The 72,089-nt window shown below is 41.6% G+C and overlaps 1 protein-coding gene and 1 pseudogene across 1 annotated transcript; one reads left to right on the top strand and one right to left on the bottom strand.

Moving 5' to 3' along the window:
• Positions 1-19,210: 19,210 nt before the first annotated feature.
• LOC127800400 (uncharacterized) lies at positions 19,211-23,074 on the bottom strand (the record flags this gene model as incomplete). The annotated part of the gene is given in 1 exon segment (XM_052335019.1): positions 19,211-23,074. A coding segment is annotated over 1 exon segment (3,864 nt), but the record flags the coding sequence as incomplete, so codon positions are not given.
• Positions 23,075-28,447: 5,373 nt separating this feature from the next.
• LOC127800478 (uncharacterized) lies at positions 28,448-31,256 on the top strand (annotated as a pseudogene).
• The last annotated feature ends 40,833 nt before the right edge of the window (positions 31,257-72,089 follow it).

Raw genomic sequence — 72,089 nt, forward strand, 5'->3', positions numbered from 1 at the left:
GTGTCTGTCGACTATTCCTCCAATTTTCTTTATAATAGTCGACTATGCCCCTCGAGTCTGTCGACTATTGGAGGCTGTCTATTTAAAGATCGGGCGACTATCGATTTTCTTAAAACCCTGACTTCTCCCTTGTGGCCAATTTGCTCTCTCCTTCTCTCTTTGTAAGTGTTGAACTCCTTCTCTCCTTTGCATTCTCGATCGTTTATCTCTCTCTCTAAGTGCCAACGCTCTCAAAATCGCCCGCTTTCACTCAGCTATATCTGTTAATCGTCTTCTCGGCCATATTCCGAGACCTCTCTTGCTCTCTCTTTCTCGAGTTGATTTTTTTTTCTTTCTCAATGGCTCGTACCAAGAACTCTGACAAGGGCAAAGGAAAAGGAAAAGAAAAGGAATCGGGTTCTTCAAGCCGTCCACCATCTCAACCGAGGCCTCAACTTCAACTTTTCAATTCTGAGGGATAACAAGAAAGGTACTCCATTCATTTTGAGTCCCAAGAAGTCCTTGAAGGTCGTTATTTGGATTTAACGTTTCTAGAAACCATTGATTTTCCATATATTCAAACGTTTAAGGACTTTGGTTGGTGGGAATTTTTAACAATTCATAGATGCATATATGAAGATGCGGTTAGGGCTTTTTATTCCAATGCTGACAATACCTATCATAAGAGAAAGTCGGATAAAAAGTTTAAGACCAACATTGGGGATTCTCATATGGAAATCACTTTGATGCTAATCCACGATCAGTTTAGAATTCCTTTAGATGGAGAGGATTATGCCTCTTGGACTCAAGATTTTGTTCAGACCAGTAAAGAAGTCATAGGAGATGACTCTCTTACAACTAAAATCTCTGACACATTAAGAATGGACTTAAACACTAGAATTCTTCATCTCATTTGCTATCAGATGATTTACCTAGGAATGACAGTTTTTCTCTTGTTACTAGACTAGATTTGTGGCTACTTCAATGCATTAAGGCTAAGAGAAGGCCAAATCTATGTCTACTGATGATCAACTTGATGATAGACTATTTTTCAACAAAAACTAGGTCACTTCCCTATGGTATGGTAGTCAATGTTTTACTGGATAGTCTGGTTGGGAATATGGAAAGTGCTAGAAAAGTATATCTCATCCCCTCTCAACACATAAATGACAAGACAGCCATTAGAATTGGCTATGCAAATAAGGATGGGGAATGGGTTAAAGCTGACAAACCTGAAAATCCTAGAAAGAAGAGAAGATCATAAGGACCATCCTCATCTCATGAAGATTTAGTGGTTCAAGGTATGGCAGATCTAAAATTAGACATATCAAGAGTTGAAGCCAGTTTGCAAGATTTCAGAGAAGAAGTCAGGTTAGATCTACAGAGTCTCCATCAGTAGCAAGAAGATCTATCTTCTCAAATGGGGTACCTTATTCAGATGCTATCTTCTCAGTTCCCTCTGCATGTTGCATCTCCATCTATTCCATCAATTGCCTCTCCTTCATCAGCTCAGTCTTCTCCTTCATCCATCTCTCCAGATGTTTAGATGATGCCCTCATTATACATTCTATTTTACTTTTGCTTTATGTATGCTTATTTTGGAAAATTTATATGTTACTTTTGTTATATGGTTTGTTGAACTAAACTATCACTTTATGAATGAATATTTCAGTATTGACATTTTACTCTTATTTATGTATGTTTCAATCTGACTGCATGGTTTAGTTTAATTATCTCTATGTGCAGCTTGGTTTAAGGGGGAGCCTCAGTGTGTTTCAAAAAGGGGGAGTATTCATTTTTTTTGATATTGACAAAAAGAGGGAGATAAAATGAGTGAATTGATTTTCATAATTTTCATATTTGTTTTGTCATCATCAAAAAGGGGGAGATTGATATTTTACTCTTAGTAATAAAATGGTTTTGATAATGACTATATGGATTATATGAATGAGAAAATAAATTTTTAATATATGAGTTTTGAAGCAAGGTATGAAAACCTATAGAAGAAATATTGAGTATGGTTGAGTGTGGTTTGTTTCAAAATATAATTTTGATAATCTCAACTTGCTTTCAAAAGAATCAAAATGAGGATTTGTTAAGTTTTCAATGTTTTCAAAATGATAGTTGGCTATGTGGTTTAATGTTGTTGACTATGCCTGAATATAGTCGGCTATGTTATAAGGATAGTCGACTATGCATAAGGATAGTCGACTATGCTTGTCCAGTCTATCGACTATATCTTGTATCTGTCGACTATTTTTGGATCTGTAGACTATCATGTAAGGATAGTCGACTATGGCTTTTCATCTGTCGACTATATTTGTTCATAAAATTCAAAATTCTCTTCATATTTTTACATATGTCGACTATGTCTATGTATCTGTCGACTATGGAAAATTTGTGTTAGAGATAGTCGACTATATTTTTGTCTGTCGATTATGGCTAGTTTTATTTGATGAAATTATCGACTAACCTATTTTCTCTGTCGACTATGTGTTTCATATAAACTTATAACGGCTAGTTTTTGGCACATTTAATGCTCGCCCAACCACCCACAACGGTCCAAATTTTGAACTTATCCACCATCAACTATAAATAGGTGGTTGAAGACGCATTGAAGGCTGTTGAACACATTGAAGATTTTGAACTATCGAGCTTTCACTGTTACATCGAGCATTTAATTTTTCTCTCTGTATTTTTATTTAAGAGGCCTTGATATCTCACTGTTCCATTCATTTTAAGCCTCGAACATTCACTTATAGAGAGAGCTTTTAACTAAGAGTTGTTCTTTTAGAATCTCTTTTTCTCAATTTCTGTGTTTTTCCTAGCAGAGGCTAGAGGGCCCATTAAATTGGGAGGTTATACATTACCTAGTCAAGGACTAGAGGACCTGCTCGTATTGAGTAGGGGGTTTGATAGTGAAGTTGGCTTTAAAAATCCTTAGTGGGTAGCTAAGGTAGTGGACTAAGCTTGGAAAGCTGAACTACTATAAATCCATATCTTCTCTGCTTTCCAATTTTTCTTGTTTGTGTTTTGCATTTCTGTTCCTACTCACTGTGTTCATTCATTGATAAGATTTCAATTTTATTCTTCACAAAACTAGAGTGTCTTTTACACGGTTGACACCTCATCGTGCCATTTCAAGGTCTTGAGGTTTAACGAATCCGTGGTCTTCATCGACTACGTCTTCATTTTTCAAAGAAATTTTAATTATACCAATTCACCCCCTCTTGGTGTGTGCCATATCAATTTTTGTGCACCACCTCGAAACACGTGCCCGAACCATTTTTCTTGCTAAAATTTCTGGAATATTAATAAATATCTGTTTCCTATTTTTCTAGAATTTTCTAGGATTTTCTTCACCTTTTCCCCTTTTTTTTCCATTTTCTTTCCTTTCTTTTCTTTTCTTTCTTTTTCTTTTCCGTTTCTTCTTTTCTTTTATTCTTCTTCTCCTATTCATCTTCTTCCTTTCTCCCCTGCTCCCGCACACAGCACCTGCAACTCCGCCATGCGCGCCATGCCCAACCGCCTGACCTCGTCGGCTGATGCTGGCCATCTCCCGCGTCGCCACCAACCCGGCTACAACCACCTCGCACACACCACCTCGAACACCGTGCTTCCCACACTGCCATGGCCACAACTTGCGGCCTTGGTTGTTGACCGCTTGAGGAGGCCAGCTCCGACCACCAATTCGGCCACCAAACCGGCCAACCGACCACCACCTAAACTGCCACTATCCACCAGCCTCCATTGCGCAATACCATCGCTCTCGGCCAGCTTCCCTTGCTCCACGACTACCATGGCCATTTCTGCCCACACCAGTAGCCTCCTCGGATGCCCACCGACCACCAGCAATAACTCTTCGCACAAACTCTCTCATCTCTTCTCTGATCTCTCCCTTCTCTCACACATTTGCTTGCCAAAGCTCTCTGGCATTGCTTCCATCTCTCTCTCTCGGCTTCTCTCTCGACTTCCTCCTCTACATATAGGCGAAGCGCCCCTGATAGCCTCGGCCGCCACTCACTCTCCCTCTCGACAACCTCTCAAATCCTAGCAAAACTCTCAGCCCAATTCCAACATCTGCAAGCTGCTCCCCATGCCTATACGCGCATGCTCATACATATATATATATAATATTATATTAATATTACTCATTTCATCCCTATTTTCTCTCTAAATTACACTTTGAAATTTCTTAAATTGCAAATACACCCCTAACACTCAAATAACGTTACATTACGGTGCTTTACATCCATAATTAATAACCCCAGTGACCTCACCGGGCTATTGATTCATTCTAAAACCACCTCAGGGTTGATCCTTATGAAAAATTGGCGCCCCCCTAGGGTTCGGTTAACTTCTTGAAAGTCCCCTACAATCATTTAGTTTTTCAACCTAAATCATAGCTGTATTTTAATTGTACCGATAATCGTCTTGATTTTGATTTCTTTTAATACCATAAATCCTATCTCGGAATGCTCATCAATACAATATCATTTTCCATAGACATTTACACTCTGGGGCATTGTAACGCCCCGCTCCCACTTACGGGTGTTACTTGTGAACAATCACCCGAATTGTCCACCTGCCCGGCCTACGGCGAAGGGTGGGCCATGTTTCAAGACGAAACGCCCTAGGTGGGAACTAGGCTCGACCTTCCCTTCGCGGAATCCCAGGATTCGCTAGCAGGATTGGGCTTTAGCCACACCGCATTGGCTATAAAGAAAATCTCCTTCAGGCGCCCAATCGCCATATTTTTTTTTTTTTTATTTCTTTTCCATCGGAGAATTTTATCGGGCTCCAAAATCACCATTTAAACCACTCCATTGATGGATCACCAATTTTTTGGAGGGATAACTCATCATTTCAAATTTTTAAATTTTCGGCCTTTTCTCCAAAAATGCCCGAAATTCCATTTATTTTGAAAATTCCTCCGGGGCCCAAAATCGATTAAGAAATGCCCCTTATTTCTCCCAAAATTCCAATTTTTTAAAAAAAATTGGCCGGCGGGGCCCGCGCGGGCCCCGCGCGGGCCCCGCTGGCGCTGGCTGCGCGGGCTGGCCGCGCATGCCGCGCAGCCGCCCGCACGCGCCCGTCGGCATGCGAGCGCGGCCGCCTGCTCGCGCGCTGGCACGGCCGCCCGCGCGCGGCCGCCGCAGCCCGCGCGCGCGCAGCCGCCCATGCGGCCCAGCCCGCGCGCAGGCAGCAGCCTGCTGCTGCTAATTTCCAGCAGCTTCCAGCTGCTGGTTCCCTCCTTCTTTCTTCCTTTTTTTTTTTTTTTTTTTTTTCTTTGGGCTATAAAACCCCAAATTTTCCAGAAATTAAATTTAAATAAATAAATTCACATTCATCTTGGTTTGCCTCTAATTCTCCATAATTAAGGCCTAATCCACCTCTTGATGAATACACAACATATCATACTAAAGGGAAGTTTTTGCCTAGGCTTCAACATGCCATAAGCCTCAATCTCATTCACTAAGAAAAATCAACCCTTCAAGGAATTTACACTCCAAAAATACACTTTGGGCTTAAGAAACCCTTACTTAGAGCATATACAATTTAAGCATAAATTACACCATTTGAGAAAAATAATTAATGCCTTCATGCTCAAGCTTCTTTCTCTTGCCAAACCCTTCCATAGCATGCTTCAATACCTACAAGAGGTCAAATAAACCTCATGAGCTCCAAGAGCTCAATAAGGGTGCAATGACATAAAGTATGGAAATTAACAACATAGATGCTAATGCCATATGCAAGTGCCTAGGGTTCCAATACCTCAACCCTCAAGGTTAAAGGCTTCAACACACCCATCCCAACACACAATTTCATGGCCATGAGTCTCATACACACAAGCATATGCAAGGCAAGCACAAAATGTTAAAATGCATACAAAAGTCATGCTAGCCACCATCCACTTGGGGCTTTCCCCTTACCTCATACTCCATGGATCTTCAAGTTTCCAACAACTTCAAGCCTCCAAAATCACTTCCTTTAATTTCCTCAAACTCCTTTAGGCTTCTTGGATTTCTTCTTCTCTTTTTTCTTCTTCTTTCTCTCTTCTTCATTTCTTTCTCCAAATGGCCAAAGGAAACCAAGACCTCACTTCTTGCCATTTTATACTAGTTCCCTCATATTTCAAGAATGCATCCTAGCCATTAGATTTATTTGGTGAGAATAAATCCTCACCATCCAAACTAACACAATCCATGGCATTAAGTCTTGTTTAAAGTCCACCATTGGATCTTTTCTCACTTTACAAGACAACATCTTAGCCATCCAAAGGAAGCACAATCCATGTGCTTTGCTAGGTTTTAATCCTAGCCTTTGATTTAATTTGGAGATTAAATCTCCACCTTCCAATCATTTCTCTTTTAACATCTCTCCACCATTTGGCAATCCATGCCAACTTCCAAGATTTAATGGCAACCCTTGGATCACTTTCCCATTTCAAGAATTAATCTCATCCCTTGAAATTATCCTTTCTTTCCCATTTAAATTAATGGGACTATTTTCATAACCATCACATGAGAGACATAAATAATTTCTTTCCCATTTAAATTAATGGGACTAATTTCCAACATCACATTTGAGAGACATAAATACTTTCTTATGTATTTAAATAACTCTCATATTTTCCAAGGCATTAATGGTGACCATTTACCATTTTCTTTTGGATTTTCTTTAATCCATATAATCATGCCTCTTATTAAATGCTTACAAGACCAATTATCATAACTTTTGCATTTATTTAATTCACCCAATTATACTTGAACCACAAAATGCCAAGTGTCACAACAAGACACTAACCTTGGCTTCCAAGTTTAATCTCATCTCTCCAAGTGGCATTACCACATTAATTCACAACTTAGGGAAAATATAATTATTCTCCTCAAATAATTTAATATCCACCATTTTCCCTATTTCAAAATTAAATTTCCTTTATGGAATTAAATTCCAAAATTCCCAATTACTCTTTGTGAATTTATTAATCCCATATATCTCCACATAAATACCAAATTGGGATTTTTATTCACTTACACACCTAATTCTTCATAGGAATTATTTTTAATTTATCAAAATACCCTTTATTGGATTTCTCTATCCAAATTACCAAAATACCCTTCTCATGGGCATTCTCAATCTCAAGGATCCATCACCTTCTCAAGGGTATTTTTGAAAGTTTACTTACTTCCTTTTTTATTCTCTTAACACCGGTTACACCGGGTGTTACAGGCATTCCTTACAGTCGATTCGACGATTTATTTTGCTATTAAGCCAATTTTTCGGTATTCTAACCTTGCTTAAATTACGTGGCAACCTCACGAAAAATGAGATCTTACATTTTGCCTTCTGACCTACTGATACATTGTCCTTTCCTTACTCTCTTACTCACTCAAGAGTCAAAGTGCTTGTAGGTGCCAGCAGCCCCCCGGACTAACCCGTCGCCGGAGCTTGCCCCCTACCGTTGCGATCCAGCCTCCGATCGCTCCCTTTGGTCAGGAAGGGACATCTGGCGCCCACCGTGGGGCTCTGTAAAACTTACCTACCCTATAATTTCACTAAATCCTTTCAAGCCAACCCCATCATTGTGCCCTGGTGCGAACTAGAAGCGCCCCCGCCCAGGAACCAAATGACGCCGACTATCTCCCGCAAAATTTGGTTGTCATAAAAGTCCTTCTCCAGACAGTCTAGCAACTATAAAACCAAGTTACCTAGTTATCCCGAAACCAGCGGAGCGACAAACCCAACAAGTGGGTCAATTGCGACGCAGAAGGTAGTCATCACTAACACCATCAAGCCACCCACACCCCTATTGTAACATCTTGCATCGAGTAATAGGAAGGATCGGAACAACTTACCCTGATGGGTCTACGTGAACTTCCCAGGGGTCACCCATCCTTAAGCTTCCCCAGCTTAAGTACACTTAACCCGGGAGTTCTTTGCCTACATTTAGACCAAAAGGTATCTAGCTGGTGTTGTTTTCTTCTTTATTTATCCTTTATATATACTACTATTCTCTAGACTCTTGGGGTATTACACCTATTCCCCTGCCTTCCACGTCCTTGTACTCCCACAACCACCATTTTTCATAGTTTATCATAACTGTTCCTTTACCCAACGGCTTTCGCCTTTCCAACACTTTGGAATCTTATGACGGCACCACCAACCATCAGGACCATCTCACCATATTCAATGCTGCCATGCTGCTAAGCGGAAGCTCAGACCCCATTATGTCCTGATCCTTTCCTAGCACCCTGAGGAAGTCTACCATGTTGTGGTTCTCGTCTCTGGAGCCAAACTCCATCCACCACTTTCCCGAGCTAGCCACTCACTTCCTTACTCATTTCTCCACTAGTTGAGCTCATTATAAGACATCATCCAGTCTTATCAACCTGAAGCAAGATGAACACAAGCCACTGTGGGAATTCATGAATAGGTACTTTCAGGAGGCCTTTCAAATCAAGGATCTCAACCCTACGGTCTCCGTACACGCCATCATAGCCGGATTAAGAGCGAGTCCCTTGGCCAAGTCACTGGCCTAGAAGCCTCCCGTCGTCCTGGATGATCTCAGGACCAACGTGGCGGGATACATCAACATGGAGGAAGCCTCGGCCCCTAACGCAGCGAAGCCGAGCCACAAGCACAGCCGCAACCGGTTCCCCAGTTGGGACCTCCCACTAGGCATCAGCATAACTCGGAGAGGGACTCCTACCAAAAACAAGAAAATTGAGATCACAACAAAGGGCGGGGAGAACCACCCCGAGCCCTTAAACCACCTCGACTACACTACAACGCATACACCCCCCCCCCCCTCATAACCAAACAAGACCAAATTTTTCAAGAGGTCTACAACACCAGGATCATCCCCCTCCTGGATATTAGTAAGCAAAGACCCCATCGTGGCAATACCGACACCAGCAAGTGGTGCGATTACCACCGTATATTTGGGCATACAACCAAAGAATATGCCTCCCTAAAGGACTAAATAAAGCGCCTAGTCAGGGAAGGTTATCTTCTCCAGTATGTTTATAAACCAGACCAAAGGCGATCCCCGTAGGGTAACCTGGATAGGCAAAGGAGCTGCAGGCCTCAGAAACGGCCCTAAGCAGGCAATAAGAAAAATGTTGGGCCACCCCCGAGAAATCCAGTAGCCAAAGTCATTGACACCATTTCTGGAGGTTTTACAGGCAGTGGAGAATCGAGCTCAACAAGGAAACGACACCTCTGGATGGTAATGTTAATAGATAGCACCGAGAGGAAGCCGAGGAAGATGGCCTGACACCTAACAATCTCCTTCACCGATGAAGACTTCGAAGGTATTGAAGAAAACCTCGATGATCCCATGGTAATCTCGGTCGTCGCTGTGAATTTCTTTGTAAAGAAAGTCCTTGTGGATCAGGACAGCTCGGCTGACCTATTATACTTGTCAACCCTAAGGAAAATGGGAATCCTCGAAAATGAGCTAAGACTATTCCACGAGAACCTGATTGGTTTTTCTGGATAGTAGGTAGGCATCAGGGGCTACGTCGACTTACTGACTTCATTCGAGATGGCTCCCCTTGTCAAAACAATCCACATCAGATATCTAGTCATTGACTGTCAGACACCATACAACACATTTCTCGATTGCCCCTCTCTCAACAACTTGGGCATAATAGTATCCACTGCCCATTTAGCCATGAAATTCCCAGTGTCAGATACCAAGGTCGGAGCCATTCACCCCGATCAAAAAGAGGCTCGGCAATGCTACCATGACAGCCTCAGGGTTTGGGGCCCCAAGCTCGGCAAGGACAATAAAGGAAGCAGAACCCCCGAAAGCAGCAATAAAGTAGTAGGAACAAGTAGCCAAGCCCCACACCCTACTGTGCGCATGGCAGAGTTAGAACAACAAAGCCAGCCATTAGATGACCGCCGCTAACCTATAAAAGAACTCCATTCCAAAGGCTCGGGGCCCTGCCTGAAGCAGATTGTCTATGGCAACCCTACCTCACCAGATTACTAACAGCATCAACACCGTAGTTTTCCACTTAGCCGATCCCGAAAAGAAACCTTCACCCAGACCAAATAACGTGGCCAATGCACGGACATACCATAGCTAAGCAACCATCCTTTCAAGGACTTGTTGTTACAATACACTTCACTAAATTAAAGACAGTTACTTTTACTTATTACTTGTCATATCTTTACACAGGCACAAACCCAGGTTTTCTTTTTTGGCAGTCCCCAGGAACCCTTGGCATATCCCCGTCTTCTAGTCACCTTAATATCGCCTCAACCTGGATCACCTTAGCCCCAGTTGACCAACTCAATACAAGACCAAGTCACCTGCAATCTCGCCTCACCTAGTACTCATACCAGCAAAGACAGAGATTCAAATGAAATTGACAGAGTAAGAGGACATTCCAAGGTATTTCCAAAATCCCATATTTTACTAAAGCAATTCAAATACAAGTATGAACGGGCACACCTTATAGTAACGCCTTGTATCAAACAGGCGCATAGGACCTCAAGCTAGACTCAATCCTCCTTTAAGTCATGTTGGGGACCTAGACCGACATGGTTAGTCTGCCCACGTGGACCTTGAGCACAGCCCTGCCATTGCTCTAAGCGCCTCGAGCCTGCCTTGACCCTATCGAGCCATGACTTGTATCAGACAGGTGCACAGGACCTCGAGCCAGACACGATCCTCCTTTAAGTCGTGCTTGGGACCTAGACCGACATGGTCAGTCCGACCCTCGCAGACCTTTAGCATAACCCCACTATTGCTCTAGGTGCCTTAAGCTTGCCTTGACCCTATTGAGCCACGCCTTATATCAAACAGGCGCACATAACCTCAAGCCAGACTCGGTCCTCCTTTGAGTCGTGCTCTGGACCCAAATCGACATGGTCAATTTTCCCTGCGCTGACCTCGGGCACATCCCCGCCATTGCTCTAAGTGCCTCGAGCTTGTCTCGACCTTATCGAGCCACGCCTTATATCAGATAAGCGCACAGGACCTCAAGCCAGACTTGATCCTCCTTTAAGCCATGCTCAGAACCCAAACCGACATGGACATTCCGCCCTGTGCAGACCTCGGGCACAACCCCGCCATTGCTCTAGGTGCCTCGAGCCTACCTCAGCCTTATGGAGCCACGCCTTGTATCAGACAGGCACATAAGACCTCGAGCAAGACTCGGTCGTCCTTTAAGTTGTGCTTTGGACCCAGATTGACATGCTCAGTCCTCCCACCTTGGGCACATCCCCACTATTACTCTAGGCGCCTCGAGCCTGCCTCGGCCCTATCGTGCCATGCCTTGTATCAGACAGGCGCATAAGACCTCAAGCAAGACTCAATCCTCATTTAAGCCATGATCGGGACCCAGACCGATATGGTCATTCTGCCCCACGCAGACCTCAGGCATCCTCGCCATTGCTCTAGGAGCCTCGAGCCTGCCTCAGCCTTATCGAGCCACGCCTTGTATCAGACAGGCGCACAGGACCTCGCGCCAACCTAAAGTCGTGCCTTGTAGCAAATGGGCACGCCGAACCTCGAATCTCCCTCAGTCTTATCCCAAAGTCGTGCCTTGTAACAAACAGGCAAGCCGGACCTCGAGCCTATCTTGATCCGATCCCAAAACCAAACAATTCCAAAGCACCTTATATGCAGACACAACCAGAGATGGTTGCTTAGCTGTCACCAAAAAGAGCATGCAAGACACAACAGAAAATAAGGTACCTAGAAGACACCTACATTTCATTATGAAATTTACATTTGATTACAAGCTTCATATCTATAGTAATTTTATGTTGCACTTGCCTATCATGCTACAACCGCTACATGCACAAACCCCTAAAAACACAAGGGCACGCTCCTCCCCACAGGCCACTTAGGAAAGGCTGAAACTCTTTTGTATCGCTTGACATCCTATTCCCAAAGGGGTCAGATTCCGCCAGCGCAGCAGCCACTCCTGAAGAAAATCCAAGAAGACCTAGCTCCTAGGTGATGTCGAGATTTCCCACTTTCAACCTTGGAGCTATCAAATGACCCCCCACCTCAAGCCTAATGATGTTAACATCAAAGATCCAAGCACTCGGACGCGGGAGCACGATTCTTCCGTTGGAGGAGAACTCCAGGAAAGCCACATCACCCATTCTAGACACGACATGTCTCACCCATCCTAGTACTGCTCTCGCCCAAACGCGCTGGACCTTAGACCTCTCAACCCTTGGTGCGCCATCCGTGAAGTCGCCAGTAGAAACACCGCCCCCCAAGAAAAAAAAATCCCCACAGCAAGCCATCGACCCCATTTCCCTAGTCTCCCAAAACCAGAACGTAGACAGCATGGGAAGAAACCAAGGGCTTTCCTCCCTTTTTATAAACGCAATCACTCGACAGTCAGAAGATCCTCACCATCTCCCAAAAATTAAATACGGTCAATTCCCAAAAAAATCGTGCCATCAATATAGTCAAACCGCTGCCTCAAAAACCGAAGGGCCACTCCCACCATGGCTAATAAACTCCTTCCACGTGTTGATTGAACGTGCTATGTAATGGTATGTCGTACTTAGTTTAAGTCTATTGATCTTGTTAGCTAAATATGCAAGACTAGGATTTTGGGATTTTGTGAGCATGTGAAGATTGTTCTTTGAAATGCTGTGAAAAGCAATGTAGGTGTAGCAGCTCAGGGATGATCCTTGATGATGCCTAGGTCGCCCAGTGGTAATCAGATGCATATGACCCTGGGCCAAAATGGGATCCCCAGATGGTCTGACGCCTATGCTTGCAGACTCATGCGAATCCCTCAATCGAGTCCAGTGCTATGCTCTTGTGCTATACCCGACTCCTTGGTTGATCTGACGCTTAGGTCTCCAGGCAAACTCAAATGCTCGAAAGGAATCCCTAGCAGAATCTCCAGTCGAACCTAGGTCCCCTAAGGCAGACTGACTCTTAAAAGGGATAGGGACGATGAAGCTGCTATATGGTAATTCGAATGATGCCTTCACCTCGCGAGGCTTAAGTTACCCAGTTACGATCTGACGCCTATGACCCCAAATTGAGTTGGGATCACCGGGAGCTTCGATGCCTATACCCGTAGACTCACCTGGATCCCTCAATTGAGTCTGGTGCTATACTCCTACGGTAGACCCGACTCCCTAGTCTCCAGGTAAACTCGGACGCCCAAAAGGAATCCCGAGCCAGACCGCTGCCCAAACCCAAATCCCTTGAGGCAGATTAATCCTCAAAATGTTAGACAGGAAGGAGAAAGAAATTGTAACGCCCCACTTTTCCAAATACACAATGATGTAAAATATAAGCCAACATCACCCTGGGCATTATGGAAACCCTTGCCAACGAAAGCATTTGGATGGAACCTGTAAGCTTAACCAAAGCTAAATAAAGGGGTTTCTACTAGATTTCCTTTACAGGAACAGGAAATGCTCACGATATCCAATACTCTAAAAATGACTCAACACATAAACCGTAGGAACAGCTATAGGACACCCACATACGCACACCTCTTACAATTTTGAGTACCCTAGCTGCTATTACAATACATCATTGTGGTACAATTACATGGGTATGTAATAACTCGAAAAAAACCCCAAAGCTAGCCAAGCATCATCTCCTTACTCACGCTCGAACTAAAACCTGAAACACCTGGCACTTCCAACATACCTGGAACATTGAACGTTCCAGGGGCATCAACCCAAGTTAGATATTACATCTAGGTGAGTGAATCAAACAATGAAGTACATGCATGCAGATGCAATAATGCCATTATGAAATCCGCCCCTGTGGTAGCAATGCCAAGGTGTTGCAATCACCTCCACGGTCATCATTGTTACTCCTTAGCTCACTGTAAGAGCACGAGCTCACCCAGATATCCCAACAACTAGCCACAGTCACCACAATGAACATGATATAGGACAAAGCAAAAGGAATATGCATAACCAAGGGAAAATGACATGTAAGCCACAAAGGCATGATATGTAAGCCAACACCCACGCCCAATGAAGCCAAAATGATCGGGATGTAGCAAAAGTATGCAAGAAATATTCACCTTGCTAGTTTGGAAGCATTAAGTTACTGTTCACAGGGTTCGGGAATGCTTTTCTGCAAAAATAACATACTTTCATAACTTAAACCTAAAATATTTTTACATAGGGTCCTACGGATAAATTTAAGGACCAAGACAAGAAAATTTGGGGCTAGAAAGGCCCCTCATGCGCACTCAAAGTCTGGGGGAAGGACCCCCATGCGCTGCACTCGCAGCAGTCAAGTGGCGCATGAGTTGCACGCGCCGCCCCTCCCGTTTTGACCTCTTGTGGTTTTTGGCCCGTTCTCCCTCGTCCGGACTCCGATTTGACCTCCGTTTGAACCCACACGACCCTTATTCAATTATTTACTGAACTACGAAAAGAAATTAGAATTACCTTGTTGTTTTGATGTTATTTCACTCCTTTTACGGTAGCGATCCAAATTTTCTGGCGAAGCATTTCTCTACCTCCTTCTTCGGCAAAGTTTCTCCTCTCAGCTCACCTCATTTTTTCCTCTTGATTAATGGTGAGATTGTCCCTTCTAAGGGCTTAGTATTTATAGGCATATATGGCCAATCCGAGTATGCCATGTGTCACTTTCCATGTGTCACTTGGATAAGGTTGTAATCATTACTTTCGTAGGATCATGCCACGTGTCCCTAGAGATTTGTGTCATTTCACCTCCTTGCGACATGTGTCCATTGAAACATGTGCCACCACATGTTAATTAGGTTTTTTAAGATTCCTCATCATTGCTCATGATTATGTTCCCTAACTATTAGTTAGCTTATTTGGTTTCCTTAACCAATTAGTTACAAGATATTTTAAACTTCTTACAAATAACTCCTTAGCCTAAAACTTCTTTGCACTTATATCACTTGAGCCCTAAAACTCCTTAAACCTCTCCAAAATACCTTAAGATGATGCCCCATCGTAGTAGTTTCCATGATCTTTCAAAAAATCCTTCATTTGTTCCTCGGCTATTGATCGGGGCTGTTGAACACCAATAGATTAGTTGAATAAGAATTTTGATTTGCAGCAAGGGTGCAACCCAAAGTCGTCTCCCAATGAACCTCAAGCGTATCTGTCAAAACAAGGCTAAACGGGGGGGGAAGTTTTTGATAAAAAATAGAAAACTAAACAAGCAAGAACACGAGAAATCGAGATGCAATCAATTGCAAACCAACCTTCTATCCCAGTTTTCATCGCCTTCTCAATAAACAATTTGTTTAGTTTTAATCCTCAAATCAGAAATCACAAAAATCCTTTAACAACCGTCAAAGATTGGAAAGAAAACCGATAAAAAGATTTTAGAAACCTCTTAGTTCAATCTATCAGTTTTGATTCCCCTTATTGCACAGATTCGAGACTGATTGTTCTTGCTTCTAGTTAAAGCCTCAACCGAGCACAAAAACCTTGGATTCTCAAACAAAGACAATGCATGCATTCATCCAACCGGCATCAACACATACACAGATTTAAGAGAGAACAGAAACAAGAGAACAATAAAGTTAAAACTAAAAACTAGATTTCCATTAAAACCAAAGACTCAAACCGGGAACAAGGATGGTATTGCAACTGATTACAGAATCCTTAACCCTCCATCTTGACAAGAACAATGGGGAGAAGGAAAGCTGGCTACTTTTCACGCCCTTCGAAAAAATTCTCACAAAATCGGCCACTTAAGGTGCTTAAGTAGAGCTTAAGGATGAAACCCTAGGTTACTTCCACTTCACAGCCGATTTCGGATAGGTTAACGGGGGGACTGGGCTTCGGCCTCTTCATAATAATTGTATATCAGGAAGATTATATGAATTTGGGCTTTTGAATCACTTGATTTGGATATCGGACGCCCAAGATATGGCCTTTTAAAGAATCAGCATCTGTGCAGCTTTCCTAATTTGACCCAACTTCCTAGCCCCGACTTTGAAGTGCTGTTTGAAGGCCCAAACGGACTCGGATTTGGACAAACCATACCATTACAGAAAGCCCTAGAAGTCCTCTACAATATCTCTGAAGACATAATCTTCATTCTGGAACTTTATCTTGGCCAAAATACTGAAGGAAGTGCAGGAGGTTAAATCTGCTAAAATTGCCCTTACTTCTCTTTCTCCAATTTCCAAGATATCTCATTGCCATCAAGACGTTTCATGCCCCATATCATGCTCCCATAGCCCTAAAACTGGAAAAATAAAGTAAAATAGTGTGAAGCCCAATTCCTATAAAATAAAACCAAGATGAATAAAAAGGACACAACTAATGTGCAAAAAAGACTAAATTTGAGGGCTAAATAATATGAGAATATGTGTTCTATCAATTTCCCCCACACTTGGACTTTTGCACTCCTGGGCAAAACACTAAACACTAACATTCACTCTTTCGAACAAAAAGGATGCAAAGAATGCAAAATGAGAGGCATGGCAAGTTTTATAGGAATTCAACACTTCAAAGATCATCTTTCTTACACTTCCCAAACAAACAAGTAGCATGGCAATTATACTTGGCAAGGCGAGTCAAAATAAGCAGACCCTCATAGAATAAGAACATGCTTTCAAGTTCCTCAAATGCTATGCCCAACTCCACTCAATCATAATTCCACTACCAGATATGCTCATCTTCTAAATCTCCACTCTTAGTGCTTTATGCATGCAAATCAAAAGGACTTTTATTCAAGGCTCAAACATGGTAAGGTGAAAGGGATAGGAAGATAACAATGAAAAGTAAAGTAAACCTTAGGAAGAAAACACTCAAGACAACCCAAGATCAATGAAGAACTATTAAGCAAGCAAAAAATAGACACAATTTTTTTTTTTTTTTGAAAGGTGGGTGCGTTTTACGCTCCATCCCAACCTTTGTGAGTGCGTTTTACGCTCCATCTCACCTTGGCGAGTGTGTTTTATGCTCCATCTCACCTTGGCCTTTGGCCTTTCTATCTATTTTTCTTTTTGATTCCAAAGGACTTGCTTAATATGTTGCCATAATCAAGGGATGCAATGAATGTTCTTCAACCTAAAGAAGGGAAAAGATCACTTTTTTTTTTTTTTTTTTTTTTAGTATGACGAGTAAAATGAAAGAATGCCTTAATCATCTTTTCACATGCATGAGCATTGATAGCTTCAATAAAGATTCAAAACAAGCTCTGGAGTGATACCCATAATTAGTGGATGTAGGCATAGCATAAGAAAGGACAAGAACATGCACAAATATCCCCACAAAGGCTACCTCAATCAACTCACCAACCCAAACTCATTTCCAATTTACTTGAAAGCCCAAAAAGATAAGATCAACTTTCTAATCATGCTAAATTCTTTCAAACTCAATTTGCCTCATTTTGCATTATTTTTATTTTTTTTTTCAATTTTCTAAAACTCCTCCCCCACACTTAAACATTACATTGTCCTCAATGTAAGCATGCAGCAAGAATCAGGTATAGGACAAGTAAATAAAATAAGGAGAGAGGGACAGCCTGATTTTGTCAATTGTAGGCGGCGTTGAGGAGATGCAGCTCCTCCATAGTATGCTCCTGAAAGCTCTCGTAGAATGGCTTAAGCCGCTGCCCGTTGACTGTGAATCGCTTTGCGGTTGACTCATCCATAAGCTCAACTGCACCATAAGGAAAAACATGAGTAACCACAAAAGGACCAATCCAACGAGAACGCAACTTACCTGGCATTAGTTTTAGACGGGAGTTGTATAGGAGGACTTTCTGGCCAACTTCGAGCTCTTTCTTGTTGATGAATTTGTCATGAGCAGCCTTAGTTTTTTCCTTGTAAATTCTGGAGTTCTCGTATGCTTCCAATCTCAATTCCTCAAGCTCTTGCAATTGAAGCTTTCGTTGGGAACCAGCCTCTGTCATATTCATGTTGCATTGCTTTACCGCCCAATAGGCCTTATGCTCGATCTCTACCGGCAGATGACATGCTTTTCCAAAGACCAGTCGATATGGGGACATGCCAATAGGAGTCTTGTAGGTCGTGCGGTAGGCCCAAAGTGCATCTTCCAACCTTTTGCTCCAGTCTTTCCTGTTGGGCTGGACTGTCTTCTCTAGAATATGCTTGATCTCTCTGTTTGAAACCTCAGCCTGCCCATTGGTCTGTGGATGGTAGGGCGTCGCCACTTTATGTAAAATTCCATACTTTCGAAGCATGGATTGCATCGTTCTGTTACAGAAGTGGGATCCTTGATCACTGATGATGGCCTTGGGAATGCCAAACCTGCAGAAAATATGAGATCTAACAAAATCTGCAACCACAGAAGAATCATCAGTCCTGGTGGCTCTAGCTTCCACCCATTTCGAAACATAATCCACAGCCAAAAGAATGTACACAAAACCAAAGGAGACAGGAAAAGGACCCATGAAATCAATGCCCCAAACATCAAAGATCTCACAAAATAGTAAGGGTTGCTGAGGCATTTCATTCCTACGTGATATTGATCCTGTGTGCTGGCAACGTGTGCAATTCTTACAAAATGTATGAGCATCTCGAAAAAGGGATGGCCAATATAAACTTGAGTCTAGGACCTTTCTAGCTGTGCGTTGAGGACCAAAGTGACCACCACATGCAAGTGAATGACAGAAATGCAAGACTGAAGCAAACTCAATATCGGGCACACATCTCCTAAGGACTTGGTCACTACACATGCGCCATAGATATGGATCATCCCATACATAGTACTTGGCCTGACTTTTAAATTTACTTAGCTGATCTCTCTTAAGATGGGCAGGGATATCAGATGCAGCTAGAAAATTAACAATGTCAGCATACCAGGGCTCAGTACCATGCAAGTGATAGAGTAACTCATCTGGGAAGTCATCTTTGATAGGCTGACAGTCCATGGTAGTGGCATCTGAAGGGGAAGGAAGCCTGCTCAAATGATCAGCCACAAGATTTTCAGCTCCACTCTTATCTTTGATCTCAACATTGAACTCTTGAAGCAGGAGCATCCACCGTATCAACCTGGGTTTGGCATCGTGCTTCTTCAAGAGATATTTCAAAGCTGCATGATCAGAAAACACGACAACATTAGAACCCAGGAGATAAGAGCGAAATTTATCTAAAGCAAACACAATGGCAAGAAGCTCCTTTTCAGTAGTGGTGTAGTTTGCTTGGGCGTTATCCAGAGTGCGTGAGGCATAAGCAATGACGTGTGACTTCTTCTCCTCTCGTTGTGAAAGGACGGCACCAACTGCATAATTGGAAGCATCACACATGAGCTCGAATGGCAAGTCCCAGTTGGGTGGCTGGATGATGGGTGGAGAAGTCAAGCGCCTCTTGAGCTCCTCAAAGGCCATCTTGCAAGACTCATCAAATTTGAATTCCACATCCTTCTGAAGCAGGTTGGACATTGGAAGGGCAATCTTGCTGAAGTCTTGGATGAATCTCCTATAGAATCCTGCATGTCCAAGGAAAGATCGTACCTCCCGCACAGACGCGGGGTAAGGCAAAGAAGAAATGATATCGACCTTGGACTTATCAACCTCTATACCCCTCTTGGACACAACATGACCCAAAACAATCCCCTGCTCAACCATGAAATGACATTTTTCAAAATTTAGGACAAGATTCTTCTCAACACATCTCTCTAGGACTCTACCCAAACTGATCAGACACTCATCAAAGGAGGTCCCATAAACAGAAAAATCATCCATGAAAACTTCCATGCAATGCTCAAGTAACTCTGAAAATATACTCACCATGCATCGCTGGAACGTACCTGGGGCATTACATAAACCAAATGGCATCCTCCGGTATGCAAAAGTGCCAAAGGGGCAGGTGAAGGTGGTCTTCTCCTGATCCTTCGGTGCTATGCAAATCTGAAAATAACCAGAAAAACCATCAAGGAAGCAGTAATGGGACTTTCCAGCTAACCTCTCTAGCATCTGATCAATGAATGGGAGTGGGAAATGATCCTTCCTGGTAGCTTGGTTGAGCCTCCTATAGTCAATGCAGACTCTCCAGCTGTTCTGCACTCGCATGGGCACTAGCTCATTCCTCTCATTGGCTACCACTGTGAATCCTGTCTTCTTCGGAACTACCTGCACTGGACTCACCCACTTGCTGTCAGAGATAGGATAAATAATGCCAGCCGAAAGTAGTTTACTTACCTCTTTCTTGACCACATCTAGAATGGTGGGATTGAGTCTCCTTTGGGGCTGCCTCACTGGTCGAGCTCCTTCCTCTAAATGAATCTTGTGCATGCATAAGGAAGGGGATATACCGGGAATGTCTGCAAGTGACCAACCTATGGCTCTCTTATGTTGCTTCAACAGATTCAGCAACTTCTCCTCTTGGTCAGGCTGAAGGTTGTCGGCGATGATCACGGGTAGCTTGTCTCCATCTGCCAAGTAGGCGTACTTCAGATTCTCGGGCAGGGGCTTACACTCCAAGGTGGGTGGCTGTTGAATTGAAGGCACCAATCTGTTTATGTTTCCACCTACCTGCACTACATTCTCAGCAACAGAAACTTCCTCTATGGGAGGCACATGAGAATCGGATATAGTATGAGAAGGCGCACTATCAACAATACTCAAAAACTCATCTATTTCAGAACAAGCATTACACTTACTGAGTCCGTCATGACATTGAGGGCAATGCATATCATCAGGAAAATCATGGATGGTGGGGAATTCAGACTCAAGATTATACAACTCAACACATGCTTTCTCCACCATTAAGTCAATAAAGTTAACATGCAAGGCAGAATGATCTTCTAAGGGATACTTCATGGCATCAATGATATTGAATTGAATGGTGTTACCAGCGAACTCCATAGATAAAGTACCCTCATGCACATTAATTATTGTCCTTGCAGTTTTCAAGAAGGGTCTACCTAGAATAAGTGGTGCATCTCCGGGTGTACGATCATCTTCCATATTCAAAACATAGAAGTCAGCAGGGAATATGAAATCCTTTACCTTTACTAATACATCCTCTAATACTCCCTCAGGGTATGCTGTGCTCCTATTTGCCAACTGGACCACCACTCCTGTAGATGTCAATGTGCCTGCGCCTGCCTGCAAAGAAGAATACACAGATTTAGGCATCACATTAATAGAGGCTCCTAAATCCAACATAGCATTATGAAATTGCAAATTTCCAATAGTGCAAGGAATGGTGAAAGTCCCTGGATCTTTGCATTTCTGAGGCATGGCAGGTTGAATCAATGCTGACACATTTCTCCCCAAGTTGATTTTTTCATTTCCTTTCAGTTTCCTTTTGTGGGTGCAAAAGTCTTTGAGAAACTTGGAATACTTGGGAATCTGTCTGATGGCCTCCAAGAGTGGTATGTTCACCTCAACTTTTTTGAAAGTTTCCATGATCTCCTTGTCCAACTCAGCTTCTGCCCTCTTTTTATTTTGAGTGGCTCGGTGAGGAAATGGCAATGGATGGTTGTGAGAAGTCTCTCCTCTATCTTAATCAATGGTGGTGGGCTGCTTGTCCTTTTGAATGGGAGGAGGATGATCTTCCTTTTGGCTTTCTTGTTGCTGCCCAAATTCTGGTTGTGGAGAGGGTGGGCTGCTTAACTCCTTGCCACTGCGGAGAACGATAGCACTTACATTGCCCCTTGGATTTGAAACTGGCTGTGAAGGCAACTGACCCGAACCTTGACTCCGTAGCTCACTGATGTTGGTTGCCAGCTGTCCAATCTGTGTCTCCAAATTTTGTATGGCAGTGTCGGTCCTTTGCTGAAACTGGAGATTGTTGGCAATGAGCTGCTTCATGATATCTTCCAAGCTTGATTCGGATTTAGGAGCTGGTTGGGGTTGCTGCATTGATTGACTTGGTCTTTGTGCATTGAATCTGTGCTGCTGAGGTTGCTGTTGCTGTTGCTGTGGCTGGAATGGCTGGTTGGAAGGACCTCCATACCTCAAGTTCGGATGATCTCTCCACCCTGGATTATAGGTGGCAGCATATGGATCATATCTTTGTTGCTGTGGCTGCTGATGCTGTGGCTGGAAGGGTCTTCCTGGAAAAATGCCAGCACAAGCTTCTATATTCTCCTGCAGTTGAGGACATTGGTCAGTACCATGGGAGGATAATGAGCAAATACCACATACCTGCTGAGATTTGGACTGTCCTTTATCAAGGGCTAGCTGTCTGACCATGGAGGCCAATTCCTCCAGTTTGTTCTCTATCCTCTGTTGGTCACTGATGGCAGCAACACCAATCTCATTGGCTTGTCTCATGGGAGTGGCTGACCTGGTACCAAACTGTTGGGCATTCTGTGCCATCTTGGAGATTAGCTCCTGAGCAGCTGTTGGTGTCTTTTCAGAGAGGGCTCCTCCACTAGCTGCATCCACCAAATACCTATCCATTGGAATAAGACCTTCATAAAAGTATTGGACCAGCAGCTGGTCACTGATTTGATGGTGTGGACAACTAGAACAGAGTTTCTTGAATCGCTCCCAATACTCATGTAATGTCTCCCCATGATTCTGCCTTATGCCACAAATTTCTTTTCGAATGGCGGCTGTTCGGGATGCTGGAAAGAACTTCTCCAAAAAGATCCTTTTTAGCCCATCCCAACTTGTGATGGCAGCAGGTGGTAGGTAGTATAACCAATCCTTTGCAGCTCCATCCAATGAGAATGGGAAGGCCCTAAGTTTTATCTGCTCCTCATCAACTCCTTGTGGCCTCATTGTGGAGCAGACAACATGGAATTCCTTGAGGTGCTTGTGCGGATCTTCACCTGCAAGGCCATGAAACTTGGGAAGCAAATGGATTAGCCCAGATTTCAATTCAAAGGTTGCATCCAATTGGGGATATTGAATGCATAAAGACTGGTAGTGCACATCAGGGGCAGCCAATTCTCTAATGGTTCTACCATCCAAATGACCATGATTTACATTATTTCCATTATTTCCATTCCGATTGTGTTCATTCCCATTACCCGCCATTGTGTTTAAGTCAGGGGTAGGTATAGAAACAGAAGGAATATCAGATGCAGTGGCAGAAGAGGCAGGAGGATTATCAAGTATCCGAAGCTCTAACTCTCTAGCCTTCCTTTGCTTCCTAAGGGTCCTTTCTATTTCAAGGTCTAGGTCAATTGGTATGCCCTTAGAGGACCTGGTCATGCACTAAAGATCAGCACAAAAACACACTCAAAATGACTCACAAAGAACAGCACACAAACTGGCCTATGCACACCAAAAACTCAAAAACACAAAAAACACACAAACACAAAAACACTAAAACAGGTCAAACAAGAAGCCCTTAGATGATTTTTTTATGTAATTTTTCACAAAGTTTCAACACTAAAACACTGAGGGACCTAAAAACACTAAAAACCACACAAAATTAGCCACTGAGAAACACAAAATGGACCAAAAAGTGGTCTAAACATTGGAATTTGGCCAAAAAACGATCTCCTCACTGTTATACAGTGACTCATAATCCTCACACCCCCATTTCTTTGGACACCAAGTTTCAGAAAAATCGGAGAAAGTTGGAAGCAGTGAACAGTAACTGTCAAAATCGTTTTTTTATCAAATCAGCTCCTATTTTGCCTCAAAGACCACTCTAAATGCAAGAAAACATCAAGGGAGGCATAAAGACATGAAAGAACATCAAGTAAGGATGAGAAAGGAAGAGGATAGAACCGGTATCTTATTCTCAATCCTTAAATTTTGCTATCTGTCATGGAGGCTGTCAAAACTGCTGAATAAGAAGTTTTTGTCTTGCACTTGCTGAGTTTGCTGTCAAAACTGCTGAATTTGGCTATCTCTTGCACTTGGATGCAGCTTGCTGGTCTCACTACAAAATAAAGAATAAGAGTTTTCTATCAGCAGCTATTCCTGAAGGCATGTTCACTTCTTGATTTATGGCATAAACTTGGTACGTGGCGTTGTATCTAGCAGTGCCGAGTATGGTTAACTCGCTTTGGACCGGTAGCCCGCAACCAGCTAGTTTCCAGCCTATATACCAAGTAGCAACCACAACTTCTGCTATTAGATTATCAAAGAATATATATATATATATTTTTTTTGAATCAGTCTTCTTTTGACAGAAACGAGATTGGTTCCCCGGCAACGGCGCCAAAATCTGATCGGGGCTGTCGAACACCAATAGATTAGTTGAATAAGAATTTTGATTTGCAGCAAGGGTGCAACCCAAAGTCGTCTCCCAATGAACCTCAAGCGTATCTGTCAAAACAAGGCTAAACGGGGGGGGGGAAGTTTTTGATAAAAAACAGAAAACTAAACAAGCAAGAACACGAGAAATCGAGATGCAATCAATTGCAAACCAACCTTCTATCCCAGTTTTCATCGCCTTCTCAATAAACAATTTGTTTAGTTTTAATCCTCAAATCAGAAATCACAAAAATCCTTTAACAACCGCCAAAGATTGGAAAGAAAACCGATAAAAAGATTTCAGAAACCTCTTAGTTCAATCTATCAGTTTTGATTCCCCTTATTGCACAGATTCGAGATTGATTGTTCTTGCTTCTAGTTAAAGCCTCAACCGAGCACAAAAACCTTGGATTCTCAAACAAAGACAATGCATGCATTCATCCAACCGGCATCAACACATACACAGATTTAAGAGAGAACAGAAACAAGAGAACAATAAAGTTAAAACTAAAAACTAGATTTCCATTAAAACCAAAGACTCAAACCGGGAACAAGGATGGTATTGCAACTGATTACAGAATCCTTAGCCCTCCATCTTGACAAGAACAATGGGGAGAAGGAAAGCTGGCTATTGTTCACGCCCTTCGAAAAAATTCTCACAAAATCGGCCACTTAAGGTGCTTAAGTAGAGCTTAAGGATGAAACCCTAGGTTACTGCCACTTCACAGCCGATTTCGGATAGGTTAACGTGCGGACTGGGCTTCGTCCTCTTCATAAGAATTGTATATCAGGAAGATTAGATGAATTTGGGCTTTTGAATCACTTGATTTGGATATCGGACACCCAAGATATGGCCTTTTAAAGAATCAGCATCTGTGCAGCTTTCCTAATTTGACCCAACTTCCTAGCCCCGACTTTGAAGTGCTGTTTGAAGGCCCAAACGGACTCGGATTTGGACAAAACATACCATTACAGAAATACCTAGAAGTCCTCTACAATATCTCTGAAGACATAATCTTCATTATGGAAATTTATCTTGGCCAAAATACTGAAGGAAGTGCAGGAGGTTAAATCTGCTAAAATTGCCCTTACTTCTCTTTCTCCAATTTCCAAGATATCTCATTGCCATCAAGACGTTTCATGCCCCATATCATGCTCCCATAGCCCTAAACCTGGAAAAATAAAGTAAAATAGTGTGAAGCCCAATTCCTATAAAATAAAACCAAGATGAATAAAAAGGACACAACTAATGTGCAAAAAAAACTAAATTTGAGGGCTAAATAATATGAGAATATGTGTTCTATCAGCTATTACCTAGGTACTTCACATGTATCAACCGTATCCTTTGACTTTCAAGGAAACGCTTTATAACAATGCCCTAAAAACCTTGGGTTTTACAGAAATGATTCCACTCCCAAAGGTCTGGTTGCCTTGTCCTAATCTAGTGCCTATGACCATAGAAGAACTCGGGATTATCGAATGCTCCAATGCCTATGCCGGCAAACTCACTTGAATCCCTCAATTTAGTCTGGTGCTATGCCCCTAAGCTAGACCTAACTCCTTGGTTGATCCGGTGCCTAGGTCTTCTGACAAACTCCTTGGTTGAGGAATCCCATGTTGGATCATTGGCCAAACCTAGATTTCCTATGAAAATGAACCTGAGGGGAAATGGTGGCTACCATTGAAATGTATCCCCTTCTCAAGAGTTACACTTGCCTACCCTGATAATGTTTCGTGAAAATCCAATGATGAGGCCTCCCCCAAATTTTACCAAGGCCGAGAACTCGATAATTATTGCATGAGTCTTGTGATCAAATCAAGGGCGTGAGGCCCATCCCGAGTTTCCTAAAGCAAAGGGACGTCGAAAAGGGAACACAAATATAAAAGGATAAATGTTAAATTGCTGAGACAAATAGAGAAAAGCTCGAGTCAGGAGCAACTCGAATTCCTGACCAAGGGTATGAATGTGAATGCCTAAATAACCAGCTCACAAAAATAAACAAATGCAAGCAACATAATTAACCAGCTAATGATGAAAATAGCATACCTAACTAAACAAGAGTATGATTACATGGTCATACAAAAAAGGAGATAACATGATGCACTTCGAAATGACAACAAAGATTTCATTCATCCAAAAGGTGACGAAATAAGATGCATCAACAAAAGAAATTTATTAGAAACTCCAAGAGGAATACTTTGAGATAAAGCAAGTAAAAACCATCATTCCTTACAACCCAGTTGAAAATAATACAAATAATAAAATCCACACTAATCTTGGGTTGGAAGACGATCTGCTTGTTCCGAACCCTTTCCAGGGGGCAAACTTTGAGAGGCATCAGCAACAAGATCAATCTCCAAGTTGCTCACGATCATTTGGACGATGCTAGTCATGCCCATGCCTGCTTCGCCATCCTCAAAATTAGGGGCGTAAGGACTCCATGGGCCCAGTAGATTACTAAGGTCATCCTCCAAAGCCTGTCTCCCACATTCCTCGAGCCTAGGATCATTTGGCTCATACTTTCTCTAATCAGGAGGAGTCCTGACAGACATGGCATTAGCGAAAGTCATCTTTGGGAAGGAGTTCCCCGGGTGCCTAGACTCCAAGAAGCTACGGGCGGGGTAAAAACCAAACTTGGAGAAGCAGTTAGCATAATTGTCTTTGTGGCGGTAACAATCCTTGGAAAGCCAGTATTGCTTCATAGCACTTTTTCTCTCCTTTTCAATTTCCTACTGTCTGTTCTCCCGCAGCTTCTCCATCTCTAACTGAGTGCATGCGGCTGTTTGGAGCAATGTAACTACTCATTCCTCAACACTAGCCAAGTCACCCTTTAAGCGTAATACCTCACCCCAGGCCTCTGCTAGACAATACACTTTTTCTTCGTAGGCCTGGTTCTGAACCTCCAGCTCTTCCTTCCATTTTTCGGCATCGGCCTCGGCTACCTAGCGGCTAGTGGGGAGATCTTGGAGTTGGGATTGAAGGCCGACTTTGTTCGATTCCAAATGATGGATCATCATATCCAAGACCTGCTCATCCTCCTTCCACTAGAAAGACTTATGTGCCCAATCACAAATCTATGGTTCTTAGCAGGCCAGATGCACACGATTCATGGCATTGGTCACTACTGTGCCATAAGCACCCTGTGAAAGAACAAAATGGAAAGGTCATGAGTAGGTGTGAACTTTGGAGAAAAAGAAAGCAAGAAAAACTTACGATCATGAGATAATTCTCCAACTCGTCCATGTCATTTGGAGAATTTTGAAAGTATCGATTCCCATCACATGGAAGGATGGAAGAATAAAGGATGCAGTGTGATGCCCCGCTCACACTTACAAGTGCGACTTATGAATAATCATTCGAATTGCTCACATGCCAGGTCAAATGTGAAGGGCGGACTATGTTTCAACACGAAACGCCGTTGCCGGGGAACCAATCTCGTTTCTGTCAAAAGAAGACTGATTCAAAAAAAAAATATATATATATATATTCCTTGATAATCTAATAGCAGATATTGTGGTTGCTACTTGGTATATAGGTTGGAAACTAGCTGGTTGCGGGCTACCGGTCCAAAGCGAGTTAACCATACTCGGCACTGCTAGATACAACGCCACGTACCAAGTTTATACCACAAATCAAGAAGTGAACATGCCTTCAGGAATAGCTGCTGATAGAAAACTCTTATTCTCTGTTTTGTAGTGAGACCAGCAAGCTGCATCCAAGTGCAAGACATAGCCAAATTCAGCAGTTTTGACAGCAAACTCAACAAGTGCAAGGCAGAAACTTCTTATTCAGCAATTTTGACAGCCTCCATGACAGATAGCAAAATTTAAGGATTGAGAACAAGATACCGGTTCTATCCTCTTCCTTTCTCATCCTTACTTGATGTTCTTTCATGTCTTTATGCCTCCTTTGATGTTTTCTTGCATTTAGAGTGGTCTTTGAGGCAAAATAGGAGCTGATTTGATAAAAAAACGATTTTGACAGTTACTGTTCACTGCTTCCTACTTTCTCCGATTGAGCTGAAACTTGGTGTCCAAAGAAATGGGGTTGTGAGGATTATGAGTCACTACTTAATCGTGAGGAGATCATTTTTTGGCCAAATTCCAACGTTTAGACCACTTTTTGGTCCATTTTGTGTTTCTCAGTGGCTAATTTTGTGTGGTTTTTAGTATTTTTAGGTCCCTCAGTGTTTTAGTGGTGGAATTTTGTGAAAAATTGCATAAAAAAAATCATCTAAGGGCTTCTTGTTTGACCTGTTTTAGTGTTTTTGTGTTTGTGTGTTTTTTGTGTTTTTGAGTTTTTGGTGTGCATAGGCCAGTTTGTGTGCTGTTTTTTGTGAGTCATTTTGAGTGTGTTTTTGTGCTGATCTTTAGTGCATGACCAGGTCCTCTAAGGACATACCAATTGACCTAGACCTTGAAATAGAAAGGACCCTTAGGAAGCAAAGGAAGGCTAGAGAGTTAGAGCTTCGGATAGCTGATAATCCTCCTGCCTCTTCTGCCACTGCATCTGATATTCCTTTTGTTCCTATACCTACCCCTGACTTAAACACAATGGCGGGTAATGGGAATGAACAAAATTGGAATGGAAATAATGTAAATCATGGTCATTTGGATGGTAGAACCATTAGAGAATTGGCTGCCCCTGATGTGCACTACCAGTCTTTATGCATTCAATATCCCCAATTGGATGCAACCTTTGAATTGAAATCTGGGCTAATCCATTTGCTTCCCAAGTTTCATGGCCTTGCAGGTGAAGATCCGCACAAGCACCTCAAGGAATTCCATGTTGCCTGCTCCACAATGAGGCCACAAGGAGTTGATGAGGAGCAGATAAAACTTAGGGCCTTCCCATTCTCATTGGATGGAGCTGCAAAGGATTGGTTATACTACCTACCACCTGCTGCCATCACAAGTTGGGATGGGCTAAAAAGGATCTTTTTGGAGAAGTTCTTTCCAGCATCCCGAACAGCCGCCATTCGAAAAGAAATTTGTGGCATAAGGCAGAATCATGGGGAGACATTACATGAGTATTAGGAGCGATTCAAGAAACTCTGTTCTAGTTGTCCACACCATCAAATCAGTGACCAGCTGCTGGTCCAATACTTCTATGAAGGTCTTATTCCAATGGATAGGTATTTGGTGGATGCAGCTAGTGGAGGAGCCCTCTCTGAAAAGACACCAACAGCTGCTCAGGAGCTAATCTCCAAGATGGCACAGAATGCCCAACAGTTTGGTACCAGGTCAGCCACTCCCATGAGACAAGCCAATGAGATTGGTGTTGCTGCCATCAGTGACCAACAGAGGATAGAGAACAAACTGGAGGAATTGGCCTCCATGGTCAGACAGCTAGCCCTTGATAAAGGACAGTCCAAATCTCAGCAAGTATGTGGTATTTGCTCATTATCCTCCCATGGTACTGACCAATGTCCTCAACTGCAGGAGAATATAGAAGCTTGTGCTGGCATTTTTCCAGGAAGACCCTTCCAGCCACAGCATCAGCAGCCACAGCAACAAAGATATGATCCATATGCTGCCACCTATAATCCAGGGTGGAGAGATCATCCGAACTTGAGGTATGGAGGTCCTTCCAACCAGCCATTCCAGCCACAGCAGCAGCAACCTCAGCAGCACAAATTCAATGCACAAAGACCAAGTCAATCAATGCAGCAACCCCAACCAGCTCCTAAATCCGAATCAAGCTTGGAAGATATCATGAAGCAGCTCGTTGCCAACAATCTCCAGTTTCAGCAAAGGACCCGACACTGCCATACAAAATTTGGAGACACAGATTGGACAGCTGGCAACCAACATCAGTGAGCTACGGAGTCAAGGTTCGGGTCAGTTGCCTTCACAGCCAGTTTCAAATCCAAGGGGCAATGTAAGTGCTATCGTTCTCCGCAGTGGCAAGGAGTTAAGCAGCCCACCCTCACCCTCTCTACAACCAGAATTTGGGCAGCAACAAGAAAGCCAAAAAGAAGATCATCCTCCTCCCATTCAAAAGGACAAGCAGCCCACCACCATTGATCAAGATAGAGGAGAGACTTCTCACAACCATCCACTGCCATTTCCTCACCGAGCCACTCAAAATAAAAAGAGGGCAGAAGCTGAGTTGGACAAGGAGATCATGGAGACTTTTAGAAAAGTTGAGGTGAACATACCACTCTTGGAGGCCATCAGACAGATTCCCAAGTATGCCAAGTTTCTCAAAGACTTGTGCACCCACAAAAGGAAACTGAAAGGAAATGAAAAAATCAACTTGGGAAGAAATGTGTCAGCATTGATTCAACCTGCCATGCCTCAGAAATGCAAAGATCCAGGGACTTTCACCATTCCTTGCACTATTGGAAATTTGCAATTTCATAATGCTATGTTGGATTTAGGAGCCTCTATTAATGTGATGCCTAAATCTGTATATTCTTCTTTGCAGGCAGGTGCAGGCACATTGACATCTACAGGAGTGGTGGTCCAGTTGGCAAATAGGAGCACAGCATACCCTGAGGGAGTATTAGAGGATGTATTAGTAAAGGTAAAGGATTTCATATTCCCTGCTGACTTCTATGTTTTGAATATGGAGGATGATCACACACCCGGACACGCACCACTTATTCTAGGTAGACCCTTCTTGAAAACTGCAAGGACAATAATTAATGTGCATGAGGGTACTTTATCTATGGAGTTCGCTGGTAACACCATTCAATTCAATATCATTGATGCCATGAAGTATCCCTTAGAAGATCATTTTGCCTTGCATGTTAACTTTATTGACTTAATGGTGGAGAAAGCATGTGTTGAGTTGTATAATCTTGAGTCTGAATTCCCCACCATCCATAATTTTCCTGATGATATGCATTGCCCTCAAAGTCATGACGGACTCAGTAAGTGTAGTGTTTGTTCTGAAATAGATGAGTTTTTGAGTATTGTTGAGAGTACACCTTCTCATACTATATCCGATTCTCATGTGCCTCCCATAGAGGAAGTTTCTGTTATTGAGAATGTAGTGCAGGTAGGTGGCAACATAAACAGACTGGTGCCTTCAATTCAACAGCCACCCACCTTGGAGTGTAAGCCCCTGCCCGAGAATCTGAAGTACGCCTACTTGGCGGATGGAGACAAGCTACCCGTGATCATCGCCGACAACCTTCAGCCTGACCAAGAGGAGAAGTTGCTGAATCTGTTGAAGTAACATAAGAGAGCCATAGGTTGGTCGCTTGCAGACATTCCCGGTATATCCCCTTCCTTATGCATGCACAGGATTCAATTAGAGGAAGGAGCTCGACCAGTGAGACAGCCCCAAAGGAGACTCAATCCCACCATTCTAGATGTGGTCAAGAAAGAGGTAAGTAAACTACTTTCGGCTGGCATTATTTATCCTATCTCTGATAGCAAGTGGGTGAGTCCAATGCAGGTAGTTCCGAAGAAGACAGGATTCACAGTGGTAGCCAATGAGAGGAATGAGCTAGTGCCCATGCGAGTGCAGAACAGCTGGAGAGTCTGCATTGACTATAGGAGGCTCAACCAAGCTACCAGGAAGGATCATTTCCCACTCCCATTCATTGATCAGATGCTAGAGAGGTTAGCTGGAAAGTCCCATTACTGCTTTCTTGATGGTTTTTCTGGTTATTTTCAGATTTGCATAGCACCAGAGGATCAGGAGAAGACCACCTTCACCTGCCCCTTTGGCACTTTTGCATACCGGAGGATGCCATTTGGTCTATGTAATGCCCCAGGTACGTTCCAGCGATGCATGGTGAGTATATTTTCAGATCTACTTGAGCATTGCATGGAAGTTTTCATGGATGATTTTTCTGTTTATGGGACCTCCTTTGATGAGTGTCTAATCAGTTTGGGTAGAGTCCTAGAGAGATGTGTCGAGAAGAATCTTGTCCTAAATTTTGAAAAATGTCATTTCATGGTTGAGCAGGGGATTGTTTTGGGTCATGTTGTGTCCAAGAGGGGTATAGAGGTTGATAAGTCCAAGGTCGATATCATTTCTTCTTTGCCTTACCCCGCGTCTATGCGGGAGGTACGTTCTTTCCTTGGACATGCAGGATTCTACAGGAGATTCATCCAAGACGTCAGCAAGATTGCCCTTCCAATGTCCAACCTGCTTCAGAAGGATGTGGAATTCAAATTTGATGAGTCTTACAAGATGGCCTTTGAGGAGCTCAAGAGGCGCTTGACTTCTCCACCCATCATCCAGCCACCCAACTAGGACTTGCCATTCGAGCTCATGTGTGATGCTTCCAATTATGCAGTTGGTGTCGTCCTTTCACAACGAGTGGAGAAGAAGTCACACGTCATTGCTTATGCCTCGCGCACTTTGGACAATGCCCAAGCAAACTACACCACTACTGAAAAGGAGCTTCTTGCCATTGTGTTTGCTTTAGATAAATTTCGCTCTTATCTCCTGGGTTCTAATGTTGTCATGTTTTCTGATCATGCAGCTTTGAAATATCTCTTGAAGAAGCACGATGCCAAACCCAGGTTGATACGGTGGATGCTCCTGCTTCAAGAGTTCAATGTTGAGATCAAAGATAAGAGTGGAGCTGAGAATCTTGTGGCTGATCATTTGAGCAGGCTTCCTTCCTCTTCAGATGCCACTACCATGGACTGTCAGCCTATCAAAGATGACTTCCCAGATGAGTTACTCTATCACCTGCATGGTACTGAGCCCTGGTATGCTGACATTGTTAATTTTCTAGCTGCATCTGATATCCCTGCCCATCTTAAGAGAGATCAGCTAAGTAAATTTAAAAGTCAGGCCAAGTACTATGTATGGGATGATCCATATCTATGGCGCATGTGTAGTGACCAAGTCCTTAGGAGATGTGTGCCCGATATTGAGTTTGCTTCAGTCTTGCATTTCTGTCATTCACTTGCATGTGGTGGTCACTTTGGTCCTCAACGCACAGCTAGAAAGGTCCTAGACTCAAGTTTATATTGGCCATCCCTTTTTCGAGATGCTCATACATTTTGTAAGAATTGCACACGTTGCCAGCACACAGGATCAATATCACGTAGGAATGAAATGCCTCAGCAACCCTTACTATTTTGTGAGATCTTTGATGTTTGGGGCATTGATTTCATGGGTCCTTTTCCTGTCTCCTTTGGTTTTGTGTACATTCTTTTGGCTGTGGATTATGTTTCGAAATGGGTGGAAGCTAGAGCCACCAGGACTGATGATTCTTCTGTGGTTGCAGATTTTGTTAGATCTCATATTTTCTGCAGGTTTGGCATTCCCAAGGCCATCATCAGTGATCAAGGATCCCACTTCTGTAACAGAACGATGCAATCCATGCTTCGAAAGTATGGAGTTTTACATAAAGTGGCGACGCCCTACCATCCACAGACCAATGGGCAGGCTGAGGTTTCAAACAGAGAGATCAAGCATATTCTAGAGAAGACAGTCCAGCCCAACAGGAAAGACTGGAGCAAAAGGTTGGAAGATGCACTTTGGGCCTACCGCACGGCCTACAAGACTCCTATTGGCATGTCCCCATATCGACTGGTCTTTGGAAAAGCATGTCATCTGCTGGTAGAGATCGAGCATAAGGCCTATTGGGCGGTAAAGCAATGCAACATGGATATGACAGAGGCTGGTTCCCAACGAAAACTTCAATTGCAAGAGCTTGAGGAATTGAGATTGGAAGCATACGAGAACTCCAGAATTTACAAGGAAAAAACTAAGGCTACTCATGACAAATTCATCATCAAGAAAGAGTTCGAAGTTGGCCAGAAAGTCCTCCTATACAACTCCCGTCTAAAACTAATGCCAGGTAAGTTGCGTTCTCGTTGGATTGGTCCTTTTGTGGTTACTCATGTTTTTTCTTATGGTGCAGTTGAGCTTATGGATGAGTCAACCGCAAGGCGATTCACAGTCAACGGGCAGCGGCTTAAGCCATTCTACGAGAGCTTTCAGGAGCATACTATGGAGGAGCTGTATCTCCTCAACGCCGCCTACAATTGACAAAAATCAGGCTGTTCCTCTCTCCTTATTTTTTTTTTTTTTATATTCTTTACTTGTCCTATACCTGATTCTTGCTGCATGCTTACATTGAGGACAATGTAATGTTTAAGTGTGGGGGGAGGAGTTTTAGAAAATTAAAAAAAAAAAATTTGCAAAATGAGGCAAATTGAGTTTGAAAGAATTTAGCATGATTAGAAAGTTGATCTTATCTTTTTGGGCTTTCAAGTAAATTGGAAATGAGTTTGGCTTGGTGAGTTGATTGAGGAAGCCTTTGTGGGGATATTTGTGCATGTTCTTGTCCTTTCTTATGCTATGCCTACATCCACTAATTATGGGTATCACTCCAGAGTTTGTTTTGAATCTTTATTGAAGCTATCAATGCTCATGCATGTGAAAAGATGATTAAGGCATTCTTTCATTTTACTCGTCATAACTTTAAAAAAAAAAAAAAAAAGTGATCTTTTCCCTTCTTTAGGTTGAAGAACATTCATTACATCCCTTGATTAAAAAAAAAAAAATTTAAGCAAGTCCTTTGGAATCAAAAAGAAAAATAGATAGAAAGGCCAAAGGCCAAGGTGAGATGGAGCGTAAAACGCACTCGCCAAGGTGAGATGGAGCGTAAAACACACTCACAAAGGTTGGGATGGAGCGTAAAACGCACCCACCTTTCAAAAAAATTGTGTCTATTTTCTGCTTGCTTAATAGTTCTTCATTGATCTTGGGATTGTCTTGAATGTTTTCTTTCTTCCTAAAGTTTACTTTTCATTATTATCTTCCTATCCCTTTCACCTTACCATGTTTGAGCCATGAATAAAAGTCCTTTTGATTTGCATGCAAAAAGCATTGAGAGTGGAGATTTAGAAGATGAGCATATCTGGTAGTGGAATTATGATTGGGTGGAGTTAGGCATAGCAATTAAGGAACTTGAAAGCATGTTCTTATTCTATGAGGGTCTGCTTATTTTGACTCGCCTTGCCAAGTAAAATTGCCACGCTACTTGTTTGTTTGGGAAGTGTAAGAAAGATGATCTTTGAAGTGTTGAATTCCTATAAAACCTGCCATGCCTCTCATTTTGCATTCTTTGCATCCTTTTTGTTTGAAAGAGTGAATGTTAGTGTTTAGTGTTTTGCCCAGGAGTGCAAAAGTCCAAGTGTGGGGGAATTTGATAGAGCACGTATTTTCATATTATTTAGCCCTCATATTTAGTCTTTTTGCACATTAGTTGTGTCATTTTATTCATCTTGACTTTATTTCATTTTATTTCATGGGAATTGGGCTTCACACGATTTTACTTTATTTTTCCAGGTTTAGGGCTATGGGAGCATGAGATGGGGCATGAGACATCTTGATGGCAATGAGATATCTTGGAAATTGGAGATAGAGAAGTAAGGGCAATTTTAGCAGATTTAACCCCCTGCACTTCCTTCAGTATTTTGGCCAAGATAAAATTCCAGAATGAAGATGATGTCTTTAGAGATACTGTATAGGACTTCTTGAGATTTCTGGAATGGTATGGTTTGTCCAAATCCGAGTTCGTTTGGGCCTTCAAACAGCACTTCAAAGTCGGGGCTAGGAAGTTGGGTCAAATTAGGAAAGCTGCACAGATGCTGATTCTTTAAAAGGCCATATCTTGGGCGTCCGATATCCAAATCAAGTGATTCAAAAGCCCAAATTTATCTAATCTTCCTTATCTACAATTCTTATGAAGAGGCCGAAGCCCAGAACGCACGTTAACCTATCCGAAATCGGATGAGAAGTGGCAATAACCTAGGGTTTCATCCTTAAGCTCTACTTAAGCACCTTAAGTGGCCGATTTTGAGATTATTCTTTTGAAGGGCGTGAACAGTAGCCAGCTTTCCTTCTCCCCATTGTTCTTGTCAAGATGGAGGGCTAAGGATTCTGTAATCAGTTGCAATACCATCCTTGTTCCCGGTTTGAGTCTTTGGTTTTAATGGAAATCTAGTTTTTAGTTTTAACTTTATTGTTCTCTTGTTTCTGTTCTCTCTTAAATCTGTGTATGTGTTGATGCCAGTTGGATGAATGCATGCATTGTCTTTGTTTGAGAATCCAAGGTTTTGGTGCTCGGTTGAGGCTTTAACTAGAAGCAAGAACAATCAGTCTCGAATCTGTGCAATAAGGGGAATCAAAACTGATAGATTGAACTAAGAGGTTTCTGAAATCTTTTTATTGGTTTTCTTTCCAATCTTTGGCGGTTGTTAAAGGATTTTTCTGATTTTCGATTTGAGGATTAAAACTAAACAAATTGTTTATTGAGAAGGCGATGAAAACTGGGATAGAAGGTTGGTTTGCAACTGATTGCATCTTGATTCATTGTGTTCTTGCATATCTTGTTTTCTGTTTTTCATCACAAACTTTCCCCCCCCCCCCCCCGTTTAGCCTTGTTTTGACAGATCCGTTAGAGGTTCGTTGGGAGACGACTTTGGGTTGCACCCTTGCTGCAAATCAAAATTCTTATTCATCTAATCTATTGGTGTTCGACAGCCCCGATCACCCCTATCTGGTCCCCTTACCTTCTTCAATCCTTAGCTGCTGCTCTTTCTTCTTTGGGTAATTCCTCGAGATGTGCCCGTGCTGGTTGCAATTGTAGCAAATCACACTCACTGGTGTTGCTTCTATGGCTTTACCTTCTTGGACCATTCCTTTTGAGCAATTTCTGGAAGTATGCCAAGGTTGTCCGCAGGTGTAACAGATAATGCTTTGGCCATCACACCTCTTGCCCGGGTGCCTCTTCTTGCATTTAAAGCATGTCTTTCCCTTTTTCATGATCTTCCCATCCTGAGGTCCCAAAGTCGAGTGGGATTTCTCTGATTATCCTCCAGCTTGAACAGTTGTGTCCTTTAGTTTTATCACCCGCGTCATATTCTCCTCGATCGTCATAGCTTTGAAAATTATATCTGCGTAAGACTCCATGTGGACCAAGCTCATCAGTTGTTGAAATTCGATTCGCAAGCCTTGTAAGAATTTTCGTCCCTTCTCCACATCATCCATCCCGTACAGCGGCATATACTTGATTAACCGCAAAAATTCAGCCTCGTATTAAGCCACAGACATATTTGGCCCTTGGCGTAAGTTCATAAACTCTCGAGCTCTAGCCAACTTCTAGCAAGTGGGAAAGAATTTTCCGTTGAACAGTTCCTTAAACCGTTCCCATGACATCTGGGGTGCCTCCCCCAATTCCACATCTATTGCTAACCCCTGAGATCCTGTCCAGTTAGGTATCACTCGTTGCATAGACCTCTACCATTGGGTAGCTTCCTCTTCCAGCATATAGGTGGCACACTCGACCTTGTCCTCATTCAAGATTCTCAATCTTTGTAGGATCTTCTCGATCTGGTCCAACCAGTATTCACTGATTGCGGGGTCATTTGCAGGTTTTCCTCGAAACACTGGCGGGTTTTGTTGTAGATACCTCTCCAAAACATCTACTCTTCTTTGCTCGGGCTGTAACTCCGAAATTCGCCCAGCCATGCCTTCTAGGATTCTCTCGATCCTATCAATCCAGCCTTCACTGAGGTCATCTCGTGCATCTCTTTAACCTTCCACACCACCTCCTGGGTGCGGGTTGGTGTTGCTTTCTTCATCATTGCCTTTCTCGCACCTGCTCCTTCTTATATTCACCATCTAGTAAGAAGACAGGGCGATCTATTAAATCATCACGGCATGGTTTAATTCAAATTGAATAAGCAACAAGAGTATGCCACTAAATATTTCAAAAAACCTAACCTAATTCCCAAAACTTACGGCGATTTTGCTCATCTAGCCACATGCGAACTTTTCCCTACGTTCGCTCTAATACCAACTGTAACACCCCAAATTTCTCGAGCGTGTTATAACTTAGGATTTCTGGAATATAAAATTTTTCATATCACAATAGCTATCATACATCACACAATATCCCAAAAACCCTAATTTTCACCTTCTCAGCTTAACAAACCCAATAATCGAATAGCTAATCATGCTACAAACAGTAATTTAAGCTAATTCTTCAGCTACCTCCTTTCCCTTCAAGCCGCTCATCGAACCTGGAACGTTTGAATATTCCAAGGATATAGTCCAATTAGAAGATGAATCTTCTAGTGAGAAACTCCAAAAATAGTTTATATCGATGCATGATCAGGTATAAAATGTATGACAAGACAACGAGAACTACTCTGAAATGCCTCGTGTACATGTTAGCCTTCTCCAACAAGAGCTTTCTCAATGGCGCACGCATAACGCCTCTCGGGAGGTCCCTAACCATGTCACTTCAGCCCAACCTCATAGAACTCATGCAAGCACTACATCCGTTCTTTCTTAGACTCACGGTCTGGCCAACAAAAATAGGTACAACAGTATGGTCACACGAATTTTATAAATACGACAGTTAAAAAGCCAACAGCATATATTTTTCAGAAAAATATATTTCATATATGCAACATGATTTCACGTAAGAGAATAACAAGAGTCTACGTACAAGAACTTCACAAAACACGTCTCATGCAATAGAAGTCTCTCATAAGAGAATAAAAAATAGGATTTGAACTATAGGAGTCTCACCTTGTTGGTTTATCTCTTGGACAGTATAATTTCACAGCAAACAGCCTAGGTTTCTATAGAAAACACGCATTTTGGTAAACCTAACCTCAAATATTTTTATATAGGGTTGAGAGATATTAAAGTAGGGGTATAACTGGAAATTTTGAAGGAAAATGGACCCCTCACGTGCCCTCACATGCCTCGGGAAGGTGGCTCATGCGCCTTCACGCACTGCCTACTAGATTCGAACAACATTGCGTCGTTTTCATATTTCGGTCATATCTCCCTCATTTTAACATCGATTCGACCCCCGTTTGAACCTACGCGACCCTCTCTTCCCCCTCTACAGGATTATATAAAAAAATGGACTTACCTCATTTTTTTCTAACTGATTTTAGCGAACTCCAGCGAAGGCTTGTAATTCCGACGAAGCTCGTTCTCCCCGACTTCTTCTTCGATTTCTTCCAGCCTTCTTACCGAACTTCCTCCTCTCTCTCTAGAGAAAGCTCCTCCTCTTAGAGTGCCTCAACTCTCAAAATTATTTGGAATGATTTGAGAACAACTCATGGTGCCTATTTATAGATTTCTTCAACCAATCACATTATGCCACTTGTCACAATCTAAGCCATGGACTCCAAAGACTCAAAGATATAATTGAATGGCTTTTGAAATCCAAAACTAGAATAAATTTAACATTTGAAATCCAAGCTATTTCCCCCAACTTCTCCCAAATAACATTTTAGCCCTTATTTCAAGTCCTCAACTTTAATATTTTACCACATAAGCTCTTAATTTTATTCTTATTTCGTTTGGATAATTCTCTAATTGCAATTACACCTTTAAACATCAAATTTATCAAGATACTTAAATCTCAAAATTAATAACTCAAAATTACTCGATATGTACTATTTTTCGAAGCCCCTTACCATCATTCGGCTATTTTAGGCTACAACTTAGCTTAATCGAAAAACCGTCTCTGATTTAATTTCTTTTAGAGTCATAAATCTTGCCTCGAGATACTTGTCAAAAATATACCTTTATTCTTAGGTATCTAAGCTCTAGGGCACTCCCTACGACTGATTTGGTCACTTGTTGCCATTTCAAACATATTTTTCGATATTTTAAACTCACTTAAAATACATGGCATCTTCACGAAAATATGGGGTATTATAATACTCACCTAGTATGGAGGAGCATACGGAGCATCTTACCTTAGTATTGCAGAGGCTTAAGGATGAGCAACTGTATGCTGAGTTCAGTAAGTGTGAGTTCCGGGTCACTCAGATTGGATTTTTGGGACATGTGGTGTCTGGAGATGGAATTTTAGTGGATCCTGAAAAGACTAAAGTGGTTATGGATTGGCCGAGGCTAACGATAGTGACAGAGATACGTAGTTTTCTAGTACTTGTAGGCTATTATAGGTGATTCATTGAGGGATTTGCTTGTTTATCTTCCCTTATGACTAAGCTAACAAGAAAATGAGAGAATTTTGAATGGAATGACATATGTGTGTTAGTGTAGGTGCTCTAGACCCAATCAGATTGGGTATATTGTACACTGACAATTGTAATCATGTTATTATTTGAATAAGTAGTTATTCAAATTCACAAGAAGTCATTCTATTAGTTTCTTGTTATTATTGTAATAACAGAATGAAACTAGATAGAAGTCCATATGATGTATACTGTGAATAATCTATAAAGATGTGAGATGATGCATCACAGTTTCTAGACATCATTAAACGTCCCAAATCATAGCAATGTCAAGAATGGACATTGACAATTGCGGTAAGACTTGTATGTGCTATGTTTTTGCTATGTGATAGCAATGGGGGTCTCACACCCATAGGCATGGGGATGCCTAGACAAGTACATAGGTGACCAATGTTGGAGAACGTGTCACTGGACATGACTCGCCATGAGAATCCATTTTGGTTATATGTTGATGGAATTCTTATACGAGTTGGGTGTAACTAATCCTTGGACCTGAGGTTGTCACGGTCATCTCATAAAAGGACCGATATGCTTTGACATCGTTTCGATGGGCCTAGATAAAGGCTGCACGTGGGCTATCGTTGGGCATATCGTGAGGCTTATGGAGATGGGTGCATAACCAAGACGGGACTCGTCTATCCCTTGATAGAGGATGATGTATCTAAGGCGCCTTCGGTGGATATTCACTTTAAATCCATGGCCATGGTAAAAGAGATCAATAAGGAGTTATTGATTTACTTTCTATTAAGTGAAGATATCCAGAAGAGTGAAGAAAACTCATGTGATCGTTATCAAGCAACACATCGCCATACTTGAGATCACATAAGATACATTGACGAGAGGATCGAATTACACGGTAACCATACTCGTGAAAGGTTATTTGTGGATTATGAATCCTTCTGAATAATTGGGTAGGCATGATGCCTTGCTAGAGGCCAATCTTGTCTTATGTGTTCATACCGACACATTGCCAACATATTCGGGAGCCTAATGAGTCATATGCAATAGGCACGGTCCCTGGCTTAAACCAGGAAAGCGGACGTATGGTTAAGTGGGACACTTCGGCAAGAAGTTGTGCCGTCGTAGGTTCTCACGGGAAAAGAACAAACAGACGTAATGACGTCGATATGACGAGGGGTTGTCATAAAGAAAAAGGTTTCCTAAAATAGCAATTGATTAAATTAAAAAGTAGTTTCTAACTTAATGATTAAATTAGAAAAGAAGTTTCTAATTTAATAATTTGGGCTTAATTTAATACTTGGGCTAAATAAAGTATTTGGGCCAAATATTAAATTAAATTAAATATTTGGGCTAAATTAGATTTGGGTCAAATATTAAATAATAAATATTATATTTGGGCTAAATTAGATTTGGGCCAAATATTAAATATTAAATATTTGTGCTTAAATTAGATTTGAGCCAAATATTTTATAAATGGATTTGGGCCACTTTAATCTCTGGTTGGACTAGGATTAATGGGCTAGCCCAATCCATGTCCATTAGGGTTTGGCAAACCCTAGGAGGTTGCCTCCCTATATATAGCCCTTTATGGGATGCCCAAATTAAGCCACTTTTATTTTGTTGGTTTTCAAGAGTTGAAAATCGATTCTTTTACCGTCCATACACAAGCCGTGCAAAGGAGAAGGAGCTAGCACTCCTATTCCGCTCTCCTTGCCAACGGACGAGTGCCGCGTATCATGAGTTAGAGGCCGGACGCTTGGACGGCTCGAATCCGCGAACGACTCGATAATCTAAAGGTTAGATTTATTTATTTGTTTGTGAATGATTTAATTTCGACGTTGATCCAATCGCCGGGATCGGGGTAAGGTTCAAAATTTTGAACTACGCTGCTTGCCTCGTAGCGATCTTGCTTTACTTTCAGTGTGAACGTGCTTTTCAGGAATTAAAGTAGAAGTTAACTACCGCACCAGTTTTATCCATTCTAAGAAGTGGAGAGAAATATTCCCTATACAGTGATGCCTCTAATTTAGGTTTGGGTTGTGTAATAATGCAAGAGGAGCGAGTTAATGCTTATGCTTCAAGACAATCGAGGAGACACGAGATGAATCACCTTACTCATGATTTGGAGTTGGCAACGGTAGTATTTGCATTAAAGATATGGCAACACTACTTATATGGAGAGAAAGTTGAGATTTATACAGATCACAAGAGTCTATACTATCTTCTATCCCAAAAAGAATTGAACATGAGGCAAAGGCGATGGGTCAAGCTATTTAAAGATTTTGACTGTGAGATTCTATATCATCCCTGAAAGGCTAATGTGGTAGCTATAACGCCCCACTTTTCCAAATACGTAACATCGTGAAATGTAAGAAAACATCTCCCACGGGCGTTATGGAAACCCTTACCAACAGAAGCGTTGGATCGAACCTGAAAGCTTAACCAAAGTTAAATAAAGAGGTTTCTACTAGATTTCCTTTACAAGCATAAGAAAGCTCACGACATCCAATACTCTAAAAATGACTCAACACATAAACCATAGGTACAGCCGTAGGACACCCACATACGCACACCTCTTACAATCTTGAGTACCCCAGCTGCTATTACAATACATCATTGTGGTACAATTACATGGGTACGTAAGAACTCAAAAAAACCCCAAAGTTAGCCAAGCATCGTCTCCTTGCTCACACTCGAACTAGAACCTGAAACACCTGGCACTTCCAACATACTTGGAATGTTGAACGTTCTAGGGGCATCAACCCAAGTTAGATATTACATCAGGTAAGTGAATCAAACAATGAAGTACATGTGTGCAGATGCAATAAGGTCATTATGAAATCCACCCCTGTGGTAGTAATGACAAGGTGTTGCAATCACCTCTGTGGTCATCATAATCACTCCTTGGCTCACCATAAGAGCACGAGATCACCCATTATGTCCCAACAACTAGCCACAATCACCTCAACGAACATGATATATGACAAAGCAGAAGGAATATGCATAACCAAGGGAAAAATGACATGTAAGCCACAAAAGCATGATATGCAAGCCAACACCCTCACCCAATGAAGCCAAAATGACCGAGATGTAGCAAAAGTATGCAAGAAACACTCACCTTGCTGGTTTGGAAGCATTAAGTTACTGTTCACAGGGTTCAGGAATGCTTTTCTGCAAAAATAAAATACTTTCGAAACTCAAACCTAAAATATTTTTATATGGGGTCCTTGGGATAAATTTAAGGACCACGACTACAAAATTTGGGTCCAGGGGGGCCCCTCACATGCCCTCACGTGCTGGGGGAAGGACCCCCATGCACTGCACTCATGACAGTCAAGTGGCGCGTGAGCTGCACGCGCCGCCCCTCTCGTTTTGACCTCTTGTGGTTTTTTGGCCCGTTCTCCCTCGTCCGAACTCCAATTTGACCTCTGTTTGAATCCACACGACCCTTATTCAATTATCTATCGAACTAAAAAAATAAATTAGGATTAAATTTCCATTTTGATGCTGTTTCAATCCTTTTACGGTGGTGGTCCAAATTTTCTGGCGAAGCGTTTCTCTACCTCCTTCTTTAGCAAAGTTTCTCCTCTCACCTCACCTCATTTTTTCCTCTTGATTAATGGTGAGATTGTCCCTTCTAAGGGATTGTATTTATAGGTATATATGGCCAATCCGAGTGTGCCATGTGTCACTTGGATAAGGTTGTAATCATTGTTTTCGTAGGATTGCGCCACGTGTCCCTAGAGATTTGTGTCATTTCACCTCCTTGCGACATGTGTCCATTGAAACTTGTGCCACCACATGTTAATTAGGTTTTTCAAGATTCCTCATCATTTCTCATGATTATGTTTCCTAACTAAGTTAGCTTATTTTGTTTCCTTAACCAATTAGTTACAAGATATTTTAAACTTCTTATAAATAACTCCTTAGCCCAAAACTTCTTTACACTTATATCACTTGGGCCCTAAAACCCCCTAACCCTCTCCAAAATACCTTAAGATGATGCCCCCTCGCGGTAGTTTCCATCATCTTCAAGGAAATCCTTCATTTATTCCTCGACGATTACCTAGGAACTTCATATGTACCAACCGTATCCTTCGATTTCCAAGAAAATGTTGTACTTCTTGAACAACAATGCCTAGAAAAACTTTGGGTATTACAATAGACGATGCTTTGAGTAAGTGAGGAGCTTCTATGGCTGTGATGATGGTTCAATAATGGAAGTTATTGGAGAAATTAAGTGTTATCTATTTCAGCCCCAAAGGATAGATTGGTAGTGAGTTGTGCTTATATGAGAGTATAACTCGAGTTATTTGATCTATTCAAGACCCAACAATCAAAAGATGAGAAGTTAGCACACATTTTAGAAGGTATTGAGAAGTTCTCTCCATTGGGATATACCATACAAGGCGACGATTTACTCTTATTTCATGAACGTATTTGTGTACCCCAAAGATGGAAATCTTAAGTAAGAGATTTTGAATGAAGTGCACAAGACTCGTTATATTATTCATCCAGGTGTTGTGAAGATGTACTAAGACCTTAAGTGACAGTATTGGTGGAGTGGTATGAAGAAAGATGTAGCCAGATATGTTTCACAATGCTCGGTATGCCAGCAAGTTAAAATGGAGCATCAGAAACTCGCAAGGTTATTACTTCCATAACCGATTTCGAAGTGGAAATGGGACAATGTTGCTATGAATTTTGTGATAGGATTGTCGAGAACGATAAGAGGCTATGATGCTATATGGTTGATTGTTGATCGTTTGACCAAGTTAACCCATTTTCTTCCTATTAAGAAGACTTATCCATATAATAGATTTGCAAGGATTTATATTGAGAAGATTGTGAAATTACATGGTGTTCCATCCAGTATTGTGTCAGATCGAGATTCTCGTTTCACTTCTCATTTTTGGGCAGCTTTACATGATGCATTAGGATCCCAGCTGAAGTTTAGTACAACATTTAATCCATAGACAGATGGTCAGTCAGAGAAGACTATCAGGACTCTAGAAGATATGTTGAGGGCTTGTGTTCTAAACTTTCAGGGTTGTTGGGATAAGCATTTACCTTTGATAGAATTTGCTTACAATAATAGTTTACATTCAAGTATTGGGATGTCACCATATGAGGCTTTATATGAGCGTTCATGTCGATTGCCGATATGTTGGGAAGAAATTGGCGATAGGACTTTATTAGGTCCTAAAATTGTGGAACAGACGATGAAAAAAATCTAAGTTATTATAGCCAAAATGAAAATAGCACAAGACAGACAGAAAAGCTATACAGACAAGTGGCAACGAGACCTCGAGTTTGAAGTAGGTGATCATGTGTGGCTGAGAGTCATGCCTATAAAAGGAGTGCAAAGATTTGGCATATAAGGGAAGCTTAATCCCCATTACATTGGTTGTTCGAGATTTTGAAGCGAATAGGATCTTTGGCATACAAGTTAGCTTTGTCACCACAATTGTCCCATGGTAATAATGTGTTCCATGTGTCGATGTTGAGGAGGTATATGCCCGATCCTCAGCATGTAATCGATTTTCAAACTCCTGAATTTGGAGAAGATGTGTCTTATGAAGATATGCTTATCAATTTTTAGAGCGAAAGGAAAAGATTTTGAGGAACCAATCAATTCCCTTGTTAAGGTATAATGGCAACAACACTCGTCAAATGAGGTAACGTGGGAATTAGAAAAATAAATGAGGCGTCTTTACCCCTCTCTATTCGAGTAACTAGGTACAAATTAGGGGACCAAATTCTTTTAAAGATGGGAGAAATTGTAATTACCCATTAGAGGGCTTAAAGTTTATTGAGAATTATTTAAGTGCATTTTTAATTTCGTGTAAAAAGACTTTTGCCAAGTAGATATTTAAGGTGATAATTTAGGACTTTTTAAATGAGAAAAATAGCATTTAATGGCATTTAGTTTATGTGGAAATTAATCAAGGGTAAGAAGGTAATTTAAGAATTCAATTAATATTTGGAGGATATTATGTATTTGAGGATACGTGCGTGAGCATTAAGTTAGAATTATCCAAGTTAATTAAGAATAAGGACTCCATGAGAAGTAAGGAGTTGTGGTGTTTAGGGCTTCTCATATATGTATATATATACTCATATAATGCACACAGTCTCCCTTACGCCGCAAAGAAATAGAGAGTTCAAGAGTGTAGCCAATGTGAGGATTTTTGTAGGAGTTTTGCATTGTAATTGTTGAATCCTTTCGAGAATCATAAGGCAAGTATCCCTCCTTGTAATCCTTCCTTACAGGTTTCAAGTTTAAGTCGTTCTCAGTTTTCACAGTATATATACATATATATATATATATGTATGTTCATATCAACGTACCAGTGGCTTTCTTGTGCAAGTTCTTCTCCTTGTAATCCTTCCTTACAGGTTTCAAGTTTAACATTCGTTCTCAGATTATTCAAAACTCATCGTTCTTGTTTTTAGATCTTTAACATGCAATGGATATATATATATATGCACGTACAATGAATGCACGAGAAAGTAATGCATATTTCTTTATTACGATTCTTTCCAATATGATAATTGAATCATCCTTGATGTTGTTTAATATCGATTGGGACTTGTTTTCTCAAGACTTCTTTCAGAATGGTGTAGTAATGATAAGTTTTGGTTGAGATTATGTCTTCTATAATCATTCATTTTTTTGAAAGATACATGCAAACATCTGGATGAGAATCCTCATATCTAGATGGGTTTGTCAAAGATTGTGAGTAGCATCCGGATGGCCTGTATGCTTATCCGAATGGCTTATTTTATCTCTATGAGTGACATCTAGATGTTTTGGGAGATATCTGAATGGCTTGATAATCTATGTGAGTAGTATCTAGATGCCTTGTGTCATATCCAAATGCGTCTAATGTATTTTGTGAGTCATATCCAGATGCATCGAATCATATCCGAATGAGTCTATTATATTTTGTGAGTGAAATCCGGATACCTTGAGTCATATCCAGATGGGTCCAAATGTTTTTGTGCATGATATCCGGATGGTTTCTTCATCCATCCAGATAGGTCAAGTTGATATCCGAATATCTTATTTCATATCTGAATGCCTCTCTCATAATTTGAATCCTCATTCAAATGAACCCTTCTGTAGCATGCGAATGACTTAGTGAGATATCTGGATGGCCTGAATCATATCCGGATGTCCTATTCTATATCCAAATACCTCTCAGCATATCCGAATAACTTCTATCACGTAGTCCCAGTGTATTCAGATGACCTTTATATCCGAATGTCTTCCCTTATATCCGGATGGTTTTTTTGCTATCTGGATATGTCTTCCAACGAACCCCAATTCAAGTTATTATTTTAAATAAAAGATTAAATACTTTCAAACCATGGAATCTTATGCCGAATACGATAAATCTAACATGCCCATACCTTAAATCATAACTCCTAAAATCATTGTATTTCAATATGATTGATTCTATGACATGCTTAGTATTATTTTGTGACATGTATGATATTATTTGCATACATCTTGGTATGAGCATGGAGCATGATTTTATGTGGAGCACTTCACGTCGTGTGCAAGCATGTATATGAGCATTGCATTGCAGTATGCGCGTGAGGCGGCGTAGTCCATGGGGATTCCATAAGTTTCAATTATAGTTCAGTTTTTGTGTCGCTCACCTAGTGATGACCAAAGGGCTAGAGGCGCACAACCCACAGTATGTGTTTACAGTTTTTATGGTTGCAGGACTCAAATCAGGCATGTATGTATTTCAGATTAAGTGGGCCTAAAATACCAAAGTTGCTTACTTGCATTTATATCTTTACAAGTTGTGTGCATTGATATTATATGTATATGCACCCTTACAATGGTTATTAGTCTTCCCATGCAAGGACAGTTAGTATTTTATGAGTATCGATGTTCTTTGATTTAGCTACAGTTTCCTTTCATGTGTATTACTTGCTGAGCTTTGTAGCTCACCTTGTATTATTCACTCTTCCAGATCCTAGCGAGGCAATTCCAGATGTCGGGCCTAGTGGTATGGGACAATAGAGTGTGTACGAGAACCTGTTCAAGAACAAAAGATGTCTGAGTGTTAGTGATTTTATGTGTCTTTTCAGTTTAGGAGAATTTTATATTTTCAGTTGAGGGATTACCTTAGTCAGTGTTAATTGTTTTCAGTTTATATTGAACATCTCATAGATTAGAGTTTTGTTACAACACGTTGAGATGTTTTCAGTTTTATTTGTTGAGTTATTGATGGTTCCAGATTTTAGTTTATGGTGAGTTTCATTTCATTTTATCTCTTGTTTCCAGTAACACCTCTTCTCAGGTGGCTCTAGGAAAGGGGTGTTATAGCCTTTCTAAGTCCATCAAAATGCCTCCTTGAAAGAAATCTTAATTTCTTTCTAGAACCCGATTTTCATCATCTTCGAAAAGGGTAACAGATCCTTTCTGAGAGTTGATTCACATACCTGATCTGCTTGACAATCCAGTTCTTTCAGGAGACCCTTTTCGGAAGATCCTTTCAGCAGCCCTTGCTTTTCCTTTCCGAAAAAATAGGCCTGCCAGATAACCCCAAGATTTGGAAGTGTTAGAGTTATGCCCCACAAGCCAATTATATTTACATGTAATTGATCATATTTTTCATTGTGACTCTTTAACTTCAATCAATTATTATTGTAAGGCATTATGTTTTATTTGTCATTGATGATTGTCTTTATTATTTCCATTCTTGACAAAGTCCATAGATTAAATAGGCTCATGGAATATGGTCGTGCATAGAGATGACGATCATGAAACATATTCCTTATAAGCCTTGATCACAAATGATAACTGAACATCTTAAACATATCCAAAATTACATAGGTTCGCACATAAGCAAGAATATGCTAAACATACAACAGCAATAAATTAAACTTATTCTTCAGCTACCTCCTTTCCCTTAGAGCCGCTCGTCGATCCTGGAACGTTTGAATATTCCAAGGACATAGTCCAATTAGAAGATGAATCTTCTAGTGAAAAACTCCAAAAACAGTTTATATCGATGCATGATCAGGTATAAAATGTATGAGAAGACAAGGAAAACTACTCTGAAGTGCCTCGTGAACACGTTAGCCTCCTCCAATGAGAGCTTTCTCAATGGCGCACGGATAGCGCCTCTCGGGAGGTCCCTAACAATGTCACTTTGGCCCGACCTCATAGCACTCATGCAAACACCACATCCGTTGTTCCTTAGGCTCACGATCTTCCCCACGAGAGCTTTCTCGATGGTGCACGCATAGCGCCTCTCGGGGGATATCCGACTTTTGCCCTCGACCAACAACAAATAGGTACAACAGTGTAATGACCCGCTCCCACTTATGGGCGCCACCGGTAAATAATCGACCGAATTACTCACCCAACAAACCACAACTGAAGGGTTGGACTATGTTTCAACAGGAAACGCCCTAGGTGGGAACTAGGTTTCGTCCTTCCCTTCGCTCCACTCAGGAATCGGTCCCAACTCAAATGAGAAAAATCCAGCAGACCAAAACCCGAAACCCGAGTGAGCTTCACCTCTCTTCAGCTCACCCCATAGCAAGCCAGAGGTGACCCAGGCACAAAGCTAGCATACAGACACTTCGTTGAGTATTGGGGATTTATGAGAACATACCTTGCTAATCCTAACTCGGTCCGATACTTGGCTTTACCAACTATGCCACATTCAACAAGTAATCTCACAATCATCTATCACACTATGATGATTACAACAATTAAATACATTTAAGCTCAATAACACAAACATTTACTCACAAGGGTATACATACACCACGCCCCCTGGCTACATACAAGCAATATTAAAAATACATAACTCGGGCAACTCAGCTAGTTGCCACAACGGCCTCCCAGTGCCATCCCTGCTTGCATCTGGACTTGGATCATCTACACATGAGGTAAAACCTCATGAGTCATAAAGACTCAGTAAGGGTGCAATGCATGTAAATATGAATATAATCATGTTTATGTATGCCAAATGCATGAAAATGAGGCTAGGCTCACACATCCTCACAACCCACTAAGGTTTGAGGCATCAACCTATCAGCCCCCACCACACTAGTCCTCCATATGGCCATTGGTCCACTAGGTCTTGCATCACACAAGATATAACCACTACATGCCAATGCAACATAAAAACATTATCAGACATATTTACCAACTTGCGAGGCCACCTCCACATGGGGCCGTCCCTTACCTGGCTCAAAGCCTCATCTCTGCCTCGGCGAGAACGCCAGCCCGAACTCCGAGCTCTTCTAGGATCACCGCTTTTCCGGTCGAACCTAGATAGAAATACACACAAACCCAACTCTATCAACATCTGGCATTAAACCAATGCCCTCAACTATGCCGCACATCACCAAAATCATTCATTAACAAATTTCAAATAACCCCAACACAGGGTTTAATCCAACTAATACTACATAATTCATTATCTCACATAATGAAAATAATTAAATTAATTTACCTCATTCAATTGGAAGGAAAAATCGGCCAAACGCCCACGCCGACGTTACTTCCCGAGCTGCCATCTCATGCCCAAAATCCCATTCTCGAGCTTCCAGCACGCTCGTCAAGCCCCAAAATAATTCTCAGGATTATTCCAGAATTTTCTGGAATTTTTGGAGATTTTTCCTCTATTTCCTTCATTTTTATTTTCTTTTTCTTTCTTTTCTTTTCTTTTCTTTTCTTTTCTCCTGTTTTCTTCCTCCCGTGCGGCACTGTTCACCTTCTTCTCCAACCTTCCCGCGCGCCTTTTCCTTCCTCTCGGCTAACAGCTTCCGCGCATGGCCGCGAGCCCCTTTGCCAACGTCTCAGCCATCACCGGCCACCTCCCATCGTCACACAGTGGCCACCCGAATCGGCATCCCCCACCTTGGTCGCTGCCATCGCGAGCAGCCATGGATGCCTCTCTCGAGCAGCTTGCACGCACCGCTACAGCCATCACCACGGGCCTCGACCGGCCATCGACACACCAAGGCGGCCCCTGCGACGCACCTAGGTAGCCCCCCCTTCGGCCTCCACGAGTTCTGTCGCGCGCCCTCGCTGGTTTGCTGCTGCCTTCTTCTTCTTCCATCATCAGCTATCTCCGCCGTCACCAGCTTCCTCTGCTGCCGCTGGTCACCGTGGCCGCCGGCCTTGCTGGACTGCCATTGGAGTCTTCAAGCTCCCGAAACCGAAGCTTCAATCGTCGACTTTAATGGCTGGTTCTTCCTCGGCCATTTCAACAGCAGCTTTAGGTGCTACTTCCATGGCCGAGTTTGGCCATCTCCCCCTCTCGGAATGCTCTCTCGCGATCACTTGCAAAGCCTCAGCCAACACTCTCTCATGATCTCTCACTCTCATTTGCTCTCTCTGCTCACTCCCTCTATCTCTCATTCTCTGATCTCACGGCCATTTCAAAATGGCAGAGGCGTACACGAGGAAGCTTCAAGGAAGCTTCCTCACGCCTATATATATACATATATATATAATTCACACATTAATCCCTCAATTCTTATTATTTGCACTTGAGAACCCCTAATTCCACTTAGGAATTTTTTTAATAATGACATTTGGGCCCTCCAAGCCTAATTTAATAATCATTAACCCACACAAATTCTTTATTCTTTAAAAATTAATAATCGGCATCTACTCGGGAATCTTGATTTCATCCCTGCGCCTGCACGGGACCTTTATTCGACCTGAACACACTTAAGGGTTGCCTTACTCAGAAAACCGAACCACCCCTAGGGTCCCCTTAGCTTCCAGGAGGTCCCCTCCAACTATTCGGTATTGGCACCCACTCGGGCTTATACAGAATTTATTCCGAAATTTATTCCCGACCGGACCACTTCCAACGTCATTATCCTCATCTCGAGATGCTCACCAATCCCTTGCCTTCTTCCCTGGACATCCAAGTCCCGAGGCACTCCCAACTACCAATTCGGCAATTTTATTAATTAATTTCTCGATATTGACCCTTGGGCTTCCCGGACCACCCGAGGTCCTTTCAAAATAATCAAAAATTATTTATTTTCAACACCATGTAATACAGGGTATTACATTCCACCCTCCTTAAAGAATTTCGTCCTCGAAATTCACTTTGCCTTAATCTCTTTCCCAAGATGATCACGTTCTCGGGCTACTCTTTGAATCCCCTGCTCAAGAATCTTGTAGCTGAACCATTTCTCTGCCTTTACCTCGGGTTATTCCCACCTCAAGGTTTCACTTAGGTATTTGGTCCTCCGCCTCTCGAGGACATTCACCAATTGAATACCACTTTGGCCTCTCACCAAACCGCACCACTAGTCGCTGGTCATGCTTACTGCAACGATATCCATCTCCTGATGGATTTCCTTTGCCTTGAAGCATCGCTTTGCAGTTTTACTTCCCATTTCCCTTTTTTTTTTTTCGCATCAACCGAAACAACTCTCACTAACATTGCATTACTGATCAGTCTATCACGATTTTACGCCGATCACACACGGCAACGTTTCCCACTGCCAATCACACATGGCCACGATTTTACGCTGGTCCAACCAGCAATGTTTTAGCACTGATCATCAGCCGCAATGTTTCTTTTAGTGCCCACAAGACACTCAGCCACCCATTTATCATGGCATACTGTCATTGATCGCACGCATGTGTAGCTTGAGTTGATCCTCATGGCAATCTCACATTACCGATCAACTTATCACGCTAGCACTACAAGGGAAGCACCCATTTGGCCCACCGTGCCAACTTCGACCATTTCATACATGGTCTTCTACCTTGACCAGCCGACCCTCATTTATCGATACGATTTCGCAAAATCGACATACCTAACACCATGCCAGGTAGTTACACATTTTAACCATACGAGCATTACCCGAGTCCAACTCGAGCTTGGCAATGCACGCACTATTACCATCTCACCTCGAGCTTAACCATGCTCGGGCCACAACCTTCTCCCAACCAGGAGCTCTTCACACAAGCACACATAATGCCTTGGCCTTCCTTTCTGGCCGATATTGCACGCTAGTAAGGGTCTCATACCCATACCAGAGAGCTCTTCACTGAGCAACTCCTCTTCAATTTTTCACCCCATTATCGCTTTCACAATCATGGCCCATGCTAGGCCTTACCTTGGCTATTAAACCCTACTGCGAGTCAAGGATCCTACCATTGCGCTTAAGGTCGCGGAACCATTAATCAGCCCTCGTCATCTCCCACGGTGCGTGGCACAAGTGATTGGCTTATTACCATCTGCACATTTACTTATTGCATCGCACCTGTAGGATGACTCATGCTTTTGGTCTGCACCATGACAAGGTAACATGGTTACACCCCTACTCTTGCAGCGGTCTTCTAGCCAAATTTACTCGCCCAGCTTCAATTTCATGGGAACTTTTCAAATCTCACCATTTCTCAATAGAGCCTCTTACTCTTGAAGCACGGAACTTTTTGGCAATCCCAAAATCAGGTTCTTTCTCAATTTGCGATAAACACCTGATTTAAACCATGCATAATGGTTCCCTTTATCCTACTCGGCAAGGACAACACCATGACAACAATGAATTCTCTGACAATGACGATGACACCACCACGTCATCTCAAAGACTCGCTGTTCCTTAAATCTTACTGGTCATCATGACAAACGCAACCCCACCCTTAGGCCGCCTTCCTCATATCACTTTGCTATGCTTATAGCAGCTAGCTAATTCCCTAAGAGACTCTGGCTTCTCCCGGACTTCTTACACACTTTGCTACAATCAGCTCACATCACTCAGTGAGCGACCACATTAGCCTTAACGCCATCATCATCAGCTAAGACGACCTCTTGCCATTGCTTAGCGCCACATCCAACCGCAACTGCGACTCGGGAGCCACCTATGCCACTGATCGACTACTCTCACGACGCCCCACGACCCTGGCCAGTCGTTACATTGCTGCTGCCGCTATTACCAGTCGGCATCTTCGGTCGCCATCGGCTACCCTCAGTCGGTCATAAATCGGCTCCACTAGCTGATTTCCTTTCACAACCGTTAACCTTTAGCCACGAGGTTAAATCTCATCAATTGCCCCCCATACCCAGGCATCCCTCTAGCTGTATCACTCACAGCTATCAGGTGATTTCATCACCTAAACACCATTCTTGGGATCCAATCTCGTCCCACAAGCTCTTCCTTTGAGCCCTAGTCACCCACTGGCGACATCTTAAATTCGCCCTCACTTCCGACTAACCAACCCGATTAGCTTTAGCCGGATCGCCTAGCTCATAACAACACAATCTTCCTCCAGGCACTGCACTTACAATCATCGACTATGACTTCGATTTAAACTCCACCCACTAGAAATCACCTCAGCCAATCCTGTGGAACACACACTTCCACTCGATGCCGTAGGACTCCTCTTCTTACTCAGGCACTCACTATTACTCTGGCTTTTCACGAGTGATCCCTCCTGATAGAGTTGTAGTACCTTAGGAGGTCCATCTAGTGTTGTGGCCCCATGACCAACTTTTCTTGGGAGAACATCTCAAGTTCTACCTAGGCCACATTTCAACACTACCATCTATAACTCTCGCTACGGAGTAACACTCCTTCAAGAGGCACAACTTTGCCTTGACCAACCATCTATTAAAGTCTTGGATCTCTTTCTCAAAAATTCACCTGGTCTAGCCACCAGGACCCGCTAAACCTTTATGTACACGGTCAATCAATAAGGCTTTACATCACAGTCCTCGAGCCTCACGCTCCTATCATTGCCATCAGGTGCTACCACCTGGCAACTAATCCTATGTCAACAACTGGAAACCCATCCAGTGCTACATGAGGATACTTCCTCATTTTCGCATCAACACATCAGGACTAATACTAGACCGTGCAATTGCAAGCCTTCACGAATTTCAAACCGGGCCTCAGCCACACGTTCAGCCTGCCGTAACTCACATCGCAGGATTAGAGATCCCCACATTTGAAACTTCACACGCTTCAATATTCCCATCTCATGGTTGGTTACCAACTCGTAAGTCTCGCCCTCCACGGCACTTACGTAACATTCTGGGGCCATTTACTGACTCCACCAATCAATCCCATCTTCATGCATTACTGCAAGATCACACTGGGTCCATCATCCCAACTTACCCGATCAACTTCGATCACATTTAACCACAACTGCGTTAGCATCCCTTAGCAAGGACCGTCGCCACAACTCTTGTTTTCACGCCACAAGATATCATTCAATCGATTCACAAACCTTCTGCTGCCTAGACAACAAAAGCCACTACCGGGATTCTTCAACCCTCACGGAAATTTTAGGTCTGGCTCAGGCATAACCTACAGCATACCCCAGGTCTTCACGTCTAATCGTCTCCACCGCAAACAGGTTACTCCACATAAAGGGCTGCAGTCCCTCCCATGAACTAATCGTCTATATCCAGTGGTCCTTAGCATTAGACCCGTCAATCGTAGGTATCAACTGTAGCGTTATTCCCACGCTAGACCCGTTTCTTTTCCTCGGGTTTCTTTCTCAAACATCTCGAAGCGCTACAACACCCAAACATTAACCAAACCACTTCACTCAATCGCTTTGACACTACTTTAACGAGATAAAGGGCTTAAACCCCACTTGGGTGCAACACCCTGACAACTCTTATTACTAGCAGTTGAGTTGTGGAACTGGCCACAACTTTCGTCACCCTACCGCATTTCACAAATCTTTAGCCCCTGACCATCTGCATAATCACTGTGTTGCCCTGTGCTTTAGGCGAGCCAACACCTGATCACCATCACCATGTCACTCCCATACACTGGCCCAACACTAGTTCCCCATCGTGTTGCCCTGTGCTTCAGAGAGTCAACACCCAATCATTATCACCGTGTGGCTCCCTTACACTGGCCTAACAACAGTTTCCAACAGCATGGCTCAGGTCCCACTCTGATCTGTTTCGCACCCCATAATGTGACTTTCAGCCTTCCAGTCACACCTCTGATATCAAACCCGGCATGACTACCTCGCCACGCTTGCAGCCACTATCCTTACCAGGCTTCCTACTCGGCAAAAATCTATCGGATCATTACTGCGTTCCGCGATTCTTCCTTAGGACTACTCTAAATGTCATATCCTTTACAGGAGATTCTCGGTCTCACTTGACCAAATTTCCTAAGGTGCTGCTCTAGATCTTCCGCATCTGACCGTCATCTGCAGTTCACTAAATTGCTCAGGCCCATGGGCCACTTGCCCTCAACGCCAGCCAACTCATTAGTCCTCTGCCACACGGTCCACAGCATCAGATCCGTCACATTGAGCCCTGCACCCATAACATCAAAGCTACTGAAAGCCTTCCCGAGCTACGATGGTTCCACCACAATCTTACCAAAGCCATCTTACTTGGTTATCCTTGCCTTAATAACCTCAAGCTCATATCATGAGCCTCGCTTCTCAAGACTCTGCATCTCTTACAGCTTATGAGACTCTCAAACTACTTTTCCTCTTGAGGCCTCATGATCTTACCCCACGAGATCATACCTCAAGCTCCGGCACCCATAACCATAAAGCACCTACGATTAGTTTCCAGGTAAATCGAGACCTCTCATCTCTCCTTGCACACCCACAGTGCATTTAGTCACGACGCTCGGCCTGGCCTTCCATAACTTGGAATTTACAATTCGGGGCCTCCACATTGCTCACCATGCCCCTGCCCACTTGGCATCCGAAGTGGGCATTTCCATTGCGCGCATAGCCCACGGATGTCCTGTTGCCACAATTAATCACCCTCGGACCACACACACCCGTTCATACCCTTCATTGAGTGACCTCCGCGTCTCCCATCAAGGGTCTCGAGACCTTAGGTGTCATCACGACCCCAGGCTTCATAATGAGGGTCTATTCACCTCTCATCTCCCGACCTTTGGCGTCCCACCAGACCCCAAGCGTCATAATGAGAGTTTTGGTTGACCCCTCATCCATCAATCACATGAACGGTCTTTTGGCCCTTCACAACTAGGACTTCTAACCCAATGGCTCTCACACGCATATCAACGCATGCCCAACTCCATAATCCCAACTCCATAATCCCAAATCTGGATTCCCCTGGATTCCAGCTCGACTCACTTGGGATTTCCATCTCGTACAAACACCCACTAGGGTCCACTTGTCACGCACCTATCACCCCCAAGGACAAGCATTGTCTCTTCGTGAAACCAACTAGGGTCCACTCATACCCTAGGCACATCCCCTCTGGGATCATCAAAACAACACGATCACATCACATCACATACATTTAGCATCCCGACTCCCCTCAGAGTCCTTCCGGATGCTACTTACTTCATGTCGTCATTGGCAATGACATACAGATGCCTTACAGGCACACTCTCCATAGAGCCTCACTAACGTCTCATATCCTTGAGTCCCGAGCTATCTTCCACTTTAGCTCACTCTATCTCAAGCGCACAAGCCTTACTGCACCACTTTCAAGGGACAACTCTATTCCCTCGAACATGCTCGGCAAATCCCTAGCATAAGGACGCTCTACTAATCCCCTCTCGGATTAGTCATGCTTCAGCTTCGTGTCCCCACACAAGCCTCAACACTTCAATCCCAAGGAGGTCCCATCCTTAAAACACTTCATATCCCCGAAATGCCATATTCGAGTTTTCTTGATACCAACACCCACACTTGGGTTTTCGGTTCCTCATTGCTCAACCCGTATACCTCTCACAGGTATATCATCTCAATCGAGGGTATTTTCTCATCCCTAGAACAGGAATATCTCAACATACCATTCAACAGCCACTCCTGGGCCATCAACCCTGCCATAACAGTAGGCACGGTCCTACTCAAAGCATCAGCTACCACATTGGCACGCCCCGGGTGATACAAGATGGTGGAGTCGTAATCCTTCAGGAACTCCATCCATCGTCGTTGCCTCATGTTCAATTCTTTTTGCGAGAACACATACCTTAGACTTTTGTGGTCTGTGAATACATCAAACGTCTCTTCGTATAGGTAGTGCCTCCATAGCTTTAGAGCATATACCATCGCTGCCAACTCTAAGTCGTGCGTTGGGTAGTTCATTTCGTGTCTCTTCAACTGGCGTGATCCATATCCGATCACCCAACCATGCTGCATCAATACACAGCCCAAACCAACCTTCGAGGCATCGGTGTATACAACATATCCACCGGGCCCACTAGGCATTGCCAGCACAGGTGCCGAGGTCAGTCTTTCCTTAAGCTCTTGAAAGCTTTCCTCGCACTTTGCAGTCCATTTGAACTTTACCTCCTTCTGTATGAGCTTCGTCATAGGTGCAACTATTTTCGAAAACCCTTCCACGAATCTTCGATAGTAGCCTGCCAATCCCAAAAAACTTCGTACTTCGGTCACGCACGTTGGTTGCCTGCCAATACCCTTAAAGAGTCATGATAATTTTTGTCATTTAAGAGAATTTTAGTCTATGAAAAATTCCAAAATTGCCCTTGAATTAAAGAAAATGCCATGAAATATTGGATGTCTTGTGAGGGGCAAAATGGTAATTTGGAATTTCATCCCAAAGGAAGATAAATTATTTTTGGAGAAATTATTTATATTGGAGAATAAATGTTGGAGAATTTAATTCTTGATTAAGTGCATAGATAATTAGGAATTAAATTGGAAAACCAAGTATGGTTAGATTGATGACACTTGGCAAGTTCTTATGGAAGAGATTTAATTTAATTTGGAGAATAAAGATTTATTTAATTGAGAGAATTTGGTGACACATGGCATGATCTTTTGAACCAAGAGGGATATTTAATAAATGAAAAAGGAAAAAGAAATTAGTCTCTCAAGCATTAATGAGAGCCATGATGGAGAAAATTAAAAAGAAAATCAATAATAAAAAGAAATTTGTCAAGCATTAATGTTGGAAAATGGTGGATTTAAATAAATGCTAAAGAAATTAGATTATGTCTTTCAAGAGCTTTTAAATTTAAATCAAAAAGAAATTATTTAAGTCTCCATTAAATGCTTGAAAAGTTGTGGATTTAAATTAAATGCAAATTTGGGAAATTAGTCAATCTTGGAAATTAGTCATGATTTAATTAAATGAAAAATGGAGAATTATGGAAAATTGGGATTGATCCAAGGGAGGAGATTTAGTCTCCAAAGAGAGATCAATGGAGGAGATTTAACAAGATAAGTCTCTTGGATTTGTGTTTCCTTTGTATCTAGGCAAGAGTTCTCCTAAAATCAAGGGTTAGGATTTAACTTGGGAGAAGCACAAGGATTGTGATAATGTTCAAAGGTAGAGATTAGGTCTCTTGAAATAAGAAAAAAATCAATGGCTAGGATGTGATCTTGAGAATTGGCATGGATTAAGAAGAAAACTCTATAAATGGGAAGTGAGAAATTAGTTCCAAGCTTTTTCCCATTTGTGAAGTAGAGAAGCAAGAAGGCAAGTAAGAAGGCAAGGAAGTCTAGAGAAGGAAGAGAAAGTCTAGCAAAAGGTAATCTAGTTTTCTCTTTTGTTATAGTTTAAGGCATGTGTTTAAGAGCTAAAGTCTCTTTTATTATTTTTCTTTAAGGGTGAGTATTAGCTTGTGGAGGTGTTGAAGCTTCAAAGTCTAAGAGGGATTCTTGGCTTGTGAGAGTGTTAAAGCTTCAAGGAAACAAGGTAAGGGATAGCCCCAAGTGGAGGGGTTTTTGCTTGCATTTGTACATGTATGAATGAGTTGCATGTGATGGTTCTTTGCATGTTTTGTGCCCAAGTGGACCTATGGCCATAAGGAGGACTTGTGAGGGGAGTGAGGGGTTGGTTGGTGCCTTAACCTAAGTGGTTATGAAGGCATGGAGAACTACCCTTGATATGCATTGCATTGCATTACATGTTATGTTTCTCATACTTCATTTACATTTGCATAGCACCCTTACTGAGCATTGGCTCATAAGGTCCTTTGACCTCAATGTAGGTGGAGAAACATCCAAGGGAAAGGGAGTTTTGCAAGGGTGAAGGTATTGAAGCAAAGAGGAAAACTATGTGTAATGGTTATGTAGTTTGTATTTTTGTGTTGTATTATTTTGTTAAACTTGGATTGTATGTAAATGTGGTTAAAAGGGGGAAAAATTTAGTGTTTTGGAAGCCCCTTGATATGGAAATGTATTCTGGAAAATATGGTTTTATAAAAAAAAATATATATTTTTTTTTGGAAAAAAAAATGGCCAGGCAGTGGGCTGGGCAGCCAAGGCGCGCCTGGGCGGGCTGGCGCGGCCGCGCGCGGCCGGCCAGTGCGCGCGCGGCCATGCGCGGCCCGCGCGCGGGGCCTGCGCGGCCGGCGCGCGCGGCCTGCGCGCGCGCTGGGGGGCGCGGCTGCTGCTGCGCGCCCCCCCTATGCTGCTGTGAAGTTTCCCTTTTTTTTATATTTTATATTTTTGGGGTTATTTAATTATTTCTGATAAATTATGAAATTCTGAAATAATTTGAATAAATAAATAAATAAATGAGTATTTAGCCTCTAAATTAATTTTTTTAAATTAATATAAATTTGAGGCAATTGTGGGAAAAATTTCTAAATTTTGGGAAATTAAATAATGAGCTATTTTCCTTAAATTTTGAAATTGGATGAGGATGCTTGAGAATTGTATTTCAAAAATTAATTCCCTAATGGTTGGAAAATTATGGAATTTTGAAATAAATAAAAGGGAAAAATCAATTGAGCTTTAATGAGGAAAATTTTATTTAAATTTTTCTAAAGGAAGATTAATCCAAATATTTTCCTAAGGAGCTGGAAATGAAATAAATGGGTTAATGGTTGGGGCAAAGATAAGAAAAACCTATTTCCTTATAATTTAAGGCGTTATGCCATAAATTACTTTAAGCTAGAGAGTTAGCTTAATTCCTTTTTGACCCTGGCAAGTCACCCTTAGCCCTTCATTAAAGAGCTCAGGAATGGGTGACGATTGCGAGGTTTCGGGTTTAATAGGTCGATCGATAATTCCCGGACCCTCGAGCGGAGCGAAGAGAGGGCAAAGCCTAGTTCCCACCTAGGTCATTTCCCATTGAAACGTAGCCGTCTCTTCATCTTTGCCCTAGCGTGTGAATAGTAAGTTGGCTATTCGTGAGTAACACCCGTAGGTGGGAGCGGGGCGTTACAGCTGGATCCACTAAGATTCCTTCGGTTGAGATCACATGCCCAAGAAATGCCACTTGGGATAGCCAAAACTCGCACTTCGAGAACTTGGCATACAATTGGTGTTTCTTGAGGGTTCCCAGCACTATCCTCGAGTGCTCATCGTGGTCACTCTCATTCGAAGAATACACCAATATATCATCTATGAAGACAATCACAAACCGATCTAGATAGGGCTTGAATACTCTATTCATAAGATCCATAAACGCTGCTGGAGCGTTAGTTAATCCGAATGGCATTACAAAATACTCAAAATGGCCATACCTCGACCGAAATGTCGTCTTCGGAACATCATCTGGTTTAATTCTCAGCTAATAATATCCGGATCTCAAATCAATCTTTGAGAACACCTTCGCACCTTGCAGTTGATCAAACAACTCGTCTATCCTTGGGAGTGGATACTTGTTCTTTACAGTGGCCTTATTTAGCTGACGGTAGTCAATGCACATCCTTAGACTCCCGTCTTTCTTCTTTACAAATAGCACTGGTGCGCCCCACGGTGACGTGCTTGGCCTAATGAACCCCTTATCAGTCAACTCCTGTAGCTGACTCTTCAATTCTTTCATCTCCGCCGGAGCCATTCGGTATGGCGGAATTGATATCGGCTGGGTTCCTGGCACTAACTCAATTGAGAACTCGATTTTCCGAGGTGGATGTAGTCCCGGTAATTCTTCTGAAAACACGTCCTCATATTCTCATACCACTCGCACCTCATTGAGCTTCGATACCTCTCTTTCTTCTAACTGAGCATAAGCTATGAATCCATGAGCTCCTCGGCTCAGCAACTTCGCTGCCTTTATTGCTGAAATCATCTTTCCAATCTCGGGGTTGCCTTGCCCCTAAAATTTGACCCACCCTCCCTCGGGTTTTCTTATGGTCATTATCTTCCTACGACAGTTTATATTAGCATCGTACTTGGACAAGAAATTCATCCCTAAGATTACGTCGAAGTCATATACTTCTAACAGAATCAGATCAGCCTGGAACCGAACATTACTCAGGCTAATTTCGCATCCCCTCACCATTTCTGAGGACTTCATACTTTTACCCATAAGTGTCGAAATCACCATAAGACACCCCATAGACTCAGTTTCTACTCTCAAACTCCCAGCCAAAGCATGCGATATAAAAGAATGAGTAGACCCTGGATCTATCAATACATGCGCAGGAGTATCCAAAATGAAGAGAGTACCTTAGATAACTGCAGGATTTGCCTCTATGTCCTCCTTGGTCAAGTTATAGACTCGCCATTGTCTGGTCCATTTTCCCTCTTCAATCTTTAGCGGCTACTCTTTCTTCCTTGGGCAATTCCTCGAGATGTGCCCGTGCTGGTTGCAATTGTAGCAAATCATGCTCACTGGTGTTGTTGCTATAACTTTACCTTCTTGGACCATTCCCTTCGAGCAATTTCTGGAAGTATGCCCGAGCTGTCCACAGGTGTAACAGACAATGCTTTGGCCATCGTACCTCTTTCCTGGGTGCCTCTTCTTGTATTTAAAGCATGCCTTGCCCTTTTTCACGATCTTCCCATCCTGAGGTCCCATAGTCGAGTGGCATTTCTCTGATTGTCCTCCAGCTTGAACAGTCGTGGCCTTTAGTTCTACTACCTGCGTCATATTCTCCTCGGCCGTCATAGCTTTGAAAACTATATCTACATAAGGCTCCACATGGACCAAGCTCATCAGCTGTTGAAACTCAATTCGTAAGCCTTGTAAGAATTTTTGTCCCTTCTCCACATCGTCCATCCCGTACAGCGGCATATACTTGATTAACCGCAAAAATTCAGCCTCGTATTGAGCCACAAACATATTTGGCCCTTAGCGTAAGTTCATAAACTCTCGAGCTCTAGCCAACTTCCAGCAAGTGGGAAAGAATTTCCCGTTGAACAGCTCCTTAAACTGTTCCCACGACATCTGGGGTGCCTCCCCCAATTCTACGTCTGTCGCCGACCCTGAGATCCTGTCCGGTTAGGTATCGCTTGCTGCATAGACCTCCACCATTGGGCAGCTTTCTCTTACAGCATATAGGTCGCACACTCGACCTTGTCCTCATTCAGGATTCTCAATCTTTGTAGGATCTTCTCGATCTGCTCCAACCAATATTCACTGATTGGGGGGTCATCTGCCGGTTTTCCTCGAAACACTGGCAGATTTTGTCGTAGATACCTTTCCAAGGCATCTACTCTTCTTTGCTCGGGCTGCAACTCCAAAATTCGCCCAGCCATGCCTTTTAGGATTCTCTCGATCCTATCAATCCAGCCTTCACCGAGGTCAGCTCGTGCATCTCTTTGACCTCCCACACCACCTTCTAGGTGTGGGTTGGTGTTGCTTTCTTCGCCATTGCCTCTCTCGCGCCTGTTCCTTCTTGTATTCACCATCTAGCAAGAAGACAGGGCGATCTATTAAATCATCATGGCATGGCACAATTCAATTTGAATAAGCAACAAGAGTATGTCACTAAATATTTCAAAAATTCTAACCTAATTCCCAAAACTTATAGTGGCTTTACTCATCTAGCCACATGCGAACTTTTCCTTAGGTTCGCTCTGATACCAACTGTAACACCCCAAATTTCTTGAGCGTGTTATAACTTAGGATTTCGGGAATATAAAAAGTTTTCATATCACAATAGTTGTCATACATCATATAATATCCCAAAAACCCTAATTTTCACATTCTCAGCTTAACAAACCCAATAATCGAATAGCTAAGACAGGCATTAAAATCTAGAATGCGGAAGCTAGATCGAACCTGATATGGTTCTCAACCATAATACTTTATTTATCATAAAATTGTTCAAGACGTCTACAAAATGTATTACATCATCTCTCTCAAATGATAACTGAACATCTCAAACATATCCAAAATTACATAGGTTCGCACATAAGCAAGAATATGCTAAACATACAACAGTAGTAAATTAAACTTATTCTTCAGCTACCTCCTTTCCCTTAGAGCCGCTCGTCGAATCTGGAACGTTTGAATATTCTAGGGACATAGTCCAATTAGAAGATGAATCTTCTAGTGAGAAACTCCAAAAATAGTTTATATCGATGCATGATCAGGTATAAAATGTATGAGAAGACAAGGAAAACCACTCTGAAGTGCCTCGTGAACACGTTAGCCTCCTCCAACGAGAGCTTTCTCAATGGCGCACGCATAGCGCCTCTCGGGAGGTCCCTAACCATGTCACTTTGGCCCGACCTCATAGCACTCATGCAAGCACCACATCCGTTATTCCTTAGGCTCACAGTCTTCCCCACGAGAGTTTTCTCGATGGCGCACGCATAGCGCCTCTCGAGGAATATCCAACTTTTGCCCTCGACCAACAACAAATAGGTACAATAGTATGGCCACACGAATTTTATAAATGCAAGAATTAAAAAGCCAATAGCATATATTTTCCAGAAAATACATTTTATATATGCGACATGATTTCACGTAAGAGAATAACAAGAGTTTATGTATAAGAACTTCACAAAACAGGTCTCATGCAATAGAAGTCTCTCATAAGAGAATAAAAAATAGGATTTGGAGTATAGGAGTCTCACCTTGCAGGTTTATCTCTTTGATGGTATAATTTCATAGCAAACGGCCATAACTTCCTCGTTTACGTATTTCGGCCATAACTTCCTCGTTTTAACTCTGATTCAACCCTCGTTTGAACCAACGCAACCCTCTCTTCCCCCTCTACAGGATTATCAAAAAAAAATTGGACTTACCTCACTTTTTTTCTGACTGATTTTGGAAAATTCCGGCGAAGACTCGTAACTCCGGTAAGGCTCGTTCTCCCCGGCTTCTCCTTCGATTTCTTCCCGCCTTCTTGCCAAACTTCCTACTCTCTCTCTATAGAAAGCTCCTCCTCTTAGAGTGATTCAACTCTCAAGCTTGCTTGGAATGATTTGAGAACAACCCATGGTGCTTTTTTATAGATTTCTCCAACCAATCACATTATGCCACTTATCAAAATCTTAGCCATGGACTCCAAAGACTCAAAGCCATAATTGAGTGGCTTTTGAAATCCAAAACTAGAATGAATTGAACTTTTGAAATCCAAGCTAAAACCCCAAACTTCTTTCAAATAACACTTTGGCCCTTATTTCAAGTCCTCGACTTTAATATTTTACCACATAAGCTCTTAATTTTATCCTTATTTCATTTGGATAATTCTCTAATTACAATTACACCCTTAAACATCAAATTTATCGAGATACTTACAATTCCAAAATTAATAACTCAAAATTACTCAATATATACGATTTTTTCGGAAGCCTCTTACCATCATTCGGTCTTTTTAGGCTACAACTTAGCTTAACCGAAAACCATTTCTGATTTGATTTCTTTCAGCGTCATAAATCTCGCCTCGAGACGCTCGTCAAAAATATACCTTTAACCTTAGGTATCTAAGCTCTAGGGTACTCCCTACGACTGATTCGGTCACTTATTGCCATTTCAAGCATATTTTTCAATATTTTAAACTCACTTAAAATACGTGGCAACTTTACGAAAATATGGGGTATTATAAAATCCTTGGCCAAGGTGAGGTAGAAATCAAAAGGTGTTTTGATTTCACCTATCAAGTCATAAATCTGGAATGGATACATAGTTATTGAATGATTAGGGTTTCGTCATAGAACCATACCCTAAATTCAATCAGGATATAGATTGATGAAAGGATTTTACTGCACGGTATTTGCAATTGAAAAGGTCCGTGTTTTTCATCGTTGGCTAAGTATTCATGGCATGTTGCTAGACGTTAACCATGATATGTAGGGTTTTAGAATTAATTTGATTAATTTTAAAACTATTAATTAAAGAGTTTAATTAAGAAGCCCATAAGATGTGCTAATTAAGAAGTCCATAAGTTTAATTAAAGAGTTTAATTAATCTAATGAGTTGGGCCTTCATATAGCCCAATAGAGTTAGCCTACATCTAGCCCAATGGTGGACCTAAGGGGTTACACACTTAGGTCGAGCCCGTTCCATAATTTAAAAAAGAGATACGGCCCAATATGATTATGGGCTAGACCTAAATCGTTTAGGATTTTTCAAAGGCATAATTAGGGTTTTTACTCTATAAATAGGCCACTTAAGAAGCTGAAAAAAAAGAGGAAAAAATTGGATCTCTCTTGGAGGCGCCTAGGGTTTGCTAGCACTACTCGAGGCATCGTGGAAAGGGTCGATCGTGTGGACCGACTTGGAGGAGTTTGCGCTTGCAACTCTACGGATCAAATAAGGCAGAATCGAAGCGACACGATTGGCCGGTTTCTAACAGGAAGGCCACCCTCTCGGAAACAATCTTCTTGGCAACACTACTTTCGGCGACAATCCTCTTGGAGACGACTCTAGTTGACCTTTTACACCAGTTTCCCCTACATCAATGAAATTCTAATTGTTGTATTTTTTGGCAACAAGTGTCATTCCACATAAGGCTCATAGCTCTAGTAAAATATCTCTGTAACACCCCCTCTCCTAGAACTACCCGAGAAGAGGTGCTACTGGGGATAATAAAATAAACTGGCTGATAAACTAAAATCTGATACCATAAATGAATATCTCAATCAACTGGAATAAAAACTCTGAACCAATACAAACTAAAAAGCATAAACTCTGACTAAGGGACAATCCCTCAATTGAAATATAAAATAGATCTAAACTGAGAAAACACTATAAACTCAACAGACTCCCAGACATCTTTAATCTTGAGCGGCTCCACGTACACACACTATAAACCACTGCTGCTAGGCCCCACATCTGGTACTCCCCTGCTAGAACCTGGAGGGGTGAAGAGTACAAGGTGAGCTACAAAAGCTCAGCAAGTAATAAGCTGGAAAGAATACTGAAGCTGAATCGAAGAATATCGATACTGATAAATAACTCACTGAACTTGTACTGTATAATCACTGTCTGATTGCATTTATAAAAATGTAATGCACATAAATTGTAAACTAAATGCAGGTATGCAACTTTGGCTCATAGACCCACATAATCTGATAAAACATACCTGACTGATCTGAAACCTGCATACATAAAAACTGTAAGCACATACTGTGGGCAAAGCCCCTAGCCCCCTGGTTGCCACCAGGCAAGCAACTCATAAACTGAGCTGAAACTGAAACTGATGGGATCCCCGCGGACAAGCCGCCTAGCGCGCATAATGCAATGCAATGCTCACATAAATGCTGACACACGATATGTAGTGCTCCATATAAAGTCATGCTCAATGCTCATACCAAAATGTATGCACATAATCTCACAAAATAATGCTGATCGTGTTATAATAAAATAATGCTGAACATGATATGATCTTCATCTATATATTAGAATACAAAGATTCAATGAACTATGATTTAGGGTATGCGTATGATTAACTTGTCATGTTCTGGCTTATGAATTCAATGTTGGAAGGTATTGAATACATTAATTGAATTAAACTTGAATTAGGACTCACTGGAAGCTAAATTGGATTTCTGGAAAAGTCATCCGGATATCAAGAAGGATATCTGGATATGATGAAAGACATCCGAATATGAAGAAGGCTCATTCGGATACACTGACATTCAAAGCAGAAGCTATTCGGATATGCTGGGAAGTATTCGGATATGAACTAAGACATCCGGATATGATTCTGGTCATCTGGATATCTCACTGATGCATTCGGATAAAACTGGGGACTATTCGAATGAAAAATTCAACTTTTGAGGGAGGCATCCGGATATTAAATTGACCTTTCCGGATGTATAAACAAACCATCCAGATATCATACTCGAAGAACTTTAGATACATCCGAATATGATACAAGGTATCCGGATATTAGAACTTACAGTAATAGAACTTGTAATCCAAAATGGATAAGGATTAATAGAACTTGCAATCCAAAATGGATAAGAATTAATAGAACTTTCAATCCAAAATGGATAAGGATTACTGGAACTTGCAATCCAAAATGGATAAGGATTACTGGAACTTGCAATCCAAAATGGATAAGGATTACTGGAACTTGCAATCCAAAATGGATAAGGATTAATAGAACTTGAAATCCAAAATGAATAAGGATTAATGGAACTTGCAATCCAAAATGGATGAGGATTAATAAAACTTGCAATCCAAAATGGATGAAGATTAATAGAACTTGCAATCCAAAATGGATAAGGATTGATAGAACTTGCAATCCAAAATGGATAAGGATTAATGGAACTTGCAATCCAAAATGGATAAGGATTAATAAAACTTGCAATCCAAAATGGATAAAGATTAATAGAACTGGCAATCCAAAATTGATAAGGAGTAATAGAACTTACTCATAACTTCAATGTTATACACATATATATATACGTCTCTGCTTACTGATATAAAATCTGAGAACTCAATGAAGAACTGTAATAATCTGAAAAACTGACAGGAACCTGGAATGGAAGGGATTACAAGAAGAATACTTGCCTGATAGAACTCTTTGATCGAACCCTGGAGCGATCCTGAAGACTCTAGCAAGCCTCTGCTATCTCTTGGCCTTTCTGTTCTTCACACGGCGTGAAGAAAAGCTAAGCTAATGGGCTCTATATATAGACATAAAGTCCTAGATCTCTTTCCTTTTATAACTTGGAATCCCTCTCCCAATCTAACTAGGAAACTCTCAATCCAAATCCATCTCATACATGGATTCTCATTCTCCTTTAAATACATAATCTCACTTAATTAATAATAATACAAAAATTATTATTAAAACTCTCAAATAATAATAAAACTCCAAAATTACCTTCATGCCCTTGCATTTAATTTTCACAAAATAAATGCCATTTAAATGTTATTTAAATACTATTCTCTCAATTAAAAATCTAAATTGCCACCTTGGCAAATTCTTTTAAACTCAAAAATTAAAAAGAAATAAATGCTATTCTTTTCCTTCAAAATCTCTAAATTACCACATTAAATAATTAATTGACAAAATCGCTTAATCAAATACTTCAACAATTAAGTAAATCATTCTTGAATAATTACTAGGCCCTCTAATGGGTCGTTACAATCTCGTCCCCTAAAATATGGTTTTATCTTGGAGGAGATACATAAAGCGTTCCTATATGGAGATAGTGGCCAAGATGTTGATCCCACTAACTACAAATAGGTGATGTTAGACATCAACTCTAAGAAATTGCAAGAGGATATGCAATCAGAAATGAAATCCATGTATTCCAACCAAGTTTAGACTTTAGTGGATCAACCTGAAGGAATAATTCCTATAGGGTGTAAATGGATCTATAAAAGAAAGGTTGGTCCTAATGGGAAGGTGCAGACCTTCAAAGCACGACTGGTTACGAAAAGATATCGTCAGAGACATGGTATTGACTATGAGGAGACATTTTCGCCAGTCATTATGCTTAAATCCATTAGAATATTGTTAGCCATTGTTGCACACTATGATTATGAGATATGGTAAATGGACATCAAAATGGCTTTCCTGAATGGTTATCTTAAGGAAGATATATTCATGAAACAACCCCGTGATTTTGAGTCTTCCAATTCCAATCAAGTGTGCAAGCTTAAGAAATCCATTTATGTCTTAAGCAAGCCTCTAGATCTGGGAACATTCGTTTTGATAGTGAGATCAACGAGTTCAGTTTCATTAGAGATCCGGATGAACCTTGTATATACAATAAAGTCAGTGGGAGCGTGCGAGCTTTCTTGATCTTCTATGTGGATGACATCTTCTTAATAGGGAGCGACATTAGCATGTTGATGTCAATAAAATTATGGTTGTCCAATAAATTCTCCATGAAGGATCTAGGAGAGGTGAACTATATCTTGGGAATCCGCGTCTATAGATATAAAGCAAGGAGATTAATAGGTCTCTCCCAAAGTCTATACATAGAAAAGATGCTAAAGAGGTTTAGCATAGAAAATTTTAAGAAGGGTTTTATACCTTTCAAGTATAGAATTCATATCTCTCTAAGGGGATGTCTCCTAAGACACCCAAAGAGAATGTGTGTGTGTGTGTGTGTGTGAAAGAGAGAGAGCATGAAGAAGATTCCTTATGCCTCGGCTATTAGGAGTCTGATATATACTATGCTATGTACTAAACCTAATATCGCATATGTTGTGAGTGTCACGAGTAGATATCAGTCCAATCCAAGTTTAGAACACTGGACAGTAGTAAAGTGTATCCTTAAGTACTCGAGAAGGATTAAGGATTTGTAACTGATGTATGGAGAGAGTGATCTCTGTGTTGATGGGTTCACTAATTTAGATTTTTAATTTGATATGGATGATAAAAAGTCTACATCCAGGTTTGTATTTTTTTACAATAAAGGGGCAACTAGCTAGAAGAGCTCCTAGCAAGAAATAACTGTCAACTCTACTACAGAGGCCAAATATGTTACGACATGTGATGTTGTAAAGGAGGCTATTTGGATGAGGAAGTTTATTGCTGAACTGGAGGTGGTTTTGCCCAATGAATTGTCAATATCTCTATATTGTGACAACAATGGGCCTATTGCACAAGACAGAGAGCCTAGGTCTCACCAGAAATCCAAGCACATTGAGCGACAATTTCATTTGATCCGAGAGATCATAGCACATGGAAACGTGCAACTACAGAAGGTCGCGTCATTGGAGAATGTCACAAACCCACTGACCAAAGCACTATCACAGAGTCATCTTGATCGCCCTCTTGAGAAGATGGGTATTAGATACCAATTGATGATGCCATGAAGAACTGTAGCATGTAAATCAGCATTAGTGTAAGTGGGAGATTGTTAGTGTTAATGCCCTAATACTAGATTTAGATGGCATCTAGCAATTGTAATTATAGAACTAATGATATAAGTCTTGCAAATATAATAAAATTGTTAATGTAGGTGCTCTAGACCTAATTAGATTAGACATGTTATACACTAACAATTGCAATACTATTTACTTTTGAATAAAGAGTTATTCAATCTTACAAGAAGCCATTCTATTAGTTTCATGTTATTATTGTAATAACTGGATGAGACTAGCATTATAAGAATTTGAGGGATTTACCTACACATATTATACGTGGGTATTTACCCACACATAATGGTAATATGTGTAGGTGATTAAATTAGACAAACTCGTTATATTATCCACATTTATTATGTGTGGGAAAATTGATTTACCCACACTTATTTTGGTAGAAAAAAATTCCTCCACTTTCTAAGATTTGTGAGGTATTTCATGGTAAAATTTTATCTGATATGGCATTTTTTTATATTATATTATCGACATATATTAATAAATGTTATGCATGTGTGGGTAATTGTTTATAAACTTATCCACACATAATTACAAATGTTATATATGTGTGGGTATCCACGTAATAGCTAATGTGGTATTTTTTAAGATTATATCGCCCAGACATATTAATAAATGTTACTAATGTGTGGGTAATTATTTATATATTTACTCACACATAATTACAAATGTTATATATGTGTGGGTATGTACGTATTTATGATTTTATACTGAAATTACAAAACTATGTCGTTTTAATTTTATAATTTAAAATAATTTATTTATTTTTATTTTATTTACAAATACAAATAATAAACCTAAAATTAAATCCCTACACTAAAATTCTCCATTCCCTAAAATTAAATCCCTACCCGATTTCTAATTTCTAAAATCTCTCTTTTGCTCATTAAGCTCTTTTGCTTATCTGCTCATTTCTAAAATCCCTAAAACCTTAACAAATATACAGTACCATTAAGTTCATAAAAAGTTCCTATAGGAATAGAAATAAAGTTGCAAAGCTCTAGACATTTTTTCGTCATTTGCAACATTTCTCATATCAATTAGGGTGCGTTCTCTTTGTTTTTTAATTTTCAGTTTTGAGTTTTGAATTCATTTTCAGTTTTTTGTTTATTCTGTTTTTAGAAAATTGAAAAACGCGT

Source organism: Diospyros lotus, chromosome 1, assembly GCF_014633365.1.
Source record: "Diospyros lotus cultivar Yz01 chromosome 1, ASM1463336v1, whole genome shotgun sequence".
NCBI lineage: Eukaryota > Viridiplantae > Streptophyta > Magnoliopsida > Ericales > Ebenaceae > Diospyros > Diospyros lotus.